This window comes from Ranitomeya imitator, chromosome 3 (assembly GCF_032444005.1).
Source record: "Ranitomeya imitator isolate aRanImi1 chromosome 3, aRanImi1.pri, whole genome shotgun sequence".
Lineage (NCBI taxonomy): Eukaryota > Metazoa > Chordata > Amphibia > Anura > Dendrobatidae > Ranitomeya > Ranitomeya imitator.
Window position 1 is genome coordinate 429,833,471 of NC_091284.1, and position 72,089 is coordinate 429,905,559.

Genomic DNA, 72,089 nt, shown 5'->3' on the forward strand with positions numbered 1-72,089 from the left:
CTGACAGATGTCAAGAAGGCCATCATTGACACCCTCAAGCAAGAGGGTAAGACCCAGAAAGAAATTTCTCAACAAATAGGCTGTTCCCAGAGTGCTGTATCAATGCACCTCAATGGTAAGTCTGTTGGAAGGAAACAATGTGGCAGAAAACGCTGTACAACGAGAAGAGGAGACCGGACCCTGAGGAAGATTGTGGAGAAGGACCGATTCCAGACCTTGGGGAACCTGAGGAAGCAGTGGACTGAGTCTGGTGTGGAAACATCCAGAGCCACCGTGCACAGGCGTGTGCAGGAAATGGGCTACAAGTGCCGCATTCCCCAGGTAAAGCCACTTTTGAACCATAAACAGCGGCAGAGGCGCCTGACCTGGGCTACAGAGAAGCAGCACTGGACTGTTGCTAAGTGGTCCCAAGTACTTTTTTCTGATGAAAGCAAATTTTGCATGTCATTCGGAAATCAAGGTGCCAGAGTCTGGAGGAAGACTGGGGAGAAGGAAATGCCAAAATGCCTGAAGTCCAGTGTCAAGTACCCACAGTCAGTGATGGTGTGGGGTGCCATGTCAGCTGCTGGTGTTGGTCCACTGTGTTTCATCAAGGGCAGGGTCAATGCAGCTAGCTATCAGGAGATTTTGGAGCACTTCATGCTTCCATCGGCTGAAATGCTTTATGGAGATGAAGATTTCATTTTTCAGCACGACCTGGCACCTGCTCACAGTGCCAAAACCACTGGTAAATGGTTTACTGACCATGGTATTACTGTGCTCAATTGGCCTGCCAACTCTCCTGACATGAACCCCATAGAGAATCTGTGGGATATTGTGAAGAGAAAGTTGAGAGACGCAAGACCCAACACTCTGGATGAGCTTAAGGCCGCTATTGAAGCATCCTGGGCCTCCATAACATCTCAGCAGTGTCACAGGCTGATTGCCTCCATGCCACGCCGCATTGAAGCAGTCATTTCTGCCAAAGGATTCCCGACCAAGTATTGAGTGCATAACTGAACATTATTATTTGATGGTTTTTTTGTTTGTTATTAAAAAACACTTTTATTTGATTGGATGGGTGAAATATGCTAATTTATTGAGACAGGTTTTTTGGGTTATCAGGAGTTGTATGCCAAAATCATCAGTATTAAAACAATAAAAGACCTGACAAATTTCAGTTGGTGGATAATGAATCTATAATATATGAAAGTTTAATTGTAATCATTACATTATGGTAAATAATGAAATTTAACACTATATGCTAATTTTTTGAGAAGGACCTGTACATAATACAGGGTTCTAGAGGCGGCTACATGGGATGGGCTTGTGGGGAAAGGAATGCAAATTCTGATTATGTGCTCGGCTACGCGCAGAGATATTGCATTCTGTTATTATAGGTCATTTTCCAGATTCAACATCTCAGAGCCTGTGCTCAATGTGTTGGAGTCGAACATAGGAAGCCAGTTCTGCACAAGAGTTCACACCCTTGCGATAATTGCGGAACTTGGTGCTGGGAGACACAGGGTCTATGGTCTTTGCCCCCCCCCTGAAAAGAGCTTCAAATGCCTGTTTACTTGGACTAATTAAAAAAAAACATTGGTCTTGGTGAATCCCAAGGGTGGAGGTTGTCCACAACTATGAGAGTCAAATTGAGAAAACAAATCCAGAAAATCACCTTGTCTGATTTGGCAAAATTTATTTTGCTAATTATGGTGGAAAATAAGTATTTGGTCATTAACAAGAGTTGATCTCAATATTTTGCTATATTTCCTTTGCTGGTAATGACAAGAGGTCAAACATTTTCTATAAGTCTTCACAAGGTTGGCACATACTGTTGGTGGTATGTTGGCCCATTCCTCCATGCAGATCTCCTCTAGATTAGTGATGTGTTGGGCCTGTCGCTAGTCAACACGGACTTTGAACTCCCTCCAAAGGTTTTCTATGGGGTTGAGATCTGGAGGCTGGCCAGGCCACTCCAGGACCTTCATATGCTTCTTACGAAGCCACTCCGTTGCCTTGGCGGTATGCTTGGGATCATTATCATGCTGAAAGACCCATCCACATTTCATCTTCAATGCCCTTGCTGATGGAAGGAGGTTTGCATCAAAATCTCACGATACATGGCTCCATTCATTCTTTCATGTACACGGATCAGTTGTCCTGGTCCCATTGCAGAGAAATAGCCCCAAACATGATGTTGCCACCCCTATGCTTCACAGTAGGTATGGTGTTCTCTGGATACAACCCAGCATTCTGTCCTCCAAACGCGACGAGATTTGCTTCTATCAAACAGTTCTACTTTGGTTTCATCAGAATATATGACATTCTCCCAATAATCTTCTGGATAATCCAAATGCTCTCTAGCAAACTTCAGACGGGCCCGGACATATACTGGCTCAAGCTGGGAGACACGTCCGGCACTGCCGGATCCGAGTCCCTCGTGGCGTAGTTTGTTACTGATGGTAGTCTTTGTTACGGTGGTCCCACCTCTATGCAGGTCATTCACTAGGCCCGCCCGTGTGGTTCTGGGATTTTTGCTCACCATTCTTGTGATCACTTTGACCCCACGGGGTGAGATCATCAGTGGTCTTGTATGTCTTCCATTTTTTATTATTGCTCCCACAGTTGATTTCATCACACTATGCTGCTTGCCTATTGAAGATTCAGTCTTCCCAGCCTGGTGCAGGGCTACAATTTTGTTTCTGGTGTCCTTCGACAGCTCTTTGGTCTTCACCAAGACAAGGTGTCTTTTATACTGAAAACAAGTTCAAACAGGTGCAATTACTACATGTAATGAGTGGAGGACAGAGGAACCTCTTAAAGAAGTTACAGGTCTGTGAGAGCCAGAAATCCTGCATGTTTTATGCGACCAAATACTTTTTTTCCACCATAATTTGCAAAATAAATCTGGCCAAAGCAGACAAGGTGATTTTCTGGACTTTTTTTTCTCATTGTGACTCTCATAGTTGTCAAGTATGATGTCAATTACAGGCCTCTCTCGTCTTTTTATGTGAGAGAACTTGCACAATTGGTGGCTGACTAAATAGTTTTTGCCCTGATTCCAGACTTCACATTGCAGAGTCAATCTGGTGTGCACATTTCAGTGGGAGTAGACGCTGGATGTGGAGTAGACGCTGGACATGCTCTTCATAACCTGCAGTTCTGCAATCCCCCAAACACGAGGAAAGGTCAGCAATTTAGGAGAGAAAAATAAAGTCATTTATGGACATGTTCCCATATGCAAAAACATTATTTATTCTGCAAGTTTTCACATCTGCAATAGCAATCAGCTCTGGTTATTGCGTTGTGAGTTTTCCCTTTTTTCTGCATTTTTGGTGCAGATTTTTTTAGGTTATTAGTGTAGAAACACTTTGAGAATTTGTACCTAAATGCAGCAGCATCTTCACATGCATTTCTCAGGCCCCCCCCATTAGAAGCCTATATGGGAAAAAAAACAACAACATACCGTAGTTCAATTACGCTATTTATGTTAATTGCACAAATTCATGAATCCACAGACACTTTACCTGAACTGTTTGCTTCAGCAAATGTTCTGCTTTTAGCAGTTTGGAAAGTTACTTAGTTTCAGTGCGTGTACAGACTCGTGCTGCTTCTTGTACATAGATCACAGAGCATTGTGCACATTAGACACAATTTTGGCAGAATTTCTTTTATGAAAATATTGCAGTGTTTTTCCCTTGACGTTGCACAGGCTATTTAGCTCACAATGGCCACGTTCCTACAGAGTAAATGCTACACTTTGCATTATGTGCAGAAAATCTGATGCGTAGAACCGGTTAATTTATAAGAAAAGTTGACATTTATTAATCCATCTAATAGTCAGAAATTAATTACATTCAACACATTTTAAGACCGAGGCTCTTGCTGGATTAGAAACCTTGGAGCATCTTCAACCACTTGGGCTCAACTTTCTACCAACTTTTGCAATTGTGCATTTTAAGCCTTACCAGTTTCCAGGTGGTCCAAGCCACCTTCCTCGTTCCTGCAAAAGATCTCAAACCTTTAAATGAAGTGCCTAGCATGTTCGGCGCAACGGGGACTCAATTTATGGCAAAATTCTGGAACGTTGTGTAGTAAATTATATCGGAAAGTAGCACGCCTTTCATAATATCATCTAAATCCTTGCAAAGGAGAACGTTCACATAGATCGCATGAAAAATAGGGTGAACGCTCCATGTATCTGCTCGCCCCATGGAAATGCTCCAGAAAAGAAACCGAGGAGTGTAAGGACTACACAATGGATTCATAATACACAGCATTCTCGTTACTGCCGCCAGTCCTTACAGAAAAGTCACAGATTTCCATTGCAGATCGGCGGGTGGAACAAGTTTTAGCTCACGATTTCTGCCACAGATCATCTACAAAAGTCACTGTGGATTTTACTGTTAGAAATACACGGATTTATAGGAATGTATCATTAGAAAATGAGTCCGATATTTACATCAGGTTTTTGTAAACCAGTTTTACACTTCATGGTGCATCCACAGAAGATAAGGGAGCAGCATCATAGGCTTCAGCTGGGTAAATACAGATTTTGGACCAACCAAGGCCAATTTTACCATTTACAACCACAGAGAGTAGAACCAAATGTTTATCTTCCACAGTTCTAAAATAATTACATCCCCCGTACAGGTGGATTTAGATGCAGCAAATTTTGTTATATTTTTTTGAAGCTGAAATATCAGTTCCATCTCAATGGGGTTGTTTTGGCATCAAATGCCGAATTCATAGGTTTGTGTGTCAAAGTATGGAGCAGCCTCTTCTACGGCTTTGAGGCTGTTGGACACGTTGGCAGATGACTTCTCGCTTTTTCCTGGAGAATAAGATAGTCCGAATTCGGACATGCCCAATAAGCATCTGTCCTGACAATCAGTCAATATTGGCGAGGTCAGCCAACATTGTTCTAAATTTGTTCAGCGGACTTTAAACTTTAATGTTTCAACCCTTCCAAGTTACAGACAGTGACTGGCAGACAGATTTTTAACATGTCTAAACAGTTTTCTGGCAATTGATAGTTTTTACTCAGCTACTAAATTTTTGTAGTGCCAAAATTACACCAGAAAAGTCTGTAACTGGAGCACAAGGAGAAAAAAAAAAAAATTAAAAGATTCAAGAATCTTAATGAACTTGATCATATTACACCAGAGGAGCCTACACCAAGACCAGCGTGCAAGGAACCAAGGGCCGTGCCTCTATAAACTTATTAAGAGGGATTCATACCAAGGTCATCCTACATGCTGGAAACATTTCCATGTCTTTATCGTCCAGACATAAGCCATGAGGACACTCGTGTCATATGTATTATCATTAGACTAATATATTCTGACTGGTGTCATACAGGAATCAGCATGGCGTTGCTCAGATTTTGGGCATGCTGTTTTTATACCATTTCAAAACTGCCCGACCAAAAAAAATCCCCAAACGTCTTATGACATTTATCTGCCCGTTACGGATTATTAGTTGCAACTGCTAAAAGAAAAAAAAAAAAAAAAACTAAAAAAAAGAGAAAACACTTTTCAACATTCGTTAAAAAAAATTAATTAAAAAAAATCAATCAAGGTAAGGAGAAGCTGTCACTTGATCAGAAAAATTAAGTTTGATATCTGTAAAAATTCCTGAGCTCCTGATTCTGCATTTTGCGCTTCCTCGTGCCATTGCAGAGATAATCACATTTGTTGCGTTTGGAGCTCAGTATGTGAAATCTCTGCTTGTAGACAACTGGGCGTTTCTGCAGTTTCTTCTGGGGCATGCACTTTCACCCGTCACATCCAGATGCTGCCAGTCACAGCTCGGCAACCCCTAAGGCTGCTAGATTGGCTGCCAATCTGTAAAGAGTAGGGGTGAAGGTCGGAAGGTGTATGTAAAAGATTGGCCCCTCCAAGAAGCACCGAACAAGTCGTTCTGTGCCGACAGTCCCTTTGATTGAAAGCTAAACTCCTGCCAGCACCATCCCTGTTTAACCCTCCAGATGCAGTGATCACTATTGCTTGCAGCATTTAAAGGGTTGAGAGAAGTTTCCTTCTCTTCCTCAGCCACCCTTACAATGCGATTGCAGGTTGCCAATGGTTGTAATGGCAACCTGAAGACATAATGACCTCTGGGGTCTGCCAGACACGGTGGCTCTACCATAAAGAAGGGTCTAACAGGAGTCCTGGAAGTGTAGCAATACTTACGTATCACAGGTCTAAGAAAAAATAAACATTGTAAAAGTCAACCCCCACAACTCCCCCAAAAATAACAAAAAAAATGAAAAACTGTTCTTGCCTTTTAAAAACTTTTTTTTAATGTAAACAAATGATACAAACTAGTACACAATTGGTATCGCTACCTCAGGAACGACCTATAGATCTATAAAATGGGCACATCATTAAATCACTATAATGAACACCATCAGAAAATAAAACTGTAAATACTGTTTCTAAATCATGCCGACAGTTTTTGCTGCAGGTTTTAAGTGGAGAGGTTTTTTATGCAATTTTTTTTTGTACAGATAAGACTTGATAGTTGCGTTTCTGAATGCAGAGTTTTTACCTTTTTACTATAAAAAAATGCAGAAATCAACAACGCTTATAAAGGGGTTGTCCACAAGTCAGACAACCCTTTCTCAATCAGCACGATGGCCACACGAAAACACCAACACTTCTACCTACTTCCGATGCCGGCGGCGCTCCTGCGGTGCTGGCACTCACGCCACATTATTGTGTCATTGGATCCCTACTCAATCGGTGCTGGCTTCACTGCCTCTGGATAAATCCGATATCAAGAGGACGTCAGAGCTGCAGCTGGCCGCTCACTTCATTCTGATGTTTGCCCCAAGGCTGTGATGCCAGCGCGGATGGAGCGCTGGTTTTGCGGGACAAGTGCCGATGCCGCTGGAAAGGCACAGATACTGCTGGAATGGCACCGATGGCGAGCATAAGTTTTGTCATTTTACTGGGGAAAAACATGGTGGATGAGACGGGGTTGTCAGAGTAGTTGTTAACCCCCTTTAAATGCAGGGGGCAGAAATTTTCATGAAATTGCATATACTGCTTTGCCAGCTACACGCACATTTTCTGCACAAAAATACACAGCAGAGAAACTGAAGCATTTTCACTACATGTGAACACATGCTTAGAGTGTAACAGGAGCAAATAAGGTCTTTAAGAATAAAGCCGTCTCATCACTAAATGAAAGGTGAATAGTGTAAAAAAAAATAAAACAATTCTTAAATTGTTCATTTTGTGTATCAAAAATCAGAATGTAATGAGGTGGATAGAGTCACTTTAGGCCCCAACTGGCCTTGGTCCCGGCTGGGGCTCAGTATTTTAGGCATGCACAAAAATAAAGTCAACCACACTTTTGTGCACCACTAGAAAGATAAGACATTGCCGAAAAGAGGCCAAGCGGAATCAAAAATGTCTCCATCTGCTCGTTACATTGAATGGTTCCAATTGAATCCTTTACTGTGCAGATTTAGATGGAAACCCCTGCAGTGTAGAGAAATGTGAACCCAGCTTCACAATGATCCAAACGGTTATTTACCCCAAAATATTACAATTAAAACTTTCAAACCCCCCATAAAAACAAAAAACAAGCCCCCACTTAGGTCCACTCACCAGAAAAGTAGGTTTACACATGGTTGGTAGAACAGGATTTCCAAAAAAACAGCTAGCATCCACATGTTTGGCATTACTGTATGGGGTGCATATCTCCAAATGCATAAGCTGGGCACTACAATGTAGGGGCACTACAATGCATGGGCACTACAATGCATGGGCACTACAATGCATGGGCACTACAATGCATGGGCACTACAATGCATGGGCACTACAATGCATGGGCACTACAATGTAAGGGCACTACAATGTAAGGGCACTACAGTGCATGGGCACTACAATGTATGGGCACTACAATGTATGGGCACTACAATGTATGGGCACTAAAATGCAGGGGCACTACAATGTAAGGGCACTACAATGACATTTTTGCTATTTTCATTGTTCCAAAAATACACACCCAGGTGGTCTGTGGAGCCAAAATAATAGTAACACCCATAGATGATTTCCAAGAGGGGTACAATTTCTAAAATAGGATCAGTAGTGGGGATAATTTGTGTTTCTGGGACATTTCCAATCACTTACATAGTATTGGACCCCACAATTTGTTGTGCAATTTCTTGTTTTATACTTGCAGAAACTGAAAATCTGAAGCTAAATTAACATTTCTATGGAAAAAAAAAAGTCATTTTTCACATTCCACTTTGCATGATTTCCTGGGAAGCACCTGAAGGGTTAAAATGACTGAATGCAGTTTTGAATACCTTGAGTGATGTAGATTTTACAACTTGTCAGGGTTCTGTTTTTACATATAGGCCCCATAAAAAGTTTTTCTTTTTTCTTTTACGTTTTGTTGAAAAAAAAAATGAAAACTTGCTGCTTAAATCCATATTTAAAAAAATGATGCTAACATAATTGGTAACATTTCCCATGTCTACAACATGTTGGCTTTTTTAAAAAAGAAAAAAAAAACTTTTATATATTTTAAAGGACGTCACTTATAAATTTAGCAGCAATTTTTCCATAAAAAAAAATAAAATCAGAAGCTTATTTTTAGCGACTGATTAACCCCTTCATGACCTTGGGATTTTTCGTTTTTCCGTGTTCGTTTTTCACTCCCCTCCTTCCCAGAGCCATAACTTTTTTATTTTTCCGTCAATTTGGCCATGTGAGGGCTTATTTTTTGCAGGACGCGTTGTACTTTTGAACATCATTGGTTTTAGCATGTCGTGTACTAGAAAACGGGAAAAAAATTCCAAGTGCGGTGAAATTGCAAAAAAAGTGCAATCCCACACTTGTTTTTTGTTTGGCTTTTTTGCTAGGTTCACTAAATGCTAAAACTGACCTGCCATTATGATTCTCCAGGTCAGTACGAGTTCATAGACACCTAACATGACTAGGTTATTTTTTATCTAAGTGGTGAAAAAAAATTCCAAACTTTGCTAAAAAAAAAAAAAAAAATTGCGCCATTTTCCGATACCCATAGCGTCTCCATTTTTCGTGATCTGGGGTCGATTGAGGGCTTATTTTTTGCGTGCCGAGATGACGTTTTTAATGATAGCATTTCGGTGCAGATACGTTCTTTTGATTGCCCTTTATTGCATTTTAATGCAATGTCGCGGCGACCAAAAAAAACGTAATTCTGGCGTTTTGAATTTTTTTTCCGCTACGCTGTTTAGCGATCAGGTTAATGCTTTTCTTTTAGTTGATAGATCGGGCAATTCTGAGCGCGGCGATACCAAATATGCGTAGATTTTATATTTTTTTTATTGATTTATTTTGATTGGGGCGAAAGGGGGGTGATTTAAACTTTTATATTTTTTTAACATTTTTTTCAACTTTTTTTTTTTACTTTTGCCATGCTTCAATAGCCTCCATGGGAGGCTAGAAGCAGGCACAACTCGATCGCCTCTGCTACATAGCAGCGATCTGCTGATCGCTGCTATGTAGCAGAAATGGAGGTGTGCTGTGAGCGCCGACCACAGGGTGGCGCTCACAGCCACCGGCGATCAGTAACCATAGAGGTTTCAAGGACCTCTATGGTTACAATGGAGACGCATCGCCGAGCCCCGATCATGTGACGGGGGTCGGCGATGACGTCATTTCCGGCCGCCCGGCCGGAAGCGGTAGTTAAATGCCACTGTCTGCGTTTGACAGCGGCATTTAACTAGTTAATAGCTGCGGGCAGATCGCGATTCTGCCCGCGCCTATTACGGGCACATGTCAGCTGTTCAAAACAGCTGACATGTCCCGGCTTTGATGCGGGCTCACCGCGGAGCCCTGCATCAAAGCAGGGGATCTGACCTCGGACGTACTATCCCGTCCAAGGTCAGATAGGGGTTAAGCTCCCAAATAGTTCTGGAGGAGCTTATTAAAACCCCGTCTCCACACTCCAAAATTGACCTAATTTTACCACTTCCCTCTGAAACCAGTTTTCATCAAATTTTTCAAACCTGACTGTTGCCACTACAGTTGTGTGAAAAAAGCGTTTGCCCCCACTCCTGGTTTCCTATTGTTTTGCATGTGTGTCACACTTAAATGTTTCCGATCACCAAACAATTATAAACATTAGACAAAGATAACACAAAATGTGTTTTTTTAAATGAAGGTCTTTATATTTAAGAGAGAAAGAAATCCAAACCTACAGAATCTAGAATCCTGTGTGACAAAGTGATTGCCCCCTAAACCTAATAACTGCTTGGGTCACCATTAGCAGTAACAACTGCAATCAAGCGTTTGGGATAACTGGCAATGAATCTTTTACAACTCTGGAGGAATTTTGCCCACTCATCTTTGCAGAACTGTTGGAATTCAACCACATTGGAGGGCGGCATGAACCGTCTGTTTAAGGTCAAGCCACAGCATCTTAATGGGATTAAGGTCAAGACTTTGACTAGGCAACTCCAAAGTCTTAGTTTTGCTTTTCTTAAGATATTCAGGAGGTGGACATGCTCTTATGCTTTGGATCACTGTCTTGCTGAATAATCCAAGTTGGCTTCAGCTTGAGCTCATGAACAGATGGCCGGACATTCTTCTTCAGGATTTGTTGGTAGTCAGCAGAATTCATGGCTCCATTTACCACAACAAGTTTTCCAGGTCTTGAAGCAGCAAAACAGTCCCAGACCATCATGCTACCAGCACATTTTACTGTTGGTATGATGTTCATTTTCTGAAATGCAGTGTTACTTCTACGCCAGATATAATGGGACATACACCTTCCAAAAAGTTCAACTTTTGTTTTGTCAGTCCACAGAGTATTCTCCCCCAAAAATTGGATATCAAGATGTTTTCTGGCAAAACTCAGAAGAGCCTATATGTCCTTATTGCATAGCTGTGTTTTTCCTCTTGGAACTCTGCCATGCAGACCATTTTTGCCCAGTCTTTTTTTATGGTTAAATCATGAACACTGACCTTAACTGAGGCAAGTGAGGCCTGCAGTTCTTTGGCTGTTGCTGTGGGGTCTTTCATGACCTCTTGGATGAGACCTCGCTGTGTTCTTAGGTTAATTTTGGTTGGCCAGCCACTTCTGGGAAGGTTCACCACTGTTCAATGTTTTGCCATTTGAGGATAATGGCTCTCACTGTGGTTTGTTGGAGTCCCAAAGCTCCACAAAAGGCTTCTTAACCTTTTCCAGGCAGATAGATATCAAAGACTTTGGTTCGCATTTATTCCAGAATTTCTTTGGATATCAGCATGATGTCTAGCTTTTGAGAATCTTTTGGTCTACTTAACTGTCAGGCATGTCCTATTTAAGTGATTTCATGATTGAGAAATAACTTTTTTCACCCAGGGCCCTGTAGGTTTGGAATTCTTTTTCCCTTAATAAAGACCTTCACTTAAACAGCATTTTGTGATTGTGTCATCTTTGTCTAATATTTAAAATTTATTTGGTGATCTGAAACATTTAAGTGTGACAAGCATGCAAAGGAATAGGAAATCGGGAGGCGGACAAATACCATTTCACACAACTGTACATATCCCAGTGATCCAGGACATATTGTACTTTATGTTAGTGGTAATTTTAGATTAATACGATCTGCATTTATTTCTAAAAAACAATATTGTAGATTTAACAGACAATTCTCAATATTTTTAATCTTTGTCATACCACCTAAAATAGTTAATAAATAACATTTATCATATGTCTACTCTATATTATGTGTACAAATTTATAGGTCCTTTAGGCAGATATTCAAAGTTCAAAAATTGAGAATTTTTCTAAATTGTCAAATTTCTGATGTTTTCATAATTCAATCATATCAACCTAAATTTACCAATAATAAAGAACAATGTGTCGAGAAGAAAAAAAAAAAAAAAAGTATCAGAATCACTGATGGCTGTAGAAGAATTTTAAAAGTTAATACCATGCAAAATGACACGTCAGAGTTGGAAAAAAATGGCATGCTCAGTAAGGTGAAAACGAGTTTCGGAAGAAAATGGTTAGAACGAGAGAATCTGAAAAGTTGGTTGATAGGGGGGATGGTTACATATACGGTAATTCACAAAAAGCCATTGGGGAACTGAATCAGTCCCTAAAAATTAGGTCACTGAAAGTTTGTAGAAAATGTGAAAAATTGTTGCCAAATTTTTAAGCAATATATCGATCCCAAAAAATAAACTTCTATATAAAAAAAAATCTAACACAAAGTAGATATAGTGCTTTTAAAAAGTAATCATACCCCGTAAAGTTTTCCCTATTTGTTCACATAACACCCACAAACTGAAAATCCAAATCAAATACATTTATGTGATACTATCACAAAATGGTAAGTAATTGTGAGAGGTAATGAAATAATACAAGGTTTTCTAATTATTTGAAAAATATGAATCTGAAAATTGAGGAGTGCATTTGTATTCAGCCCCTTTACTCTAATACCCCTAAACAAAATCCGGAGCGACCAATCACCTATAGAAGTCACATCATTAGTAAATGGAGTCCATCGGTGAGTGATTTTTTATCAGTATAACTACAGATGTTCTATGAAGGGCTCAGAGGTTTGTGTGTCGCCGTCGAGCCCACCAGACAGGTCAGGGATAACGTTGTCGAGAAGAGTAAAGCAGAGTTAGGTTATAAAAAAAAAAAATAGCTCAAGTACTAAACGTGAAAAAAACGCAGAAGATGTCACGGGGCACGAATACTTTTTCAAGGCACAGTATATGGTAAATGTTAACTGTTGGCTGATGCGAAACAGTAACAGTTTGAAAATTGCAAATTTTCCATATAGTTTGAAAATGTCCTTTTTTTTTGGAATATGCTCAAAAGATATCGCCATAAAATGTATTACCGTAAAGTGCGCGTCATGATAAAACAAATCTTAGAATCAACTTAGTAGGTAAAAATATTTCAGAGTTATTGCCACGCAAGATAACCCACATATAAACAAAACGGGGCCGGCGTCCTCGAGTCCAAATCAGCGGCGTTACACAAGCGGTCATTTTCTGATGACACATTCCCATTGTACCATAAAGTGACAACAATAAAAAAGGTCGTTATTATAATTCAGATCTGTAGCTGTGATTAAAGAGAACCCGTCATTAGATTCATGCTGCCTTAGCCAAGGGCCGCATCGGACAAATGAAAGCGAGCATATAGGGTCCTGCATGTTGAGACCCGACAAGTCCGGTGAGGTCCTCGCCCGGCTTCTCCTTGCCTGGCTCTGGTTGGGAAAGCCAATAGATCTCATCTGACTAGTCCAGGCTCTCTCTAAAGCCCCAGGAGCGCTTTCCAATCGGTGTTGTCCTCTGATACGCAGCCACATTTCCATGTGCGCAGCCACGCTCAGATTCCCGCAGCCTGTGGTTCGGGCAGCATGAATCTAATGACAGGTTCCCTTTACACTCGATGTGCAAATGTTTGTGTTTCTGCACAAATAACATCGCATGTATAAATACATACATGGCATATAAAAAGGTGAAAAAAAATACAGGGAAAAAATTCTCCTAAAATTGTAACAGGAATATATCCCGCTTTTTACCTTCAGATGTACTGCAGTTTTTGTCCACCCAAACAAGTATATCTATGCACAAACTCATTTTTGGAGAGACATGCACACATTCTGCAGTCTGCAAGTCAAGTAAATACAAAATGTCTACAGAAAAGAAAAATATAGAAAAATCATAATTACAGAGAAGTTGTTAAATAAGGGAATAAAGTCAATTGTGTTTAGAATGACCCTATACAGTGGCACGATCGATATAGTATTCCCGATACCCAGATATTGCAGCTTGTTCCAAATGGTGGAAAGGAAAATAGATTTTTTTTTTAGTTTTTCTTTTGCCATTTCTCACGTGGATGTATGCCTCTTCCAGCTTCACTTGTCAGGACAGACAGCGCTTCAATCACATTACTTCAGATTTAGAGTTTGTATCACTTCATAATGTCCCAAGTCGAGGTGGCGGGAAATGGATTTCGAGAAGATCCTTGGAGAAGAAGGGGGAAACGCAAGATGCTGGTGGAGCAGAAAAGGTCTCTCCGGGACTGTGCTTTCTGTGGCAGAAGGTGAGTATACACTACAGGACTCGCACCATACCAATAAGAGGAGACGACTAGAGCGAAAAACAACTAAATGAATATTGACATTAAATGTCAAACGAGGCGGTGAAAAGATATTGGAGCTGAAAGAAGATTAGGCAACGATTTTGAAGTCTATGAAATATCAAAAGTTTCTTTCAGCCGTTCCCACCCCCATCCCACAATAGGTCCATGAAATACTGTCACATGATATGCCTCCTGCGGTGGAGGGCCAGATGGTCGGAACGAGAGAAGGTTCGGTCACATTTCGAACAAATGAAAGGTTTAATGCCTGTATGTTTACGGAAATGTCGCGTCAACTCGTCTGATCTGGCAAATTTCCACGTACAACCCTTCCATTTGCATTTGTAGGGTTTTTCTCCTAAGACAAGAAATACAAAAGGTTAGACATGCTCCATGCTAAAGCCATCATGCATTAATCTAAGCGTTGGACATAAAACCTTCCACGAATCCATTACTATCCAGAAAGGCACCTGTGTGTATCCTCCTGTGGGCTTGTAGGTGTGAGCTCTTGGTATATACTTTATCGCAGCCTTCAAAATCACATTGATGAACTCTCCTTTTCCTTGCATCTGGAAACCCTGCTCCGCTGGGCTGCATTCGAACGAGGCGGGCACTGGAGGAAAAGCAGAAGTTTTAAAATCATTAATATCTCCAACATTTAAATTGCAACATAAAGAAAGAAAAGTTGTGGAATTACTGAAATCACTGGTTGGACTGACAGGTTACTGATCTGCAAATGATGAGAAAATGGAAACGTCTCCATGGCTACAGCATCTCCAGACTTGTCTTCCATCGAAAACGTCAGTGATTACACAGGAGCTGCCAGCGGAGGGTTTTGATGATTTGACCAAGTGCATTCAGAGGCAGAACCTTCTTTGGACAACCATTAATAATTTCCCTGATAGACATGGCTGTAAGTGCAGGGATTTCTGCATGTGAAGCTCATACTAGATATCGAATACATCGAGAGGTTTTGAAAATGTTGTTTCCATCTAGTGATTTGATCACTCACACGTCTTTCCATCATTCCATGACTGACGTCACGGCATTTAATCTTAATTATCCAGATGTCTTTTCTCAGTAAGTCAGGAGGCATAGACTTATCTATATGTTGACTTTTACATTTTACTTTTGTTAGTATAAGCCTGTAATATTGACTTAAGTTGACATTTGTTTTAACATATTGTGTTGTTATCTTGGAAGACAGAGACGCAGGGTAATTGAACAATAGCTATTTGCCAATATGTTGATTACACACTGTCCAGGCCAGTTTGTTGACTTGCAAACATTGAAGGGTAAACTATAAATAAACAATGCGTGTTAACATCATCCCTTCCCCTTGAAATCTGGAAGATAGCTTGAAGGACAACAGTTGTGAACTATAAAAAGGGGATATAGGGATTTGTGTGTACTCACCGTAAAATCCTTTTCTCCGAGCCATTCATTGGGGGGACACAGACCGTGGGTGTATGCTGCTGCCAATAGGAGGCTGACACTAAGTGATACAAAAAAAAGTTAGCTCCTCCCCTGCAGTATACACCCTCCTGCTGGCTCTCAGCTAACCAGTTCGGTGCAAAAGCAGTAGGAGATCAATAACAATATATGAGCGTATAGCATGTCTCATTATAAAAAACAAGCATAAGCTAATAACAGGGTGGGAGCTGTGTCCCCCAATGAATGGCTTGGAGAAAAGGATTTTAGGGTGAGTACACAAAAATCCCTATTTCTCCTTCACCTCATTGGGGGACACAGACCGTGGGACGTCCCAAAGCAGTCCCTGAGTGGGGACAACAATAGATCAGGCCCTGTGTAACCACTACTTACAAGTGCGCCACCGCGGCCTGCAGAGTCCACCTGCCCAGACTCACATCTGTGGAAGTGTGGGAATTATAGTGCTTCAAGAATGCATGCGGATTGGACGAATCCGCAAGCTTGCAGGCGTGCCTTGCCGACGCCTGGTGCCTAGAACCCTTGATAGACAGGGAGATAGTCCTTCCGTGCTAGATGTCAGCCTCCTGGATGGTGAAAAGAATTCACCATGTTATCATGGTCGATGAAACGGCTAAACCCTTCCTGAAAATGTCAGGAAGCCTTCCTCTACCGTCAGGAAGCCCAAATAAAGCGTCCAACCTTCAGAAGGATGCCGTCCTCAAGACGTACCTACTCAGAGCACTCACTTCGTCCAGAATATGGGGGATCTTATTCCATTTTGTGGACTGGAGCCAAAAGAGATGAGGGAAGAACTATGCCCTCATAACAGTGGTAATACAGTACCATCTTGGTAACAAGGGATGGAGATGGCCTGAGGACAACCTTGCCTCGAAGGTAATAAGGGAAAAAAGCCTGAAAGAGCAGAGAAGCTAGCTCCGAAGACTCGTCAGAGTGAGAATATCGCAGAGGAGAACAGGGCGACTTTCCCTGATAGTAAAGTCTGCCCGGATGAAAAAGGAGCCTACTGTAAGGCTCCTAGGAATAATAAGGTCCCAATGATGTAACGGTGTGCGATAGGGAAGAACTACGTGTGAAAACTCCCTGTGAGAAAGTCCCTACGTGCAGTTGTGCTGCGATAAGGCGAGAAGATACTAGCTCCGCAAACAAACAAAAAAAACGGACGTGGTCAGTGCGGATCTCTGAGGATCACTGGGGCCCCTTTCAGCTTCCGAAAGGCTTTCGGAAGAAGTGGAAGGGGAGTTATGGAAAATGGTACCACGGCAGAACCAGAGCATGGAGAGCGATGGCTCTTGGATCTCGAGGCCGAACCACGAACTCGAGTACATTGGCCTTCAGTCTGGATATCATCCCACCTACAACTGGAGAGCTCCAGTAAGGACAGATCTGATGGAAGACTTCGGGGTGAAGTTCCCACTGACTTGAGGCGGAACCCTGACGGCTGAATTTGTTTGCCGTTCAGAGTTCTACTTCTGGGATATATACTGCCGAGATCACCGAATAATAGGACTTCGGCCCATCAGAGAAAGTGAGGTACCTCGGTCATGGCGCCTGACCGTGGGTACCTGCTAGATGACTGACGTAAGGCACCGCCGTGGCATTATCCAATTGAATCCGAATAGGGTGACCCGCCAGAAGGCAGTGGACCTGCTGTAAGACTACCGTTCAGATCTCCAGAACAATGATGGGGAGAAGAAGACTGGCATTGGTAGTTACTAAACCATTGAACCGGGAGAAAGGCCCTGGATGAAGAAGGAGCTCAGAGACTATTGTCTGAAAGTCTGTTTGACTTGCTGAAAACGAGCGGAGCGAAGGAAACCGCTTCCATTGTCATCACCATTTTTCCTCAGAACTCTCTTAGCAAATCGAAGGAAATGAGGGGGTGAGTAATCAAGTACTCAGAACTCTCCTTGCGCGATTTCCCTGTTGAAGGGCCATGACCTTGTCTCGAGGAAGAATTACCATCCTTCTAGAAGTGTGCAGGATCATCCTCAAAATGGATATCTGCTGGGCTGGAAATGAGGAGAACTTGTCTAAGTGTAGCTGCCAGCCCAGGAGAGAAGGTATCGCAAGAGATATAGACGACTCAGCGTAGTCCTGGAAGGGCGGCTAGACAGACCAAACAGGGCAGGACGAGCATGCCTCTAGAGTGCAAGAGAAACATGACATCCGCCATGACCCGTGCGAACACTCTGGGTGCGGAAGCAAGGCCAAAGGACAAGGTTGTGACTTGAAAATGCTGTTGACGAATGGAAAGGCGAAGGAATTTTTGCAGAGGGCAAGCAACCCGAATGTCGATGGATGCCGGAAACTGCACCTTTTTCTGTTGAACTAATGGCTGAGCGGAGGAACTCCATCCAAAAAAGGAGGACCATGTCAAAGGTTGTTAGAAGTTTGAGGTCCAGGGTCGATCTTACTTTTCGTTCCCCTGTTTGGAACCAAGATCCCTAAGATCTAGACTGTGCTGGACAATCCTTATACAATCCTTTGTCAGTCTCCCGCTCAAAGGATTTGATTGGCCAGTTGTTGCTGGTGTGAATCAAGGTAGTTAAGGTCTCCAGCCAGGAGACCATTGCTCTAGCAATCCATGCGGCCGCTAGGGAGGATAGAGCGCTGGACCCGAAGCCGCAAGACGGAACGAATCAGATTTGCTATCTGACAGTCCGTGGTATTTTTAATTGATGACCCATCGGGTAGGGATACTGGTAGGTATACCACAGGAGATTCTACCCGGTTAATCTGCCCCATGGCAGAATGTGCGGCTGCATCCAGCAGGTCATAGTCTCTTGCCATCTCCTCTTTTCACGGTGCAGAGATAAAAATTAGGAACCCTCGATCCATCAACCTCTTAACAGGGAAGTGGAGAGGAATTGTCCGCCTTCTTGCATCATCCGCTAAATAGTGGTGATGCAGAGGGGGGAGCTCGTACGCCAAAAAGGGTGCCTCTATATGTCCACAGAGTTCAGGTCTCCGGGTGGACAGGACAGGTTGTCTGGCGTTAGGCCTGGATGCAGAAGAGGAAACATGGAGGCGACACTCCGTGTGCTTGTCTGTTGATGGTGTGGGGAGATCGGTGCCCTTTAAAGGACCTGTCGCCCTTAAAAAACAGGCCAGGCATGGCATCCCACGTAGAGGCTTCTGTCCAGTGAATCACTTATCCGAATTGAATGGCAAATGCTCTCGAGGGAGTTTAGTCTCTGAAGCTCTGGCAAGCTCAGGCAATATCCAATCCATATTCAGAGCCTTGTTGTCATCAAATCATTGGTGAGGGAGCAGGAAACGAAAAACTTCCGTTTTCTAGATGCCTGTATGTTTCAAGAAGCCTGCAGGTTTCTAGAATACTTGCGGCCCCTGCTAGCCGACGGCTCCCATGTAGGATAGGGACCATGTATATTGGTCCTGCGAGCACTCCAAACACAGAGGGTACACAGAGGGATTCAATCTCTTGGTCAGAGAACCATGGTTTGGTCAGTGAAGAAGTCCACTGAGGGGAACTAGAGGATAAAGCTGGGGTCGGCGGCGGAGGGCTCCTCGGATTGATCAAGCACCTTTAAGACCAGGGAATACTGGTCATGCGCCTTCAAGACCAGGGAATACTTGTCATGCACCTTTAAGACCAGGGAATACTGGTCATGCACCTTTAAGACCAGAGAATACTGGTCATGCACCTTTAAGACCAGAGAATACTGGTCATGCACCTTTAAGACCAGAGAATACTGGTCATGCACCTTTAAGACCAGAGAATACTGGTCATGCACCTTTAAGACCAGAGAATACTGGTCGTGCACCTTTAAGACCAGAGAATACTGGTCGTGCACCTTTAAGACCAGAGAATACTGGTCATGCGCTTTAAAAGATCAAGGCATACTTGTCATACGCCTTTAAGACTGGGAATACTGGCCATATGCCTTTAAGACCAGGAAATACTGGTCATGTGCTTTTAAGACCAGAGAATACTGGTCATGCACCTTTAAGACCAGAGAATACTGGTCATGCACCTTTAAGACCAGAGAATACTGGTCATGCACCTTTAAGACCAGAGAATACTGGTCATGCGCTTTAAAAGATCAAAGAATACTTGTCATACGCCTTTAAGACTGGGAATACTGGCCATATGCCTTTAAGACCAGGGAATACTGGTCATGGGCCTTTAAGACCAGGGAATACTGGTCGTGCACCTTTAAGGCCAGGTACTTCCTTACCCGGGTACTGATGTAGAGACGATGTGCCCCTTTAATGCAAAAAAACTGTCACCCCAGTGTGAGCTGGCCGGGTGGACCAAGATGGCCACCGGGAGCTGCAGAGTTGATAAAATCTCGCAGAGAGCGAGAAGCGCCAATTCGGGGGGCGGAGCCACAGATACGACGTTGAATAGCCCTAAGCCGGGGCCTAAATTTCTGTAGCCGGCGGAAGTCACCAGTGGGTCGTTCCAGGCAAGACTTCCAGGATGCGGCCTACAAATCGGCCGAAGCCGGGGACTACATTTTTGCAGCCATCCAGAGCGTTACCTCAGAGAGGTGGGCCACAGGGAAGTGGCTGAGGCTGCCTGTCAGCATGTGAATATCCCACTGAAGATGGATCCACTCACCATTGGTGCGCGTCCCGGCATGGAGCCGCTGCGGATGTGGTTTCAGCGCTGTTCTGTGCAGCGTGGACGATGCAGGGATAAACCTCAATCCATCATCCGTTTGTTAGGGAGGTGGAGAGGAACTGTCCGCCTCCTTGTGCCATCCGCTTTCACAGTGGTGGGACAGTGGGGGCTGCTCGGACGCCATAGAGAGGGGCCTCTGTACAGCCACGGAGCTCAGTCCGGGTGGACAGGGCCAGTTGTCCGGCATTAGGCCTGGCTCCAGGAGGATACATGGAGGCGACACTCCATGTGGTCGCCTGCTGCTGGTGGGAGATCGGAACCATGAAAGGAACTGTCGCCCCTGAAGTGAGCTCAGGCATGGCTTCCCACGTCGCAGGAGAGGGTACGGGGAGGTATACTCGCCGTGCTCGCCTGTTGATGGTTCGGGGGAGATCGGAACCTTGAAAGGAACCGTCGCCCCCTTCACTCCGTTAATTAAAAAATAAAAATTTACAGAAAAGTAAACAATAAAATAAAAACGTTGGGGTCTGAAACAGACCCATGTGCCTCCTACAGACACTAAGCAAGAACTGGTTAGCTGAGAGCCAGCAGGGGGGTATATACTGCAGGGGAGGAGCGAACTTTCTTTGTATCGGTACCTTCACACTAAACGACGCTGCAGCGATCCAGACAACGATCCGGATCGCTGCAGCGTCGCTGTTTGGTCGCTGGAGAGCTGTCACACAGACAGCTCTCCAGTGACCAACGATGCCGGTAACCAGGGTAAACATCGGGTTACAAAGCGCAGGGCCACCGATCCAGCGATGTCTTCGCTGGTAACCAGGGTAAACATCGGGTTACTAAGCGCAGGGCTGCGCTTAGTAACCCGATGTTTACCCTGGTTACCATCCTAAAAGTAAAAAAAACAAACGCTTCATACTTACCTACCGCTGTCTGTCCCCGGCACTGTGCTTCTCTGTACTGGCTGTGAGCACAGCGGCCGGAAAGCAGAGCGGTGACGTCACTGCTCTGCTTTCCGGCCGCTGTGCTCACAGTGAGTGCAGGAAAGCACAGTGCCGGAGGACAGACAGCGGAAGGTAAGTATGAAGCGTTTGTTTTTTTACTTTTAGGATGGTAACCAGGGTAAACATCGGGTTACTAAGCGCAGCCCTGCGCTTAGTAACCCGATGCTTACCCTGGTTACCAGCGAAGACATCGCTGGATCGGTTTCACACACGCCGATTCAGCGATGTCAGCGGGAGAGCCAGCGATTAAATAAAGTTCTGGCCTTCTAGCCCCGACCAACGACATCACAGCAGGATTCTGATCGCTGCTGCGTGTCAAACTGAACGATATCGCTAGCCAGGACGCTGCAACATCACGGATCGCTAGCGATATCGTTTAGTGTGAAGGTACCTTTAGTGTCAGCCTCCTAGTGGCAGCAGCATACACCCACGGTCTGTGTCCCCCAATGAGGCGAAGGAGAAATGCCTCTGTAACATGTTATCCAAGAAATCCAGTGATCCAAAGAGCCAGACACTTTACAAAACCACATATGGAGCAATATATGGGGCCCATTACATATGGAGCATCTTATGGGGCCCATTACATATGGAGCAATATATGGGGCCCATTACATATGGAGCATCTTATGGGGCCCATTACATATGGAGCATCTTATGGGGTCCATTACATATGGAGCAGTATATGGGGCCCGTTCTACTGTATGGAGAAATATATAGGGTTCATTATAATGTATGGAGAATTATGTGAGGTCCATTTTTCTGTAAGGAGCATTATATGGGGTCCATTATACCGTATGGAGCAATATAAGGGGCACATTCTGCATAGAGCACTATGTGGTGTCCATTATACTGTATGGAGCAATATAAGGGGCATTTTATTCTGCATAGAGCACTATGTGGTGTCCATAATACTGTATGGAGGAATAAACTGCCCTTTTTCTGAGCTATTGACAACATTCATGTAATGTAACAAGTGAAATCTTTGGCATTGTACTACACCTATATTTCTCTGCTGTATCTGCGCATCATGGATTGTGGTATGTGTTAAAGGGGCCCACTGAGACTCTTTCTCCTGGGGTCCACGAAAACCTGGAGCCAGCCCTGTCAACTTCCTAAGCTTGTTATTACCTTCTCTCTGTGCGTGCCACAGGTGGGGTAGTCGGCCCTAAAAGATCGTAAATCACAGCTGATTTTAATCCCAGACAGTCAGCAGAAGGGTGAGACTTTGTAATTTGCACCATCTTAGGTATTTTGCTGGGACTGTTCTGTGTGTTATTTGACTGTTTTGTGGTTCAATAAAGTATTACCACACTGTTTTACCCTCATCCTGTGTTGTCTGAGTAACGTTACGCCCACGGTAAAAGGAGAGCGGGTGTTGAGCCCTGGTCCTTGCGTTTTCGGGCTGACCCGGTGTCTCCACGACTTCCATTTTTGGCGTTGCAATCTCAATATCGAGGAGTGCAGAAATTTAAAATAAATAAATAAATTATAAGCGCCCAAATGAAGATCACCAAAATAATTTCCTTGTCCTTATTTTGATATCAGTTACTAAGGTATGCGAGTGGGGACAATCACTACTTCGATGATTTGTTAAGCTGTTCGTGCTCATTTCAACCCCAACATCACTAAATACAAATGTCATCCAAAATAAGAAAAAAAGATGAGAACCAGAACTCCGTGGTAAATCATTTTTGTCTTACATAGAGTAGACTTTCAAGCACTTGTATTGTCTTATATTCACACTTATAGTAAGTAACGGAACAGGTAGCCACAACAACCTCAGCCCAGCCACATCATCGAAATAAAGAACATGCACACCGCTATGCTACATACAGTACATACATATATACATACACACACACACACAGCTATGCTACATACATATATACATACACACAGCTATGCTACATACAGTACATACATATATACATACACACACACACAACTATGCTACATACATATATACATACACACAGCTATGCTACATACAGTACATACATATATACATACACAGCTATTCACATACATATATACATACACAGCTATGCTACATACACACAGCTATGCTACATACACACAGCTATGCTACATACACACAGCTATGCTACATACACACAGCTATGCTACATACACACAGCTATGCTACATACACACACAACTATGCTACAAACACACAGCTATGCTACATACAGTACATAAATATATACATACACACACAGTTATGCTACACACACAGCTATGCTACATACAGTACATATATATACATACACACAAAGCTATGCTACATACAGTACATAAATATATACATACACACAGCTATGCTACATACACACACAGCTATGCTACATACTTTACATACATATATACATACACACACAGCTATGCTACATACACACACACAGCTATGCTACAAACACACACACAGCATACATTACCACATTTTGCGCACACTCTGCTGACATCATTATAGTCTATGGCCTCGAATCCTGTTTTGCAGAGGGGGTTCAGAGACAAGCCCTCAACGGGATCCATGAATGTGTAACTATATGCAATGTGAAAGCACATCAAAGCATCTCCTTGTGGACAGTGCTCAGCTGGAATAAAGCAGGTAAGCCCCAAGTCACATATCAAGGACAAAAAAAAACAACTCATGAGTATATTACAACACTGAAAGGAGGGAGGGAATTAACCACCAGAGAGTATAATCCTTTTTCAAAAAAATGAATTTTATTAAATACTTATCTCCAAAAATAGACAATGGGAATCGGAAAACTACTGGACACCAAACAAGCAGGGGCAGAATGTTACCAATATAATGCAAAATTGAGAAATATTTAATGAACAAGTAAGTCAAAATAATAAAATGTAGCCCAAAGTAAACATATTGGTAGCAGAATTCAAAAAAGTGCAAACAGCAATTTGAGAAAATAGTAATAAATATCGATAGTGACAAAAAAGGTCTACCACATAATGTTAGATCAAGCTGCCAAAATACACAGAGCCACTAAAAGTAAATAAGTATATAAATTAACAAGTATATGTGTCACCGTGCAGCAGCAAGGAAGAAAAGTGCAAATTGCTAACCCACTGAACATGGGTGTAAGTCAATATAGCGAGGACGGCTATAACAGACGCTCCTGAAGAAGTTCAAATGAAACGTGCGTTGGGGTGGCGGGGACACTGTGCTACTATGCTCAATTCAGGAACTTCACTCTTATTCTATGCTTTTTCTGATTAGGTTTGTTGCTGCCAACAGTATGCTTTCTGCACGGTCAATGACACATATACTTGTTAATTTATATACCCATTTACATTTAGTGGCTCTGTGTATTTTGGCAGCTTGAGCTAACATTATGTGGTAGACATTCATTTTTTGTCACCATATCTATATTTATTACTATTTTCTTAAATTGCTGCAATCTATTTACTTTGGGCTACACTTCAATATTTTGACTTACTTGCTCATTGAATATTTTTGAATTTTGCATTATATTGGTAACATTCTGCCCCTGCTTGTTTGGTGTCCAGTAGTTTTCCGATTCCCTTTGTCTATTTTAGGCTTCTTTTACACTTACCGTGGTTTCGCGACCACAATAGATTTCTATGGGGCCGCAAAAACGGGCCGCAATAATTCCACGGAGAGCCATATGGCCGTGAGGGCCATATTTACAACCGTGAAAAAGTATCGAGACTGCTCAATATTTTTCATGGCTTACGGACATGGCCCCCATTGAAAATCAATGGGGCCGCAAAAACAACTTGTTTTTGCAGTGCACCGTGACTTCCAGTTTTGTGGAACGCTGTTTTTTTTTTCCAATACTTTTGCCATAGTATTGGAAACCCGAAAAACATCGATCCGCAAGTTTTTTGTGGTCCGTTATTTCGGCAGTAATACGGCCTGCACAAAGCACGGTAAGTGTAAAAGAAGCCTTAAAGAGGTTTCTTTAATAAAATTATTTCTTTTTTTTAAAAAGGATTATACTCTCTGGTGGTGGTTCATTCACTTCCTTCTTTCAGAGTTGTAATGTGGTCAGCCGGAGTAAGGAGACTTATAGGCCACGGAGTAAGGAGACTTATAGGCCATGGAATGCTTCTTTAGGAAATTAAATACGCAAATTGCATCTCCAGAAGGAAAATGACTACATCACTGGCGCCACTTACTGGATGTAACAATCATAAGTGAAATATCGCCCTGTATTAGATGCAACATTTTCCAATTGGACCCCTTCAGTGCGGTCTCGATTTTTCTTCACTTTTGATATTTAAGTCTTAAAGCAAAGTAAAGAGATTGAAATCAGTTTGGTTTTACCTGTATGTTTTATCCTGGAAAGAGGAGGTGGTCTCCGCAAGGCTCTCATCACTGTCACTGTTTGTCTCCACTGGAGAATCAGGCTCCACTTTAACTGAAAAATAAAATCAATTCCCTTTAAGACATGTGCTAAGAAATAAATCCGTCAGTAGGATCGTCCCTCCTGAGCCGTCTATATGGGAATGTAGGTCATAGGAAGCAGAAGAACTTGACACCTTCATATCTGCAATCTAATGTCTTATTCCAGAGAAATCCAGGTTTTTCTTAATATGTAAATGAGCTGTTCTCTGGGCCAGACATAGATCTCCCTGAGAATCTGCCTCCAGGGATTTTTTTTTTTTTTACGACAAGGGGGCATTACCAGTGTGAGACATGTAGATCAGGAGAGCGGACTGTCAGTCATTACATGTCTCACACTGGTAACGCCCCGTCATTTATAATAATCTCTGGGGGCGGATCCTCAGGGAGATCTATGTCCGGCCCAGAGATCTGGACAGCTCATTTACATATCATGTGGATTTCTCTGGGATAAGACATCAGATCGCAGAAATCAAGGTGTCATGTTATTGTCAGCTCCACTCCCTTCTGGCAGAGGCAGATGATGGCTGTGTACCATTATCTGCCAGGAAATATGCTAGCTACTTTGAATCTGACCATTGGCAGCTGATGAGGTACGCATGTCGCCTACTGAGGTCTTTAAGACTACAAAATTAGTCATTAGGGAAAATTGTGGCGTCAACAAATGTCATCCGGCTCATACTTATAATGGAAAAAGAAACAAAACACTCACAAAGGATGCAACAAGGGATTCAGGAAGTGTGTGTGTTCTGAATATGTTTCCCCCTTGTAAAAAAAACGCCACCTATACTCCCTTCCGGTGCTGGCGCCGTTCCAGTGGCTCCCCCGGGGATCACATAACATTGTCACGCGATCCCTTAGGCCAACCAGGCTTCACGCTCCCTCCTTCGGACGAATCGCCTACATCTGGAGGAAATGAGAGGGCAGCCATAGCTCTTGCTTTCTACGGATGTATATCATTTGTCTGAAGGAGGTGACACTGAAGCCTGATCGGCCTCAGGGATCACGTAACAATGTTATGCGATCCTCGGGGGAGACACTGGAACAGAGACAACACCGGAGGGGAGTATAGGTGATATTATTTTACAAGGGGGAAACAGATTCACAAAGGGTTACCCTTTAAAGAACTAATATATAGCAATTCTGGAAGTGTACAGTATTTGCTCATTCGGTCTTACAAAAAAATGGAAGAAAAAAAAAAAAAAAAAAAGTAATGTACCGCCAAATGGTACCAATAAAAACCTTCAAGCCCTTCTTCTGTTTACTGATGACAGATCTGAATAATAGAGGCTTTTCACATTATTAGTAGATCAAAAGGTGCTGGAAGAGAGAGACATGGCTTCCAAAAGCCAATCCAGTAAAATCCATAGCACAAAGCCATATGGCGTTTTCGGAGCTGTGCGGCGTGTCAGAACCACCGATAACCTCGACATGCACGGCTGCAGAGGGGGGAACACACTTAATGGTTGATGGCTTATCCCAGGGATAGATTACTCAAATCTCTGGTTGGTACTCATGGCTCAAAGACAAAGGGAGCGCTGTAGACGTGGACGTCGCGCCAAACTATAGGGTAAAACACTACAGAAGCCACATGAAGATGCAACTGAAAGTGTTAATGGTACATGAGCATATGGCAATAGTAAGGACACAATACTTCAGTCTATCCCAGACTAGTCATAGCCAACGTCCTCTTTTCCCCAGCCGATATAGGGGCCAACGTCCTCTTCTCCCCAGCCGATATTGGGTCCAACCTGCCAATATTTTATATGACGTATTCAACGGAGGGCCGTCGTATTTTGTACTATTGTATATGAGATCAGTGGCGGTCCAACACCCGGCACACCACCGGATCAGCAGAGCCCCGCCATGTGCACAGAGTAGGACCATGTATACGGTATTTGGACAAAGAAGCACACGCCCCAATTACATATCCACAGTATGGGTGCAGGCAGCAAAGTATCCAGTACAGAGACCCTCAAAACAAAAGGAGGGGAATGTGAGCACAAGGCATCTAAGATACCGACACAACTACGAAAGGATTCCCTAGGTGAAGCCGTCTCTTGGAAAAGACGGCATTTTTTTTTTTTTTTTTGCATGGTGTCGATGACCACCATCCATGGGCATCCGTGGGCATGCGCAGTGCATATCCTCGCCTCTCACTCCCCTCCTTCCGGCTTCTTCAGACTGTGCGGCGTCACGGCCGTGGCATGCTATTAGGGATCAGCTGACGGCGCACAGTCTGAAGAAGGGAGATGAGCGAGAGCCTGAGGTGAAGATATGCACTGCGCATGCCCATGGATCCCAGGCACGCAGTGTGACTAAATCAGAAGACACTGCGAGGCGGGATCTCGGCCAGCGCGGCCGCACAGGCGCAGCCAGCCTGACACCAAATGTCGTCAGAAGATGGGCAGCGCTAAGCGTGCATGGCCAAGGGATAACATAACAGCACAGGCTCCGGGACAGATTCAAACAACGGTGAGGAGGCGGCGCACGGCACCAAGGGGGTAGGAATGACGGCTGTGCTGCGTCCCATTACTAAGGATACGTGGAAGATAGCCGTAGGCACTACTATAAATTGTGGTGCACAAGTAGGTGCCCAAACCGTACTTATGTTGTAGATAAACTTGGCACACACGTGGCCAAATGAAAGTGAGATTTAATTGAAAGAGTACATACAATATTGACGTTTCGGTCTCAGGTTAGACCTTCATCAATGTACCTCTCTTAGAGTATTTCATAGATTGACGTTCTAATAGGAGATTAATCCCTCTGCTTGTGGCTGGTACAGCTATAAATAGCAGGCTACACTTGGCACGACATCCACCGCTCGTCCTGAGAGTGGACTAACCTGAGACTGAAACGTCAATATTGTATGTACTCTCTTTCAATTAAATCTCACTTTCATTTGACCACGTGTGTGCCAAGTTTATCTACACCATTACGACGGATAGTCCCACCTCCGGGACGGTTTTACGGTATCAGTGGACACATTTTATAAGTGTTAAGTTCTGCGTGTGCAAGGAGCTAAACTAAAAGAGCTACCTTATCCTTGTGCAGCATTACTGCTGCACAAGGTGGCTCTTTCAGTAACAAACGCCTGGTGGGGGGGGGGGGTGGGGGGGGGACAGGTTCCCTTTAATTTCAGTTGTGTCAGCGTGGCTGTCGCAGGACACATTGCCGGCTACACAGCTGGGGATCAGCTGACGTTACTGAAACCCAATAACACTGGGTTGTATGTTTTGACTGTGCAGATGGCACTTCTGAGCCTCAACTGGCGGTGTTGGAGCCCAGGAATTACAGTTCAGGTGGTAGAAAGATGAACACAACCGGAGACCTGGATACTGTAGACACCCAATTATTTAATCAGGAAGAGGAGTGGCAAATTCCTGCGAGATCCAGGCCTGGTTCATTTTCAGAAAAGTAAGCCGGTCAATGTTATCGGAGGATAGTCACATGCGACGGTCTGTTAGTACACCGCTCTGCTTTCCGGCCGCTGTGCTCACAGTGAGTGCAGGAAAGCACAGCGCCGGGGACAGACAGCGGCAGGTAAGTATGAAGCGTTTGTTTTTTTTACTTTTAGGATGGTAACCAGGGTAGATATCGGGTTACTAAGCGCGGTCCTGCGCTTACTAACCCGATGTTTACCCTGGTTACCAGCGAGGACATCGCTGAATCGGCGTCACACACGACGATTCAGCGATGTCAGCGGGAGAGCCAGCGACGAAATAAAGTTCTGGCCTTCTAGCCCCGACCAACGACATCACAGCAGGATTCTGATCGCTGCTGCGTGTCAAACTGAACGATATCGCTAGCCAGGACGCTGCAACGTCACGGATCGCTAGCGATATCGTTTAGTGTGAAGGTTCCTTAATACAGTGGCCCAGATTTATTTACTAGTCTCCCTGAAGAAAAAAAAAAAAAAAAAAAAAAGGTGCAGATTAAAATTGGCAAATCTGCATCAGTGGCAGTCCTGTGTGTGGCATCTGTGTCATTTACTGGCACAGAAAACATACAGTCTGACAGTGGGCCTGATTTTTTTGCCAATTCTCCCATAAATAAATAAAAAACAGTGGGAGATTAAGATTGGCAATTGTGCCTCAGTGCCAGTGCTGTGTGTGTCATCTGTCTCTAATTTTGTGCCACATTAAACCTAGTGTGTAATACTGGGCCAGATTTCTTTTAACCCCTTTACCCCCAAGGGTGGTTTGCACGTTATGGACCGGGCCAATTTTTACAATTCTGACCACTGTCCCTTTATGAGGTTATAACTGTGGAACGCTTCAACGGATCCCGGTGATTCTGACATTGTTTTCTCGTGACATATTGTACTTCATGATAGTGGTAAAATTTCTTTGATATTACCTGCGTTTATTTGTGAAAAAAACGGAAATATGGCGAAAATTTTGAAAATTTCACAATTTTCCAACTTTGAATTTTTATGCAATTAAATCACAGAGATATGTCACACAAAATACTTAATAAGTAACATTTCCCACATGTCTACTTTACATCAGCACAATTTTGGAACCAAAATTTTTTTTTGTTAGGGAGTCAAGGGTTAAAAGTTGACCAGCAATTTCTCATTTTTACAACACCATTTTATTTTAGGGACCACATCTCATTTGAAGTCATTTTGAGGGGTCTATATGATAGAAAATACCCAAGTGTGACACCATTCTAAAAACTGCACCCCTCAAGGTTCTCAAAACCACATTCAAGAAGTTTATTAACCCTTCAGGTGTTTCACAGGAATTTTTGGAATGTTTAAATAAAAATTAACATTTAACTTTTTTTCACAAAAAGTTTACTTCAGCTCCAATTTGTTTTATTTTACCAAGGGTTACAGGAGAAAATGGACCCCAAACCTTGTTGTACAATTTGTCCTGAGTACGCCGATACCCCATAAGTGGAGGTAAACCACTGTTTAGGCGCATGACAGAGCTTGGAAGCGAAGGAGTGCCATTTGACTTTTTAATGCAAAATTGACTGGAATTGAGATGGGACGCCATGTTGCGTTTGGAGAGCCCCTGATGTGCCTAAACATTGAAACCCCCCACAAGTGACACCATTTTGGAAAGTAGACCCCCTAAGGAACTTATCTAGATGTGTGGTGAGCACTTTGACCCACCAAGAGCTTCACAGAAGTTTATGATGCAGAGCCGTAAAAATAAAAATTTTTTCCCACAAAAATTATTTTTTAGTCCCCAGTTTTGTATTTTCCCGAGGGTAACAGGAGAAATTGGACCCCAAAAGGTGTTGTGCAATTTGTCCTGAGTGCGCTGATGCCCTATATGTGGGGGGGAACCACCGTTTGGGTGCATGGGAGGGCTCGGAAGGGAAGGAGCGCCATTTGGAATGCAGACTTAGATGGAATGGTCTGCAGGCGTCACATTGCGTCTTCAGAGCCCCTAATGTACCTAAACAGTAGAAACCCCCCCACAAGTGACCCCATATTGGAAACTAGACCCCCCAAGGAACTTATCTAGATGTGTTGTGAGAACTTTGAGCCCCCAAGTGTTTCACTACAGTTTCTAATGCAGAGCCGTGAAAATAATCTTTTTTTTTCCCCACAAAAATTATTTTTTAGCCCCCAGTTTTGTATTTTCCCAAGGGTAACAGGAGAAATTGGACCCCAAAAGTTGTTGTCCAATTTGTCCTGAGTACGCCGATACCACATATGTTGAGGTAAAATCCTGTTTGGACACACGGGAGAGCTCGGAAGGGAAGGAGCACTGTTTTACTTTTTCAACGCAGAATTGGCTGGAATTGAGATCGGACGCCATGTCGCGTTTGGAGAGCCCCTGATGTGTCTAAACAGTGGAAACCCCCCCAATTATAACTGAAACCCTAATCCAAACACACCCCTAAAACTAATTCCAACGGTAACCCTAACCACACCTCTAACCCAGACACACCCCTAACCCTAATCCCAACCCTATTCCCAACCGCAAATGTAATCCAAACGCTAACTTTAGCCCCAACCCTAACTGTAGCCTTAACCCCAACTGTAGCCTTAACCCCAACTGTAGCCTTAACCCCAACTGTAGCCTTAACCCCAACTGTAGCCTTAACCCCAACTGTAGCCTTAACCCCAACTGTAGCCTTAACCCCAACTGTAGCCTTAACCCCAACTGTAGCCTTAACCCCAACTGTAGCCTTAACCCCAACTGTAGCCTTAACCCCAACTGTAGCCTTAACCCTAACTGTAGCCTTAACCCTAACTGTAGCCTTAACCCTAGCCCTAACCATAGCCCTAACCCTAGCCCTAACCCTAGCCCTAACCCTAGCCCTAACCCTAGCCCTAACCCTAGCCCTAACCCTAGCCCTAACCCTAGCCCTAACCCTAGCCCTAACCCTAGCCCTAACCCTAGCCCTAACCCTAGCCCTAACCCTAGCCCTAGCCCTAACCCTAACGGGAAAATGGAAATAAATACATTTTTTTAATTTTTTCCTAACTAAGGAGGTGATGAAGGGGGGTTTGATTTACTTTTATAGCGGGTTTTTTAGCGGATTTTTGTGATTGGCAGCCGTCACACACTGAAAGACGCTTTTTATTGCAAAAAATATTTTTTGCGTTAGCACATTTTGAGAGCTATAATTTTTCCATATTTGAGTCCACAGAATCACGTGAGGTCTTGTTTTTTGCGGGACGAGTTGACGTTTTTATTGGTAACATTTTCGGGCACGTGACATTTTTTGATCGCTTTTTATTCCGATTTTTGTGAGGCAGAATTACCAAAAACCAGCTATTCATGAATTTCTTTTGGGGAAGGCGTTTATACCGTTCCGCGTTTGGTAAAATTGATAAAGCAGTTTTATTCTTCGGGTCAGTACGATTACAGCGATACCTCATTTATATCATTTTTTTTTATGTTTTGGCGCTTTTATACGATAAAAACTATTTTATAGAGAAAATAATTATTTTTGCATCGCTTTATTCTGAGGATTTTTTTTGCTGATGTTGCTGTATGGCGGCTCGTGTTTTGCGTGACAAGATGACGCTTTCAGCGGTACCATGGTTATTTATATCTGTCTTTTTGATCGCGTGTTATTCCACTTTTTGTTCGGCGGTATGATCATAAAGCGTTGTTTTTTGTCTCTTTTTTCTTATGGTGTTTACTGAAGGGGTTAACTAGTGGGACAGTATTATAGGTCGGGTCGTTATGGACGCGGCGATACTAAATGTGTACTTTTTTTTATTTAAAGAAATGTATTGGAAAAAAAAAAATTTTTTCTTCATTATTTAGGATTTTTTTTTTTTTTTTACACACACTTGTAATAATTTTTTTTTACTTTGTCCCGGGGGGGGGGGGGGGGGGGGGGGGGGGGGGGGGAGGACAATACAGGTCAGTGATCTGCCAGTTTGCACGGCACTCTGACAGATCATCGATCTGTCTCAGAGCGCTGCAGCGTTACCAAGTGCCTGCTCTGAACAGGCACTTGGTAAGCCACCTCCCTCCCTGTAGGACCCGGATCCGCGGCCATCTTGGATCCGGGACTTGCTGCAGGGAGGAAGGTAGGAGACCCCCGGAGCAACGCGATCACATCGCGTTGCTGCGGGGGTCTCAGGGAAGCCCGCAGGGAGCCCCCTCCCTGTGCGATGCTTCCCTGCACCGCCGGCACATCGCGATCATGTTTGATCGCGGTGTGCCGTGGGTTAATGTGCCGGGGGCAGTCCTTGACCGCTCCTGGCACAAAGTGCCGGATGTCAGCTGCGATAAATTCTCCCTGAAATAAAAAAAAAAAGTTGGAGATTAAGATTGGCAATTCTGCCTCATTGCCAGTGCTGTGTGTGGCATCCGTCTCTAATTTTGTGCCACAGAACATATACTGTATAAGAGTGGGCCACATTTCTTAACCCCTTCCCGACCTTTGACGCCAGTAATAGGAGTCATGAAAGTCGGTGCCAATCCGACCCATGACGCCTATGCGGCGTCATGGAAAGATCGCGTCCCTGCAGACCGGGTGAAAGGGTTAACTCCCATTTCACCCGATCTGCAGGGACAGGGGGAGTGGTAGTTTAGCCCAGGGGGGGGTGGCTTCACCCCCTCGTGGCTACGATTGCTCTGATTGGCTGTTGAAAGTGAAACTGCCAATCAGAGCGATTTGTAATATTTCACCCATTATAACGGGTGAAATATTACAATCCAGCCATGGCCGATGCTGAAATATCATCGGCCATGGCTGGAAATACTAGTGTGCCCCCACCCCACCCCTCCGATCGCCCCCCCCACCCCCCCCGATCTGGCCGGTACACTGCTCCGGCTCCCCTCCGTCCAGTGCTCCGCTCCCCCCGTGCTCTTGTCCGCTCCCCCCGTGCTCCAATCACCCCCCCGTGCTCCAATCACCCCCCCTGCACTCCGATCCACCCCCCCGTGCTCCGTTCCACCCCCCCGTGCTCCGTTCCAGCCCCCCCGTGCTCCGTTCCACGCCCCCCGCGCTCCGTTCCACCCCTCCCGCGCTCCGATTCCCCCCCCCGTGCCCCGACCCCCCCCCCCCCCCCCGTGGTCCCCCCCCCGCGCTCCGATTCCCCCCCCCCCCCGTGCCCCGATCCCCCCCCCCCCCCGTGGTCCCCCCCCACCCTATCATACTTACCGATCCAGCCGTGGTCCCGTCCGTCTTCTCCCGGGCGCCGCCATCTTCCAAAATGGCGGGCGCATGCGCAGTGCGCCCGCCGAATCTGCCGGCCGGCAGATTCGTTCCAAAGTGCATTTTGATCACTGAGAAAGATTATATCTCAGTGATCAAAATAAAAAAAATAATAAATGACCCCCCCCCCCCCTTTGTCACCCCCATAGGTAGGGACAATAAAAAAATAAAGAAAATTTTTTTTTTCCACTAATGTTAGAATAGGGTTAGGGGTAGGGTTAGGGGTAGGGCTAGGGGTAGGGCTAGGGGTAGGGCTAGGGGTAGGGTTAGGGCTAGGGTTAGGGCTAGGGTTAGGAATGTGCACACGTATTCTGGTCCTCTGCGGATTTTTCCGCTGCGGATTTGATAAATCCGCAGTGCTAAACCGCTGCGGATTTATGGCGGATTTACCGCGTTTTTTTCTGCGCATTTCACTGCGGTTTTACAATTGCGATTTTCTATTGGAGCAGTTGTAAAACCGCTGCGGAATCCGCACAAAGAAGTGACATGCTGCGGAATGTAAACCGCTGCGTTTCCGTGCAGTTTTTCCGCAGCATGTGTACAGCGATTTTTGTTTCCCATAGGTTTACATTGAACTGTACACTCATGGGAAACTGCTGCGGATCCGCAGCGTTTTCCGCAGCGTGTGCACATACCTTTAGAATTAGGCTATGTGCACACGGTGCTGATTTGGCTGCGGATTCGCAGCAGTGTTCCATCAGGTTTACAGTACCATGTAAACATATGAAAAACCAAATCCGCTGTGCCCATGGTGCGGAAAATACCGCGCGGGAACGCTGCGTTGTATTTTCCGCAGCATGTCAATTCTTTGTGCGGATTCCGCAGCGTTTTACACCTGTTCCTCAATAGGAATCCGCAGGTGAAATCCGCACAAAAAACACTGGAAATCCGCGGAAAATCCGCAGGTAAAACACAGTGCCTTTTACCCGCAGATTTTTCAAAAATGGTGCGGAAATATCTCACACGAATCCGCAACGTGGGCACATAGCCTTAGGGTTAGGGTTGGAATTAGGGTTGTGGTTAGGGTTAGGGGTGTGTTGGGGTTAGTGTTGTGATTAGGATTATGGCTACAGTTGGGATTAGGGTTAGGGGTGTGTTGGGGTTAGTGTTGGAGGTAGAATTGAGGGGTTACCACTGTTTAGGCACATCAGGGGTCTCCAAACGCAACATGGCGCCACCATTGATTCCAGCCAATCTCGTATTCAAAAAGTCAAATGGTGCTCCCTCACTTCCGAGCCCTGACGTGTGCCCAAACAGTGGTTTACCCCCACATATGGGGTACCAGCATACTCAGGATACACTGCGCAACAATTACTGGGGTCCAATTTCTCCTGTTACCCTTGTGAATCTAAAAAAATGCTTGCTAAAACATAATTTTTGAGGAAAGAAAAATGATTTTTTATTTTCACGGCTCTGCGTTGTAAACGTCTGTGAAGCACTTGGGGGTTAAAAGTGCTCACCACATATCTAGATAAGTTCCTTGGGGGGTCTAGTTTCTAAAATGGGGTCACTTGTGGGGGGTTTCTACTGTTTAGGCACACCAGGGGCTCTGCAAACGCAACGTGACACCCGCAGACCATTCCATCAAAGTCTGCATTTCAAAAGTCACTACTTCCCTTCTGAGCCCCGACGTGTGCCCAAACAGTGGTTTACCCCCACATATGGGGTATCAGCGTACTCAGGAGAAACTGGACAACAAATATTGGGGTCAAATTTCTCCTGTTACCCTTGGGAAAATAAAAAATTGCAGGCTAAAAGATCATTTTTGAGAAAATAATTTTTTTTTTTATTTTCATGGCTCTGCGTTATAAACTTCTGTGAAGCACTTGGGGGTTCAAAGTCCTCACCACACATCTAGATTAGTTCCTTTGGGGGTCTAGTTTCTAAAATGGTGTCATTTCTGGGGGATCTCCAATGTTTAGGCACACAGGGGCTCTCCAAACGTGACATGGTGTCCGCTAATGATTGGAGCTAATTTTCCATTTAAAAAGCCAAATGGCGTGCCATCCCTTCCGAGCCCTGCCGTGCGCCCAAACAGTGGTTTACCCCCACATATGGGGTATCAGCGTACTCAGAACAAACTGGACAACAATATTTGGGGTCCAATTTCTCCTATTATCCTTGGCAAAATAGGAAATTCCAGGCTAAAAAAATCATTTTTGAGGAAAGAAAAATTATTTTTTATTTTCATGGCTCTGCGTTATAAACTTCTGTGAAGCACCTGGGGGTTTAAAATGCTCAATATGCATCTAGATAAGTTCCTTGGGGGGTCTAGTTTCCAAAATGGGGTCACTTGTGCGGGAGCTCCAATGTTTAGGCACACAGGGGCTCTCCAAACGCGACATGGTGTCCGCTAACAATTGGAGCTAATTTTCCATTCAAAAAGTCAAATGGCGCGCCTTCTCTTCCGAGCCCTGCCGAGTGCCCAAACAGTGGTTTACCCCCACATATGAGGTATCGGCGTACTCGGGAGAAATTGCCCAACAAATTTTATGATCCATTTTATCCTACTGCCCATGTGAAAATGAAAAAATTGAGGCGAAAAGAATTTTTTTGTGAAAAAAAATTACTTTTTCATTTTTACAGATCAATTTGTGAAGCACCTGAGGGTTTAAAGTGCTCACTAGGCATCTAAATTAGTTCCTTGGGGGGTCTAGTTTCCAAAATGGGGTCACTTGTGGGGGAGCGCCAATGTTTAGGCACACAGGAGCTATCCAAACGCGACATGGTGTCCGCTAACGATGGAAATAATTTTTCATTCAAAAAGTCAAATGGCGCTCCTTCCCTTCCGAGCCTTACCATGTGCCCAAACAGTGGTTTACCTCCACATGTGAGGTATTGGTGTACTCAGGAGAAATTGCCCAACACATTTTAGGATCCATTTTATCCTGTTGCCCATGTGAAAATGAAAAAATTGAGGCTAAAAGAATTTTTTTGTGAAAAAAAAAGTACTTTTTCATTTTTACGGATCAATTTGTGAAGCACCTGGGGGTTCAAAGTGCTCACTATGCATCTAGATAAGTTCCTTGGGGCGTCTAGTTTCCAAAATGGGGTCACTTGTGGGGGAGCTCCAATTTTTAGGCACACGGGGGCTCTCCAAACGTGACATGGTGTCCGCTAAAGAGTGGAGCCAATTTTTGATTCAAAAAGTCAAATGGCGCTCCTTCCCTTCCAAGCCCTGCCGTGCGCCAAAACAGTGGTTTACCCCCACATATGAGGTATCAGCGTACTCAGGACAACAACTTTCATGGTTCAGTTTCTCCTTTTACCATTGGGAAAATAAAAAAATTGTTGCTAAAAGATAATTTTTGTGACTAAAAAGTTAAATGTTCATTTTTTCCTTCCATGTTGCTTCTGCTGCTGTGAAGCACCTGAAGGGTTAATAAACTTCTTGAATGTGGTTTTGAGTACCTTGAGGGGTGCAGTTTTTAGAATGGTGTCACTTTTGGGTATTTTCAGCCATATAGACCCCTCAAACTGACTTCAAATGTGAGGTGGTCCCTAAAAAAAATGGTTTTGTAAATTTCGTTGTAAAAATGACAAATCGCTGGTCGAATTTTAACCCTTATAACTTCCTAACAAAAAAAAATTTTGTTTCCAAAATTGTGCTGATGTAAAGTAAACATGTGGGAAATGTTATTTATTAACTATTTTGTGTCACATATCTCTCTGGTTTAACAGAATAAAAATTCAAAATGTGAAAATTGCGAAATTTTCAAAATTTTCGCCAAATTTCCGTGTTTATCACAAATAAATGCAGAATTTATTGACCTAAATTTACCACTAACATGAAGCCCAATATGTCACGAAAAAGCAATCTCAGAACCGCTAGGATCCGTTGAAGCGTTCCTGAGTTATTACCTCATAAAGGGACACTGGTCAGAATTGCAAAAAACGGCAAGGTCTTTAAGGTCAAAATAGGCTGGGTCTTGAAGGGGTTAAATATTCTCCCAGAAAAAATATAAAGGGGGAGATTTTTATTGGTAGTGTCTGCATCAGCGTCAGTCCTGTTAGTGGCATATCTGTCTGCCACTGAAGCTGTGTACTGTTATACATTGGGCCCGATTTTCCCTGCAGTCTCACCCACCTATAAAGCGATATATACTGTAAATCCAACAGAAGTTTGAGTTAATCTGTAACTGGTTTTACAGTAACAAATACCGTTAGTTTGGTTACGTTTTTCAAACAATGAGGAAGTCTGGTGGAAGAGGTCGTGGGCGGTCATTGCCAGCTGGTAATGATGGTAGTGGTGGTGGAGCATCAGGTGGTCGTGGGAAAAGCAATATAGCACCCAAGTCTCGAGTTGTTGAGCCAGGTTCGTCGTCTGGCTACACAAGGCCTCGAACGCTCCCTTTTCTGGCAGTAGGGAAACCGCTTTTAAAGCCGGAGCAGCAAGAACAAGTTTTGGCTTTCCTTGCTGACAGCCTCTAGCTCTTTCGCCTCCTCTTCTGAAACTGCTAAATGTAATAGCAGCGCGTCGTTAGTGGATGTTCACGGTCAGGGACAAGTTGCTTCCTTGTCTTCACCAAGAACAACAGAGAAGGATGCGTCAGGAGACACAACGGGTTACTCCATGGAGCTCTTTACACATACCGTCCCGGCTTAGAAAGTGAAACAGTTAACAGGCCATGCCCATTACAAGATGAATCGGACATGGAGTGCACAGATGCACAGCCACAGCCAGATTACTATGCTGTTCTTTTGACTCAGACCAGAACATTGCCCTCGCAGTGTACTGATCCAGAATCAGACCCTGATGAGACTATGGTGCCCAGTCACGAACGCTATACCACAGGCTTACACGGTGACACAGACGAAGTTGCACACGAGATAGAAGAGGAGGTCATAGATGACCCAGTTGTTGACCCCGATTGGCAGCCATTGGGGGAACAGGGTGCAGGCGGCAGTAGCTCTGAAGCGGAGGAGGAGCAGCCGCAGCAGGCATCAACATCGCAACAGGTTCCATCTGCCGGGCCCGTATCTGGCCAAAAACGCGTGGCAAAACCAAAACCAGTTGTAGGACAGCGTGGCCATCCGGTTAAAGAAGCTCAGTCTGCAATGCCTGAAAAGGTATCCGATAGTAGAAAGAGTGCAGTCTGGCATTTTTTTTTTTTAAACAACATCCAAATGATCAGCGCAAAGTCATCTGTCAAAAATGTTCAACTACCTTAAGCAGAGGTCAGAATCTTAAAAGTCTAAATACAAGTTGCATGCGTAGACATTTATCCACCATGCATTTGCAAGCCTGGACTAACTACCAAACGTCCCTTAAGGTTGTAGCACCCTCGGCCAATGAAGCTAGTCAGCAACGCTACATTCCTTCCCTCACTGTAAGCCCACCATTTCCCGCACCTCCTGCAGTAAATGTGCAGGTTTCGTCGCCAGGCCAAAGCAGTCAGGGAATCACCACATTCGTGGTAGGAAACACTGCATGTACGGCACCAGCAAGAATACCATCTCCAACCCTCTCTCAGTCTGCCATGTCCACCGGCACCCCCGCTAGTTCCACGATCTGCAGCTCTCCAGTCCAGCTCACCCTACATGAGACTCTCGTTAGGAAAAGGAAGTACTCATCCTCGCATCCACGTACACAGGGTTTGAACGCCCACATTGCTAGACTAATCTCATTAGAGATGATGCCCTACCGGTTAGTTGAAAGCGAAGCTTTCAAAGGCCTGATGGACTACGCTGTACCACGCTACGAGCTACCCAGTCAACACTTCTTTTCGAGAAAAGCCATCCCAGCCCTCCACCAGCATGTAAAAGACCGCATCGTCCATGCACTCAGGCAATCTGAGTACAAAGGTGCACCGGACAACAGATGCATGGACCAGTAGGCTGTTGTGAATTCTGCTCTTGGGCTCCCTCTGGTGGTTATAAGTGGTAGTGCTGCTGTCTTTGGATCACAGCATTCATCAGGTGTGTCCACTTATTGCAATTCTGACTGGGCATTTTAGTCTTGCTTGATCCTTTAGTCAGTGCCAGTTGTCCATGTTTCTGGAGGATTCACATCCCTGCCTGGTCTCTCCTGCTTTGCTGTTCATATCATGAAAGATAAGTTCTGGCTTGGTTTTTGCTGTCCACATGCTGTGGGCCTTATAGTTCAGTGCATTTCCATGTTTTGTCTTGTCCAGCTTTGTCTGTGTAAGGATTTATTCAGCCAAGCTGGTATCTCTGGGGATGCAGATATACCCTCCATATCTTTAGTTAGATATGGAGATTTTGTATTTTCTGTGGTGGATATTTTCTAGTGTTTTAATACTGACCGCATAGTACTCTGTCCTATCCTTTCTATTTAGCTAGAGTGGCCTCCTTTGCTAAAATCCTGATTTCAGTCTGCGTATGTCATTTCCCTCTCCTCTCAGTCAATATTCGTGGGGGGCTGTCTGTCCTTTGGGGATTTTCTCTGAGACAAGATAGAAACACGAAAACTATCTTTGGGGGTGTTTAGTCCTTTGGCTGTGTCGAGGTGTCTAGGGAGTGTTAGGTACATCCCACGGCTACTTCTAGTTGCGGAGTTAAGTTCAGGGTTTGCGGTCAGTACAGGTACCACCTTCTCCAGAGTACGTCTCATGCTGATCCTAGGCCACCAGATCATAATAGTAGGCATGGGCAGGGATGTTAGTGTCCATCACGGCACACTGGGTTAATGTGGTGGATGCAGGGTCCACAGGGGACAGCAATATTGGGACAGTTCTGACTAGCCCACGGTCTAGGAAACAGTTGGCTGTAGGCGTTCGCCCCCCCCTCCTCCTGCAGAAGCGAGAGCTCGTCCACAGACCGCAGTCGCACGACCACTTCATCCGCAGCTGCCACTGTTGCACACGAGGTGTCCCATTATGGGACAGCTAGTGGCAAGCGTCAGCAGGCTGTATTGGCAATGAAATGTTTGGGCGACAACAGACACTGCGGAAGTTCTGTCTGAGTTCTTGCAGAAAGAAACTCAGTCATGGCTGGGCACTGTACATCTTGAGGCAGGCAAGGTAGTGAGTGATAACGGAAGGAATTTCATGGCTCCCATCTCCCTTTCCCAACTGAAACACATTCCTTGCCTGGCTCACATCTTAAACCTGGTGGTACAGTGCTTCCTGAAAAGTTATCCGGGTTACCCGACCTGCTCCTCAAAGTGCGCAGACTGCACGCATATCCGCCGTTCGCCCGTACACTCCAGCCGTATGCAGAACCATCAGCGGTCTTTGAACCTTCCCCAGCATCGCCTAATCATCGACGTTGCAACAAGGTGGAACTCCACACTGCACATGCTTCAGAGACTGTGCGAACAGAGGCGTGCTGTTATGTATTTCTGGGAGGATACACATACACGGGCAGGCAGTTGGATGGCAGACCTGGAGTTGTCAGGTGTGCAGTGGTCGAAGCTACAAGACCTGTGTCAAGTCCTTCAGTGTTTTGAGGAATGCACACGGCTGGTTAGTGCAGACAACGCCATAATAAGCATGAGCATCCCCCTAATGCGTCTGCTGATGCAAAGTTTGACGCACATAAAAGGAGCAGGCGTCTGCAGCCGAGGAAGAGGAAAGCCTTGATGACAGTCAGCCATTGTCTGGTCAGGGCAATCTACAGGACGAGGTAGCGGGCGAAGAGGAGGAGGATGAGGAGGATGATGGGGATGAGTATTTTTTGAATGAGGAAGCTTCTCCGGGGCCAATAGAAACTGGTGCCGTTGCAAGGCCGGGTTCAGGTTTTTTGAGGGAGACAAGTGACGTAGATTTGCCTGAAACTGCCCCTCAACCCAGCACAACCGCAGATTTGACAACTGGAACTTTGGCCCACATGGCGGATTATGCTTTACGTATCCTCAAAAGGGACCCACACATTATTAAAATGATGACCGATGACGATTACTGGTTGGCCTGCCTCCTTGATCCTCGCTATAAAGGCAAATTGCAAAATATCATGCCACATGAGAACCTAGAACAAATATTAGCAACCAAACAAGCAACTCTTGTAGACCGTTTGATTCCGGCACACAGCGCCGGTGATGGTTCTCACACGAGGTGCAGGGGGCAACAGGGCAGAGGTGTTAGAGGTGCACAAATCAGAAGTGGCGTTGGACAGAGGGGTTTTCTGACCAGGTTGTGGAGTGATTTCGCAATGACCGCAGACAGGACAGGTACTGCAGCATCAATTCAAAGTGACAGGAGACAACATTTGTCCAGTATGGTTACTATTTTTCATCCCTTATCGATGTTCTCCCTCAACCGTCATTCCCATTTGATTACTGGGCAACCAAAATAGACACCTGGCCTGAATTGGCAGAATATGCATTGCAGGAGCTTGCTTGCCCAGCAGCTAGTGTGCTTTCAGAAAGAGTATTCAGTGCTGCTGGTTCATTATTGACCGAAAAAAGGACTCGTCTGGCTACCCAAAATGTTGATGATCTAACCTTCATTAAAATCAACCACTCATGGATTTCGAATTATTTTGCCCCACCTTTCCCGGCTGACACCTAGCTTTTCTATAAAAAGGTCTTGCTTGTGGACTGGTCTTACTGACTGTTCCAATCTCTTAATTTGCAGCAGATGTTTGTCCAGCATACGACATGTTTACACCTCCCTAAATGGGATAACTCCCCCCACGGGGCCGTGGTCTCGCCACTTGGCACAAGCACCCGTGAGAGTGCCGTTTGTCTGAAGAGGTGGGTGTGCCCGCTTTTGGTCGAAGGCACTGCCACTGGGTCCCTCATAGTACAATAAAGTGTCTCTGGCGGTGGTGGTGCGCACCCAACGTCAGACACACCGTTGTAACATGAGGGGCCCTGGGCCTGTACCGCCAGCCACAAGAGAGTTCCCCCCCCCCCCCCCCAGCTCAAACAGTGCTCTACCACTTGCTAAATTATCTCTCACAGCTCCACCAATGTTTAGTCTATGCGCTGACATCCTTCAATGCCTGGCACTGACAATACCAATTTGTTGACATGTATGATGCTAGTTTAAATAGTCAGGGTCAGTGTCCTATATTGACAACAGTAAATCATTAGCGCCAAATTACTATGTCTGAAACTCAGCAGAGGAACCCTCCCCTTTACCTAAGTATGCCACCCTTTTTTGGGGGGGGTTTGTTGTTTTGCAAGACATCAACATCTATTTCTTTTTTTGGAGTACTGTGTCAGACACTCCTTCCAATCGTCCTCCGCTGACCACACCAATGCTGCCTGTGTACCCCTGCCACATAATCAAAGGTGCTTTTAGCCTATTTTTTAAAATTTTAGGTCTACTAAGTCTGTCTGCGGTCCCTCCTTCCATTTGTCCTCCACTAAGCACACCAATGCCGACCGTGTACCCATGCAACTTTTTTTCAACCTGCAGTGAGCCTACTTTGCGGTGTAAGGCCTACTAGCATTGTCTGTCTGCGCCACTTAATACAGCTGTCCTCCTTTAAAAAAAAAAAAAAAAAAAAAAAAAAAAAATGGCTGCTTTTCAGCTTGTCAGAATTATAAAACTGCATTGGGCCCACAAGTTTCTTTGTGGTCTACAAACTTAGTCTTCCGCTCCAAGGTGTTCTCCTGGTTGCCTTTCCTGAGCTTTAATCTTCAGGCTCTTGTTAGTTTTTTAATCGAACAACTGCAGTGGGGCTACTAGTTTGGTTGGGACCTACTAACGGTGTATGCCGCTCCGTGCTGTTCTCCTGGTTTCCAGTCCTGAAATTCCATTTTCAGGCTCTCGTTAAGTAGTTGTTGACAACACTGCATTAGGCCTACAAGTTTGGTCTGGGTTCTACAAACGGTGTCTTCCGCTCCAAGGTGTTCTCCAGGTTGCCTTTCCCTAGCTTCTATCTTTAGGCTCTCGTTAAATTGTTTTTAATATAACACTGCATTTGGCCTACTTGTTTTGTTGGCCCTACTAACGGTGTCTGCCGCTCCTTGATGTTCTCCTACACTGAACAAACCAGTGCCGCCTGTTTACTTCAGTTACCAATTTTGAACTGCATTTAGCCTACTTACTGATTTGGGCCTAATCACTGTGTCAGCATCTCATTACAGTTGTACTCCACTGAACAAAGCAATGCCCCCTGGTTAGTCCTGTTACCAATTTTGAACTGCATTTAGCCCACTTTATTCTTTGGGCTTTTATCAGTTTCCTCCTCATCCTGCCCATTGCCCAGCCAGTGATAGATGAGTCTGATGGTACATTGACCCAGAACGCTACATTCCCCGTGCACGCTACACAGCAAGAATGTGACCCTGCTGAAAGTCAGGTTCCCCTTCCCACATACCATACCACCTTACAAGAGGACAAAGAGGAAGGTGCAGATAAAAGTGCAGGTTCCTTCATCAGGTGGGGGGTGGGGGGGGGGGGAATACTCGTTGGCGACGTCACTGGCACAGGGCCCCTCATAGTACGCAAAAGTGTCGCTGCCGGTGGAAGGCGCCCCCGCCGTGCAAACACACCGCCGTACTTTGAGGGACCCTGTGCCAGTGCCAACAAGTGGGCCCCCCCTGCTTGCTCAGGATCACAGCACTTGCAAAGTTTAAATACTTACCTCTCCCTGCTTCACTGCCGTGACGTGGTCCAGATTTCCTGGGCCCACTAAATACTTGAACCAGCCCTACCCTGTGTGGCCTATTTAAAAAAAAAACAAAAAAAAAAAAAAAACAGGTTCCTCGCATTATGTTCTCATTCACTTTATGCAGTTAATAGCCCTCTGTGTCTGTACTGCTACATACTTAGGCAGTTAACTGGTTCATGCAGCTTTACATGAACACCTGAGCCTTAGGGTACCGTCACACAGTGCCATTTTGATCGCTACGACAGCACGATTTGTGACGTTCCAGCGATATATCCGTGACGTTCCAGCGATTTCGCTGTGTCTGACACGCTCCTGCGATCAGGGACCCCGCTGAGAATCGTACGTCGTAGCAGATCGTTTGAAACTTTCTTTCGTCGTCTAATGTCCCGCTGTGGCGGCATGATCGCATGGTGTAACAAAGGTGTGCACGATATTGTATACGATGTGCGCATAGTAACCAACGGCTTCTACATCGCACATACGTCATGAAATTATCCCTCCAGCGTCGTACATTGCAAAGTGTGGCAACAGTCTACGACGCTGGAGCGATATTGTTACGATGCTAGAGCGTCACGGATCGTGCCGTCGTAGCGATCAAAATGCCACTGTGTGACGGTACCCTTACACTATGGCTGGTCCGAATAACTATAGCAATTGTTACCATCCACCTCTCGTGTCTCCCCTTTTCCCCATAGTTTGTAAGCTTGCGAGCAGGGCCCTCATTCCTCCTGGTATCTGTTTTGAACTGTATTTCTGTTATGCTGTAATGTCTATTGTCTGTACAAGTCCCCTCTAAAATTTGTAAAGCGCTGCGGAATATGTTGGCGCTATATAAATAAAAAATTATTATTATTACCCCCCACAACTTTAGCCAAATGACCCCCAATTTCCAATGCCTTACGATTATGAGGTAAATTAAGATTGACAAGCTTCAGTAACAAGAATGGATGTTTTTGCCATTAAAATGGGCACTGTACATGTTTTCCTGGCCTCCACTCACTGACGACTTTGCTTCCCCATTGACTTGCATTGGGTTTCATGTTTCGGTCGATCCCCGACTTTTCGCGATAATCGGCCGATCTCACTCGACTTTTGATATAGTCGGGTTTCGCGAAACCCGACTCGACCCTAAAAAAACTGAAAGTCGCTCAACCCTACCTGGGACACATCTGAGCCAAGAGTCGATCACCGGACTGTAGTCACCCACAGACACCGCACAGTCTCTGCGCTCAGAGGGTCACACTGGGGCATGTTCACACACCGCCTCATACAGTCACATTCCCGGAACACTTCTGAGCCAAGAGCCGAACACCGGACTGTAGTTACGCACAGACACACCAGTCTCCCCACTCAGAGGGTCACACTGGGGCATGTTCCAAGGGAAGGAGAAAGAGCCACTCTACAAAAATCCGCACACCACAATCAGGTATAATAGTATAAAGGATAAACTTTTATTGATACATAATATTAAAAACATTTAAAAATATCCCCACAAAAAACTCAAATTCTGCCAAACATACATAATGCTAAACACTGTGAAATAACAGTTAATATAGCATACCTCCCAATAGCATGTAAATAATAATATGTCTTGCTGTGGTACCCAAATCGCTGCAATACAACAGAGATAATATACAAGTAATGGTAAACAACAGCCTATATATACACAAGCCTGGTGACCTGCCCTCTCTTAATAAAAATGCTACCACCTGTATGCCAGTAATGAATGAACGAATCCGGTAACGTCTGATGTTAGTATAAGTACGTATCAAGTCCTGATAACCTAGAAGGGGTTAAATCACCTAATAATAGCGATTCCAGCCGAGATATAAACCCCTATGAGATCCAGATGGTAAACCAAAGGTTAAATAGTTAAATGGCCGCGGTACTAGCAGAGGTCCCAATGCAAAGATAATCAGTCCCTGGTGCCGATATTTTTTTTTTTTTTTTTTATTATTTTTTATTTTCATTTTCCATTAATTTTTATATATATAATTTTTTTTTTTTTTTTTTTTTGGTATTTTTCATTTCTTGTATATTTTGGTGATTCACGGCCCCCTATCTGTGTCTAGGTGAATAGCGCTATTCATTACATCGGGCGCTGCACTGAATATTCTTTTCAGTGCATGCGCACTTTGTATTGTTCGGCAGGGACGCCTGCCTGTTTTCGGGCTCCTCCCCTTTATTGACCACTTCCGGTTCCGGCCTCCCGATCTGACTGCGCGCTCATCCACGCCTTTACTAAGGTATTTAAACTCTTATTGTTGGTGGTTTTATTTTACCTTCCCCTGATGAAGCCGTTCTGGTAACGGCGACACGCGTAGGGTTCTTCCCCACGTTTATTTCTGCCGCTTCATCCTCTCAGGTGACCCGCCCGACATCTTTTGTGGTCTCATGTCTGACCCAGGTGCTGCACCTCATATCGGCACCAGGGACTGATTATCTTTGCATTGGGACCTCTGCTAGTACCGCGGCCATTTAACTATTTAACCTTTGGTTTACCATCTGGATCTCATAGGGGTTTATATCTCGGCTGGAATCGCTATTATTAGGTGATTTAACCCCTTCTAGGTTATCAGGACTTGATACGTACTTATACTAACATCAGACGTTACCGGATTCGTTCATTCATTACTGGCATACAGGTGGTAGCATTTTTATTAAGAGAGGGCAGGTCACCAGGCTTGTATATATAGGCTGTTGTTTACCATTACTTGTATATTATCTCTGTTGTATTGCAGCGATTTGGGTACCACAGCAAGACATATTATTTACATGCTATTGGGAGGTATGCTATATTAACTGTTATTTCACAGTGTTTAGCATTATGTATGTTTGGCAGAATTTGAGTTTTTTGTGGGGATATTTTTAAATGTTTTTAATATTATGTATCAATAAAAGTTTATCCTTTATACTATTATACCTGATTGTGGTGTGCGGATTTTTGTAGAGTGGCTCTTTCTCCTTCCCTTGGCTCATGTTGTTTGCCACTTTTTCCGCACCCCTTGTATACTATTTGTTATAGTGTAGTGCGCCGACATCTGTTTTTGTATTGACACTGGGGCATGTTCACACACAGCCTCATACAGTCACATTCCCGGGACACATCTGAGCTGAGAGCCAAACACCGGACTGTAGTCACCCACAGACACCCCACAGTCTCTGCGCTCAGAGGGTCACACTGGGGCATGTTCACACACAGCCTAGTACGGTCACGTTCCCGGAACACATCTGAGAATAGAGCCGATCACCGGACTGTAGTTACCCACAGACACCGCACAGTCTCTGCGCTCAGAGGGTCACACTGGGGCATGTTCACACACAGCCTCGTACAGTCACATTCCCAGGATACATCTTTTTTTTTTCAAAAAGTTTTATTGGGTTTTATATTTTAACTGGGAAGGGTAGACAAGGAGGGGTAGGTGGGTAAGGGGAGGGATATGAGAGTAGGGAAAAAAACCCTATAAAAATAGGGGAGACAAGCAATCACATAATACTGTAAGAATTTACAAGGTAGATGTAGCATAGAAATAGTACTTAAGAGAGTATTGAGTAAAATGTATGTTGACAAGGGAAATGATATGTGTAACTCTTATACTAACTTTGAAGTTGCAGTAGGCTATGAATTTTAGGCTATATGTAGTGCTACAAATTAGTATAGATAGGGCAGCGTAATAAACCCTGCAAAGTAATAGTATAACCATTATTTGACATAAATGTAGGGATTATATGATAGCTACTTATAAACTTGGTTAAGTCAACTCTGACACTGCGCTGTAACTTAAAAGACAATACCTAAAAAAGGGGTTGAGTAAGGAATGCAGTGACATAGATAATGCAATAATATCCACATTAATATAGGTATAATTGGGCAATTAGATCGACTCTGAAGCTGTCCAGTAAAAATTAATAGTATGCGAAGGCCTGTCGGCTCCGGGTCATCTCCAGATGACCCTCGGACTTTGTGGGCGGAAGAGTTCGGTTCATTTACATGCTACAATGTGGAGTATCTGAAGAAGAAAAGGAAGAAAAATATTTTCCTACATACTCGGAGAAGATTTAGTTCAAGTTGAGCAAGTGGGCCCTGAGGAGGACCTAGTTGGGTTTATACCCGCACGGTTCAGAAAGACCGCTGCCTCTGCTGGAGAAGAGAAGGTGTACCATTTAGATGCAAAGTGAAACCTCAGGTTAGAAAACTGGTGCCAGTTATACTGTATTCCCGCCTGTTGCAGTCTTTGGGTAGAGTGCTGAAACAGTCTACGTTTTTGTAAGGTATCTTTGCACAGATCCCTATAGAAGGTTAAGTGGCTGTACGCGGAGGACAGGAACCTTGGGTTACTTGCAATGTCCAGCAGTGAGTCTCTCAGCCAGTTGGGATAAAATGAAACAACATCATCTGCGGCTATATTCAACAGTATCCTAAATGTTTTTTCAACCAAATTTTTCCCTTGAGTAGTAGGGAACAAGTGGGAGATCATGGAGGAAACGTAGCTTCCCAATTGGGATTTTTTAACCGATTCGGGGATCCCTCGGATTTTTAGGTTGTTTATTCTTTTGAAGTTCTCGAAGGTAGCCAGGCTATTCTGGAATGAGGCTCTCATTCTTTATATTGGCCAGAGGATCTGCAAGCACAGAAACGCACCCCACAAGATCAGAGTGCATCTTTTCCTGATTTTTGCTAGGAGAATACGATTTTAGAGTATGGGGATGTTTATCAGAGAGTGGAGCAGTAATTGTGAAAAGGTGTCCTTGAAAAGCTTTTTAATAAGTTTTTCAGATGTTTTAGCTCCATTTGCGTCCATAGAGATTGGAAAAGCTTTGCATAAATTGGTCATAAATCTTTCTGAAAGGTGGTCATCATAAGCTAAAATGTTATCTATCAGTGAGTTATTAAAGGAACGCTGCCCTTGTGACAGGTTTTTCCCCAGTTTACTAAAGACTTCTTCCTGTGGAAGCGTCTCAGCTGTCACAGAACCCCCATGGCTTATTAAGTCATCTAAAGCAGAGCCAGAGTGTGATGAAGTTAATGATGATGATGATGATGACAGAGCATCATCAGCCTCGCTCCCCTCTGAGGAGAATCCTCACCGTAGTCACAGGAGTCCATCTCCTCAGTGAACTCCTCAGAATGAATGCTCTCTAGTTGATCCAGAGAGCCGAGGGACCCATTTGATTGATTCATGATTTCATATATTTAGGAGATCCAGAAGATGACTACCGGTGACTGCCCCCTCTCTACTGATATTGTGAGAGGCGCTAAAGTCTAACTTCTTTATCGCTTTATTGTTATAGCAAGGGGGTTGTCCTCTTGTAAATGACCCTGCTGTGAGACTGATTCTAAAGGTACCGTTACACTAAACAATTTACCAACGATCATGACCAGCGATACGATACGACCTGGCCGTGATCGTTGGTAAGTCGTTGTGTGGTCGCTGGGGAGCTGTCACACAGACAGCTCTCTCCAGCGACCAACGATCCGGGGAAAGACTTCGGCATCGTTGAAACTGTCTTCAACGATGCCGAAGTCCCCGGGTAACCATGGGGTTACTAAGTGCAGGGCCGCACTTAGTAACCCGATATTTACCCTGGTTACCATTGTAAAAGTAAAAATAAAAAACACTACATACTCACATTCCAATGTCTGTCACGTCCCCCGGCATCCACAGGGTTAAAGCTGCTTTCGGCAAGAGCGCTGCTAATGCACGTGCTCCGGCCGAGAGCTTCCCTGCACTGACTGTCAGTGCCAGCCGTAAAGCAGAGCATAGCGGTGACGTCACCGCTGTTAATGCCGGCGATGACAGTCAGTGCAGGGAAGCTCTCGGCCGGAGTGCGTGCATTAGCAGCGCTCTTGCCGAAAGCAGCTTTAACCCTGTGGACGCCGGGGGACGTGACAGACATCAGAATGTGATTATGTACTGTTTTTTTTTTACTTTTACAATGGTAACCAGGATAAATATCGGGTTACTAAGCGCGGCCCTGCACTTAAGGTACCGTCACATTAAGCGACGCTGCAGCGATATAGACAACAATGCTGATCGCTGCAGCGTCGCTGTTTGGTTGCTGGAGAGCTGTCACACAGACAGCTCTCCAGCGACCAACGATGCCGAAGTCCCCGAGTAACCAGGGTAAACATCGGGTTACTAAGTGCAGGGCTGCGCTTAGTAACCCGATATTTACCCTGGTTACCATTGTAAAAGTTAAAAAAAACACTACATACTTACATTTCGGTGTCTGTCACGTCCCCCGGCGTCAGCTTCCCTGCACTGTGTCAGCGCCGGACGGCCGTAAAGCAGAGCACAGCGGTGACGTCACTGCTCTGCTTTCCGGCCGGCGCTGACAGTCAGTGCAGGGAAGCTGACGCCGAGGGACGTGACAGACACCGGAATGTGAGTATGTAGTGTTTGGTTTTTTTTAACTTTAAGGCCATGTTCACACAATGCGTTTTTTTTTACTGCGGAACCGCCGCGATTTTGCCGCTGCGGGTCCGCAGCTGTTTTCCATGCAGGGTACAGTACAATGTACCCTATGGAAAACAGGAACTGCTGTGCCCACATTGCGGAAATTCACTAAAAAAGCCGCGCTGAATAGCTGCGGTAAAAAAGGACCATGTCTTTGTGCGGAACTGCAGCGGTTCTGCACCCATTGACCTCCATTGTGAGGGTCAAACCCGCAGTAAAACCCGCAGACGAAAAAAAATATCTGCGGGTTTTCTGCGGTTTGTGGTGCAGAACCGCTGCAGCAGGAAGTGCGTGGGCGGAGTGTGGCTGTCCCCCCGTGCCCCAATCCCACCCCCCCATGCTCCGATGCCACCCCCGTGCTCCGACGCCCCCCGGGCCCTCATCTCGCCCCCTTATACTTACCGGGCCTCCCGGTGTCCGTCCGTCTTCTCCCTGGGCGCCGCCATCTTCCAAAATGGCGGGCGCATGCGCAGTGCACATTTTGATCACTGTGATAACCTCACTGTGATCAAAAAAAAAAAAAGTAAACTGGCGCATAGCAAATGTGGTGCCAATATTCAAAAAGGGCTCTAAAAGTGAACCTGGAAATTATAGGCCAGTAAGTCTAACCTCTATTGTTGGTAAAATATTTGAAGGGTTTCTGAGGGATGTTATTCTGGATTATCTCAATGAGAATAACTGTTTAACTCCATATCAGCATGGGTTTATGAGAAATCGCTCCTGTCAAACCAATCTAATCAGTTTTTATGAAGAGGTAAGCTATAGGCTGGACCACGGTGAGTCATTGGACGTGGTATATCTCGATTTTTCCAAAGCGTTTGATACCGTGCCGCACAAGAGGTTGGTACACAAAATGAGAATGCTTGGTCTGGGGGAAAATGTGTGTAAATGGGTTAGTAACTGGCTTAGTGATAGAAAGCAGAGGGTGGTTATAAATGGTATAGTCTCTAACTGGGTCGCTGTGACCAGTGGGGTACCGCAGGGGTCGGTATTGGGACCTGTTCTCTTCAACATATTCATTAATGATCTGGTAGAAGGTTTACACAGTAAAATATCGATATTTGCAGATGATACAAAACTATGTAAAGCAGTTAATACAAGAGAAGATAGTATTCTGCTACAGATGGATCTGGATAAGTTGGAAACTTGGGCTGAAAGGTGGCAGATGAGGTTTAACAATGATAAATGTAAGGTTATACACATGGGAAGAAGGAATCAATATCACCATTACACACTGAACGGGAAACCACTGGGTAAATCTGACAGGGAGAAGGACTTGGGGATCCTAGTTAATGATAGACTTACCTGGAGCAGCCAGTGCCAGGCAGCAGCTGCCAAGGCAAACAGGATCATGGGGTGCATTAAAAGAGGTCTGGATACACATGATGAGAGCATTATACTGCCTCTGTACAAATCCCTAGTTAGACCGCACATGGAGTACTGTGTCCAGTTTTGGGCACCGATGCTCAGGAAGGATATAATGGAACTAGAGAGAGTACAAAGGAGAGCAACAAAATTAATAAAGGGGATGGGAGAACTACAATACCCAGATTAGCGAAATTAGGATTATTTAGTCTAGAAAAAAAAGACGACTGAGGGGTGATCTAATAACCATGTATAAGTATATAAGGGGACAATACAAATATCTCGCTGAGGATCTGTTTATACCAAGGAAGGTGACGGGCACAAGGGGGCATTCTTTGCGTCTGGAGGAGAGAAGGTTTTTTCCACCAACATAGAAGAGGATTCTTTACTGTTAGGGCGGTAAGAATCTGGAATTGCTTGCCTGAGGAGGTGGTGATGGCGAACTCAGTCGAGGGGTTCAAGAGAGGCCTGGATGTCTTCCTGGAGCAGAACAATATTGTATCATACAATTATTAGGTTCTGTAGAAGGACGTAGATCTGGGGATTTATTATGATGGAATATAGGCTGAACTGGATGGACAAATGTCTTTTTTCGGCCTTACTATGTTACTATGTAAATGACTTCCCCACTTTATCACCCCCATAGGTAGTAACAATAATAAAATAAAGAATTTATTTTCCCCCCACCCCCCCACTACAGTTAGAACTAGGGTTAGGGGTAGGGTATTTTCAGCCATTTTAACCCTAAAAAAAACTTCCTAGAAAACACACAGACTCTGCAGAGAAAACTGCATAAAAAACTGCACTAAAAACCACATCAAAAACCGCACCAAAAAACGCACTTGCTTTTTCTGCCAAGAGCTGCGGTTTTTAGTGCAGAAAAAACAGCAGGGAAATCAGGAACGTGTGAACATGGCCTTACAATGGTAACCAGGGTAAATATCGGGTTACTAAGTAACTTAGTAACCCGATGTCTACCCTGGTTTCCCGGGGACTTCGGCATCGTTGGTCGCTGGAGAGCTGTCTGTGTGACAGCTCTCCAGCGACCACACAACGACCAAACAGCGACGCTGCAGCGATCGGCATCGTTGTCTAAATCGCTGCAGCGTCGCTAAATGTGACGGTACCTTTAATATGATGGTACCTTTACCAACGATCACGGCCAGGTCGTATCGCTGGTCGTGATCGTTGGTAAATCGTTTAGTGTAAGGGTATGTGCACACGTCAGGATTTCTTGCAGAAATTTCCTGAAGAAAAACGGAAATTTTCTGCAAGAAATCCGCATTTTTTTTTTTGCGTTTTTTCCCTGTTTTTTTGTTAGCATTTTGCAAGCGAAATTAGCATGCAGAATGCTAGCGTTTTCCAAGCGATCTGTAGCATCACTTGGAAAACTGACTGACAGTGTTTGACAAGTGTGACCAACTTTTTACTATAGATGCTGCCTATGCAGCATCAATAGTAAAAGATAGAATGTTTAAAAATAATTAAAAAAAAGGGTTATACTCACCCTGCAGACAGCCGATCTCCTCAGCGGCGTACGTTCCTATAGATGGTGTGTGCAGGACCTTCCATGATGTCGCAGTAACGCAACCAATCACAAGACAGCGACGTCATCGCAGGTCCCTCACACAGGGCATCTATAGGAACGGAAGCGGCAGCGTGCACCGATGAGAGGCAGGAAGACTCCGGGGCCATCAGAGGGTGAGTATATCACTATTTTATTTTAATTCTTTTATTTTTTACCAATTATATGGTGCCCAGTCCGTGGAGGAAAGTCTCCTCTCCTCCACCCTGGGTACCAACTGCACATAATCTGCTTACTTCCCGCATGGTGTGCACAGCCCCATGCGGAAAGTAAGCAGATCAATGCATTCCTAGGTGTGTGGAATCCCCGCAATTCCGCAAATTTAATGAACATGTTGCTTTTTTTTCCGCAATGCAATTTTTTCGCGGAAAAAAAAAGCAACATTTGCACAAGAAATGCGGACTACACTTTAAATAATAGGAGGCATATGTAAGCGTTTTTTTTTTGTGTTTTTATAGCGAAAAAACGCGAAAAATACTGAACGTGTGCACATGGCCTGACGGTACCTTTAGGCCATGTTCACACAGTGCGTTTTTTACTGCGGAACCACAGCGTTTTTGCCGCTGCGGTTCCGCAGCTGTTTTCCATGCAGGGTACAGTACAATGTACCCTATGGAAAACAGGAACCACTGTGCACATGATCCTGAATTTCAAAAAAAAAAAAGCCGCGCTGAATAGCTGCGGGAAAAGAGAAGTACCATGTCACTTCTTTTTTCGGAGCTGCAGCGGTTCTGCACCCATAGACCTCCATTGTGAGGTCAAACCCGCAGTAAAACCCGCAGATCAAAAATAGATCTGCGGGTTTTATTGCGGTTCGTGGTGCAGAACCGCTGCAGCAGGAAGTGCGGGGAAGCGGGCGGAAGTGCGTGGGTGGAGTGTGGCTGCCCCGATCCCACCCCCCCATGCTCCGATGCCCCCCCCGTGCTCCGATGCCCCCCCCCGTGCCCTAATCTCCCCCCCTCATACTTACCCGGCCTCCCGGTGTCCGTCCGGCCGTCTTCTCCCTGGGCGCCGCCATCTTGCAAAATGGCGGGCGCATGCGCAGTGCGCCTGCCGAATCTGCCGGCCGGCAGATTTGCTCCAAAGTGCATTTTGATCACTGAGATATAACCTCTCTCAGTGATCAAAATAAAAAAAATAGTAAATGACACCCCCCCCCCCCCCCCCCTTTGTCACCCCCATTGGTAGGGACAATAAAAAAAATTAAGAATTTTTTTTTTTTTCCACTAAGGTTAGAATAGGGTTAGGGTTAGGATTAGGGGTAGGGTTAGGGGTAGGGATAGGCCATGTTCACACAGTGCGTTTTTTACTGCGGAACCGCAGCTGTTTTCCATGCAGGGTACATAACAATGTAACCCTATGGAAAACAGTCACTGCTGTGCACATGATCCGGAATTTTGTTTAAGAAGCCGCGCAGAATAGCTGCGGCAAAAAAGAAGGAGCATGTCACTTCTTTTTCCTGAACCGCAGCGGTTCTGCACCCATAGACCTCCATTGTGAGGTCAAAACCGCAGTAAAACCCGCAGATCAAAAATATATCTGCGGGTTTTACTGCGATTTGATGTGCAGAACCGCTGCAGCAGGAAGTGCGGGGGAGCGGGCGGAAGTGCGTGGGTGGAGTGTGGCTGCCCCCCCGTGCTCCGATCCCGCCCCCCGTGCTCCGATGCCCCCCCCCAGTGCTCCGATGCCCCCCTCGTGCCCTAATCTCCCCCCCTTATACTTACCCGGCGTCCCGGTGTCCGTCCGGCCGTCTTCTCCCTGGGCGCCGCCATCTTGCAAAATGGCCGGCAGATTCGCTCCAAAGTGCATTTTGATCACTGAGATATAACCTATCTCAGTGATCAAAATAAAAAAATAGTAAATGACACCCCCCCCACTTTGTCACCCCCATTGGTAGGGACAATAAAAAAAATTAAGAATTTTTTTTTTTTTTTTTCACTAAGGTTAGAATAGGAATAGGGGTAGGGTTAGGGTTAGAAAACTGCATAAAAAAAAAAGGATCAAAAAACGCATCAAAAAAACGCATCAAAAAAGGACAAAAAAGGACCAAAAAAAGGACCTGCGTTTTCTGCCAAGAGCTGCAGTTTTTTAAAAAAACCTGTCCTGAAAAAAAAAAAAGGATGGAAATCCTGAACGTGTGAACATACCCTTAGGGTATTTTCAGCCATTTTAGCCCTAAAAAGCTTCCTAGGAAACACACAGTCTCTGCATAGAAAACTGCATAAAAAAAAAAGGATCAAAAAACGCATCAAAAAAGGACAAAAAAAGGACAAAAAAAGGACCTGCGTTTTCTGCCAAGAGCTGCAGTTTTTTAAAAAACAGTCCTGAAAAAAAAAGGATGGAAATCAGGAACGTGTGAACATACCCTTACATCCTGGTATGAACACAGGCGCGTCATAGCTGAGCTCACCTTTTTTTTCCCGAAGCCTCTGGAATATCCCTCCGCCGGGTGAAGCCAGTGATTCGTCCCTTGAATCTTCGTTCGGCTGCTTGGTATGTGGGATGGTGCGGATTTTTCGGCGCTTCATTTCCTCCTTACCGTCCGGCGGTCCGTCAGTAGCAGCGGGGGTCTCTGCAGCCGCCGGGACCTCAGTAGCAGCGGGGGTCTCTGAGGCCGCCGGGACCTCAGTAGCAGCGGGGGTCTTAGCTGTCTTTCTGCGGCCCTGCTTCTGGTTTCTTTGTGTCACAGGACCACGTGCTTCTCCCCCTGAGGGAAGCGGGCCTCCATTAGGCTTCTCCCGGGCACTTCTCCGCTTCAGTATAGGAGATTTCTTCGGTGTACCCGCATTTTTCCTCTGCCATCTCATTCCTGGCATGTTCCAGTGTGGAGTCAAATGACCCGCGTTTATGTATGCTGCAGTAGCAGTAAATTAGCAGGAGCCCCGCCAAAACACGTCCACGCCTGGGCTGGGTCGTTGGTGAAGGAGCCGACACAAAGAGCCGGCTCCCTGCTGTGACCGGAAGGAGCCGGCTCTGCAGGATGAGTGAGCCGAGTCTTTTTTTTCTTTCTTGGCTGCAGCTTAACAGCCTGTGACTCCTGTGGGAGCAGCAGGGAGGAGAGAAGCAGCTGTGGACTGTAGTAAATGTATGCGAGGACTGGCAAACAAGCACAGCACAGGGTGGGGAAAGAAAAACCAAGGCTTCCTACTGTTAACCCTTCAGTGCCCCCAGACTGCAAGCATTAGGGTATGTGCACACGCATTCTGGGTCCACTGCGAATTTTTCTGCAGCGGATTCCAGCAGATTTGATAAATCCGCAGTGGAAAACCACTGCGGATTTTCAACGTTTTTTCTGCAGTTTTCACTGCGGTTTTCCATTGGGGCAGTTGTAAAACTGCTGCAAAAAATGCAGAAAGAAGTGACATGCTGCGGAATGTAAACCGCTGCGTTTCCGCGTGGTTTTTTCCACAGCATGTGCACAGTGTTTTTGGTTTCCCATAGGTTTACATTAAACTGTAAAAGCATGGGAAACACTGCTGATCCGCAGCAAAATCCACATCGTGTGCACATACCCTAAGGCTAGGTTCATATTGCGTTAGAGCAATCCGTTTAGCGCTAGCGGATTGCGCTAACGCAATGTTGTTTTATGGGGTCGCGTTAAACGTCCCCGCTCTCGCAGATCTCCGATCTGCGAGAGCGGGGAACGGACCTTGATCGCGCCGCAGACGCTGCAAGCAGCGTCCGCGGCGTGCCACAAAACACCGGCACATCGCTAGCGTGTGCCGAAAATTGCTCGCGCTACTGATGCGCGTCACCATTACTGTTAATGGGCGCGCTAATGGACGCGTTGCACGGCGTTAATTTCGTCGTGCAACGCTGTCTGTTAGCGCGGTCACATTAACGCAATATGAACTAAGCCTTAGTGTTACACCGTCCTTCAGTGCTGGAGTCAGGATCTGAGTTACCGTAGTCCCAAATAAAGATATACTTTACTGGCGTCATCCATGGCATTATACTGAATATAATGTGTATATGAGGAGGATTCAGGACAGGAACATACAACCGGATTCAAGTTAGTCTGCAGTTAGCTATTAGATATTAGGCTAGGGTCACATTGCGTTAGTGCAACCCGTTTAGCGCTAGCGGGTTGCGCTAACGCAATGTTTTTACTGTGGCCGCGTCCCGGGGTTGCGGTAACGTCCCCGCTCTCGCAGATCCCCGATCTGCGAGAGCGGGGAACGGACCGCGGGCGCGCCTCGGACGCTGCAAGCAGCGTCCGCGGCGCGCCAGGAAACACCGGCGCGTCGCTAGCGCGTGCCGAACATGGCACGCGCTAGTGCTGCGCGTTCCCATTGCCGTGAATGGGCGCGCTAACGGACGCGTTGCACGGCGTTAATTTCGCCATGCAACGCTGTCCGTTAAGCGCGTTCCCATAACGCAATGGGAACCCAGCCTTAGTTATTCGATTTTCATGTATGGCAGTTAGCTATTAGTTATTAGTTAGCTATTCGATTTTCATGCACGGTCAATTATACATAGAGTGGATATTGTTTGGGTAAAATTTTGATCAGGACTTTGAGATGTTTATTTTGACTACTTGTGGTCCTGGGTTATTCACGTAAATCGCTTATGTCGCACATAATCAAACGCACTTAATCGTACGTAAGTTCAATTTGAAAACAGGTACCCTGGACCACTAGCACTCAAAATGACCAGATCAATGTCCTGAACAATATTTACCAAAAAAAATATCAACTCTATATGTAGTTCAGAAGTTATTCGCGTAAATCGCTTATGTCGCGAATAAACAAACGCACTCAATCGTACGTAAGTTCAATTTGAAAACAGGTACCCTGGACCTTATGTCGCGAATAAACAAACGCACTCAATTGTACGTAAGTTCAATTTGAAAACAGGTACCCTTGACCACTAGAACTCAAAATGAACATATCAATGTCCTGAATAATATTTGCCAAAAAATATCAACTCTATGTGTAGTTCAGAAGTTATTCACGTAAATTGCTTATGTCGCGCATAATCAAACGCACTCAATCGTACATAAGGTTAATTTGAAAAGAGGTACCCTAGACCACTAGTACTCAAAATGACCAGATCAATGTCCTGAATAATATTTGCCCCCAAAAATATCAACTCTATGTGTAGTTCCGAAGTTATTCACGTAAATTGCTTATGTCGCGAATAAATAAACGCACTCAATCGTACATAAGTTCAATTTGAAAAGAGGTACCCTGGACCACTAGTACTCAAAATGACCAGATCAATGTCCTGAATAATATTTGCCCAAAAAAATATCAATTCTATGTGTAGTTCAGAAGTTATTCACGTAAATTGCTTATGTCGCGCATAATCAAGCGCACTCAATCGTACGTAAGTTCAATTTGAAAACAGGTACCCTGGACCACTAGTACTCAAAATGAACATATCAATGTCCTGAATAATATTTGCCCCCAAAAATATCAACTCTATGTGTAGTTCAGAAGTTATTCACGTAAATCGCTTATGTCGCGAATAAACAAACGCACTCAATCGTACATAAGTTCAATTTGAAAAGAGGTACCCTGGACCACTAGTACTCAAAATGACCAGATCAATGTCCTGAATATTATTTGCCCAAAAAAATATCAACTCTATGTGTAGTTCAGAAGTTATTCACGTAAATTGCTTATGTCACGCATAATCAAGCGCACTCAATCGTACATAAGTTTAATTTGAAAAGAGGTACCCTGGACCACTAGCACTCAAAATGACCAGATCAATGTCCTGAATAATATTTGCCCCCAAAAATATCAACTCTATGTGTAGTTCAGAAGTTATTCACGTAAATCGCTTATGTCGCGAATAAACAAACGCACACAATCGTACATAAGTTTAATTTGAAAAGAGGTACCCTGGACCACTAGTACTCAAAATGACCAGATCAATGTCCTGAATAATATTTGCCCAAAAAAATATCAATTCTATGTGTAGTTCAGAAGTTATTCACGTAAATTGCTTATGTCGCGCATAATCAAGCGCACTCAATCGTACGTAAGTTCAATTTGAAAACAGGTACCCTGGACCACTAGTACTCAAAATGAACATATCAATGTCCTGAATAATATTTGCCCCCAAAAATATCAACTCTATGTGTAGTTCAGAAGTTATTCACGTAAATCGCTTATGTCGCGAATAAACAAACGCACTCAATCGTACATAAGTTCAATTTGAAAAGAGGTACCCTGGACCACTAGTACTCAAAATGACCAGATCAATGTCCTGAATATTATTTGCCCAAAAAAATATCAACTCTATGTGTAGTTCAGAAGTTATTCACGTAAATTGCTTATGTCACGCATAATCAAGCGCACTCAATCGTACATAAGTTTAATTTGAAAAGAGGTACCCTGGACCACTAGCACTCAAAATGACCAGATCAATGTCCTGAATAATATTTGCCCCCAAAAATATCAACTCTATGTGTAGTTCAGAAGTTATTCACGTAAATCGCTTATGTCGCGAATAAACAAACGCACACAATCGTACATAAGTTTAATTTGAAAAGAGGTACCCTTGACCACTAGCACTCAAAATGACCAGATCAATGTCCTGAACAATATTTGCCCAAAAAAATACCAACTCTATGTGTAGTTCAGAAGTTATTCACGTAAATCGCTTATGTCGCGAATAAACAAACGCACTCAATCGTACGTAAGTTCAATTTGAAAACAGGTACCCTTGACCACTAGCACTCAAAATGAACATATCAATGTCCTGAACAATATTTACCAAAAAAATATCAACTCTGTGTAGTTCAGAATTTATTCACGTAAATTGCTTATGTTGCGCATAATCAAACGCACTCAATCGTACATAAGTTTAATTTGAAAAGAGGTACCCTGGACCACTAGCACTCAAAACGACCAGATCAATGTCCTGAATAATATTTGCCAAAAAAATATCAACTCTATGTGTAGTTCAGAAGTTATTCACGTAAATCGCTTATGTCGCGAATAAACAAACGCACTCAATCGTACATAAGTTTAATTTGAAAAGAGGTACCCTTGACCACTAGCACTCAAAATGACCAGATCAATTTCCTGAATAATATTTGCCAAAAAAATATCAACTCTATGTGTAGTTCAGAAGTTATTCACGTAAATTGCTTATGTCGCGAATAAACAAACGCACTCAATCTACATAAGTTCAATTTGAAAACAGGTACCCTGGACCACTAGTACTCAAAATGAACATATCAATGTCCTGAACAATATTTGCCCCAAAAAATATCAACTCTATGTGTAGTTCAGAAGTTATTCACGTAAATCGCTTATGTCGCGAATAAACAAACGCACACAATCGTACGTAAGTTCAATTTGAAAACAGGTACCCTTGACCACTAGTACTCAAAATTAACATATCAATGTCCTGAACAATATTTGCCAAAAAAAAAAATCAACTCTGTGTAGTTCAGAAGTTATTCACGTAAATTGCTTATGTCGCGCATAATCAAACGCACTGAATTGTACATAAGTTTAATTTAAAAAGAGGTACCCTAGACCACTAGTACTCAAAATGACCAGTTCAATGTCCTGAATAATATTTGTCAAAAAAATTATCAATTCTATGTGTAGTTCAGAAGTTATTCACGTAAATCTCTTATGTCGCGCATAATCAAACGTACTCAATCTAACAAATAATGCCCCAAAAATTCACAACTCTATGTATAGTTGAAGAATTATACAAAATATGCTAACTCCACATGTGAAACATTTTATAGGTACCTCATTGTTTGCTATCACAACTTACTTGAAGTTTCCATAAGGGCTTAACCCACTAATCTATGTTTAACCCCTTCATGACCCAGCCTATTTTGACCTTAAAGACCTTGCCGTTTTTTGCAATTCTGACCAGTGTCCCTTTATGAGGTAATAACTCAGGAACGCTTCAACGGATCCTAGCGGTTCTGAGAATGTTTTTTCGTGACATATTGGGCTTCATGTTAGTGGTAAATTTAGGTCAATAAATTCTGCGTTTATTTGTGATAAAAATGGAAATTTGGCGAAAATTTCGCAATTTTCACATTTTCAATTTTTATTCTGTTAACCCCTTAGCGACCGCCGATACGCCTTTTAACGGCGGCCGCTAAGGGTACTTAAACCACAGCGCCGTTAATTAACGGCGCTGTGGAAAAAGTCAATAGCGCCCCCCAGAGGCCGATTTTCTCCGGGGTCTCGGCTACCGGGGGTAGCCGAGACCCCAGAGAACATGATTCGGGGGTTTTTTAACCCACCCCGCATTTGCGATCGCCGGTAATTAACCGTTTACCGGCGATCGCAAAAAAAAACAAAAAAAAAACGCAATCTCTTTTTAATTTCTCTGTCCTCCGATGTGATCGCACATCGGAGGACAGAGAAAAGGGGTCCCAGGTGGCCCCCCAATACTCACCTATCTCCCCCGATGCTCCTCGTGTCTCCCAGTGGGCGCCGCCATCTTCAAAATGGCGGGCGCATGCGCAGTGCGCCCGCCGGCCGGCATCGGGAGAATCTTTGGGGTCTCGGCTGCCGGGGGTAGCCGAGACCCCAAAGAGCATGATCGGGGTCGGTATTACCGAACCCTGTTTTGCGATCGCCGGTAATTAACTGTTAACCGGCGACCGCAAAAAAAAAAAAAAGTAAAGTGTAATTCTCTGTCCTCTGATGTGATCGCACATCAGAGGACAGAGAAATAGGGGGATTCGGGGACCCTAGCATACTCACCTAGGTCCCTGGATCCTCTTGCTGCTCCTCCTGGCCGCCGGCAGAAGAAAATGGCGGGCGCATGCCCAGTGCGCCCGCCATCTGTCTCCATCTGCCGGCCGGCAGGAGAACAGCAGTTGGGGCTAAAATTAGGGGTAGGGTTAGGGGTAGGAGTAGGGTTAGGGGTAGGGTTAGGGCTAGGGTTGGGGCTAAATTTAGGGTTAGGGTTGGGGCTAAATTTAGGGTTAGGGTTGGGGCTAAATTTAGGGTTAGGCTTCTTTCACACTTACGTCGGTACGGGGCCGTCGCAATGCGTCGGCCCGACATACCGACGCACGTTGTGAAAATTGTGCACAACGTGGGCAGCAGCTGTAGTTTTTCAACGCATCCGCTGCCCAATCTATGTCCTGGGGAGGAGAGGGCGGAGTTACGGCCACGCATGCGCGGTCAGAAATGGCGGATGCGACGTACAAAAAAAGTTTCATTGAACTTTTTTTGTGCCGACGCTCCGCCAAAACACAACTAATCCAGTGCACGACGGACGCGACGTGTGGTCATCCGTCACGATCCGTCGGCAATACAAGTCTATGGGCAAAAAACACATCCTGGCACATTTGCAGGATCCGTTTCTTGTCCAAAACGACGGATTGCGACGGAATGCCAAACGACGCAAGTGTGAAAGTAGCCTTAGGGCTAGGGTTAGGGTTGGGGCTAAAGTTAGGGCTAGGGTTGGGGCTAAAGTTAGGGTTAGAGCTGGGATTAGGGTTAGGGTTTGGATTAGGGTTGGTATTAGGGTTAGGGTTGGCATTAGGGTTACGCTTGGGATTAGGGTTAGGTTTGGGATTAGGGTTAAGGTTAGGGTTGTGATTAGGGGTGTATTGGGATTAGGGTTAGGTTTGAGGTTAGGGTTGAGATTAGGATTAGGGGTGTGTTGGATTTAGGGTTTTGATTAGGGTTATGGTTAGGGTTGACATTAGGGTTGTTTTGGGGTAAGGGTTGTGATTATGGTTAGGGTTAGTGATTAGGATTATGGATCAGGTTGGGATTAGGGTTAGGGGTGTGTTGGAGTTAGGGTTGGAGCTAGAATTGGGGGGTTTCCACTGTTTAGGTACATCAGGGGGTCTCCAAACACGACAGCCAATTTTGCGCTCAAAAAGTCAAATCGTGCTCCCTCCCTTCTGAGCTCTGCCGTGCGCCCAAACAGTGGGTTACCCCCACATATGGGGCATCAGCGTACTCGGGATAAATTGGACAACAACGTCTGGGGTCCAATTTCTCTTGTTACCCTTGTGAAAATAAAAACTTGGGGGCTACAATATCTTTTTTGTGAAAAAAAAAATATTTTTTATTTTCACGACTCTGCATTCTAAACTTCTGTGAAGCACTTGGGCATTCAAAGTTCTCACCACACATCTAGATAAGTTCCTTGGGGGGTCTAGTTTCCAAAATGGGGTCACTTGTGGGGGGTTACTACAGTTTAGGTATATCAGGGGCTCTGCAATCGCAACATAATGCACACAGACCATTCTATCAAAGTCTGCATTCCAAAAAGGCGCTCCTTCCCTTCCGAGCTCTGCCGTGCGCCCAAACAGTGGTTTACCCCCACATATGGCGCCTCAGCGTACTCGGGATAAATTGGACAACAACTATTGCAGTCCAATTTCTCCTGTTACCCGTGTGAAAATAAAAACTTGGGGGCTACAATATCTTTTTTGTGGAAAAAAAAATATTTTTTATTTTCACGATTCTGCATTCTAAACTTCTGTGAAGCACTTGGGCATTCAAAGTTCTCACCACACATCTAGATAAGTTCCTTGGGGGGTCTAGTTTCCAAAATGGGGTCACTTGTGGGGGGTTACTACAGTTTAGGTACATCAGGGGCTCTGCAATCGCAACATAATGCCCACAGACCATTCTATCAAAGTCTGCATTCCAAAAAGGCGCTCCTTCCCTTCCGAGCTCTGCCGAGCGCCCAAACAGTGGTTTACCCCCACATATGGCGCATCAGCGTACTCGGGATAAATTGGACAACAACTATTGCAGTCCAATTTCTCCTGTTACCCTTGTGAAAATAAAAACTTGGGGGCTACAATATCTTTTTTGTGGGAAAAAAAATATTTTTTATTTTCACGACTCTGCATTCTAAACTTCTGTGAAGCACTTGGACATTCAAAGTTCTCACCACACATCTAGATAAGTTCCTTGGGGGGTCTAGTTTCCAAAATGGGGTCACTTGTGGAGGGTTTCTACTGTTTAGGCACATCAGGGGCTCTCCAAACGCGACATGGCGTCCGATCTCAATTCCAGCCAATTCTACATTGAAAAAGTTAAATGGCACTCTCTCTCTTCCAAGCTTTGCGGTGCGCCCAAACAGTGGTTTACCCCCACATATTGGGTATCGACGTACTCAGGAGAAATTGCACAACAACTGTAGTGGTCTAATTTCTCCTGTTACCCTTGTAAAAATAAAAATTTGTGGGCAAAAAGATCATTTTTGTAGAAAAAATGCAATTTTTTTTTTCACGGCTCTACGTTATAAACTTCTGTGAAGCACATGGGGGTTCAAAGTGCTCGCCACACATCTAGATAAGTTCCTTAAGGGGTCTAGTTTCCAAAATGGTGTCACTTGTGGGGGGTTTCCACTGTTTAGGCACATCAGGGGCTCTCCAAACGCGACATGGCGTCCAATCTCAATTCCAGCCAATTCTACATTGAAAAAGTAAAACGGCACTCCTTCTCTTCCAAGCTCTGCGGTGCGCCCAAACAGTGGTTTACCCCCACATATTGGGTATCAGCGTACTCAGGAGAAATTGCACAACAACTTTTGTGGTCTAATTTCTCCTGATACCCTTGTGAAAATAAGAATTTGTGGGCGAAAAGATCATTTTTGTGTAAACAAAAGCGATTTTTTATTTTCACGGCTCTACGTTATAAACTTCTGTGAAGCACTTGGGGGTTCAAAGTGCTCACCACACATCTAGATAAGTTCCTTAAGGGGTCTAGTTTCCAAAATGGTGTCACTTGTGGGGAGTTTCCACTGTTTAGGCACATCAGGGGCTCTCTAAACGTGACATGGCGTCCGATCTCAATTCCAGCCAATTCTGCATTGAAAAAGTCAAACGGCGCTCCTTCACTTCTAAGTTCTGCGGTGCGCCCTAACAGTGGTTTACCCCCACATATGGGGTATTGGCGTATTCAGGAGAAATTGCATAACAAAATTTATGGTTACATTTCTGTTTTTACACTTGTGAAAATAAAAAAAATGGTTCTGAATTAAGATGTTTGCAAAAAAAAGTTAAATGTTCATTTTTTCCTTCCACATTGTTTCAGTTCCTGTGAAGCACGTAAAGGGTTCATAAACTTCTTGAATGTGGTTTTGAGAACCTTGAGGGGTGTAGTTTTTAGAATGGTGTCACACTTCATTATTTTCTATCATATAGACCCCTCAAAATGACTTCAAATGTGATGTGGTCCCTAAAAAAAAATGGTGTTGTAAAAATGAGAAATTGCTGGTCAACTTTTAACCCTTATAACTCCCTAACAAAAAAAAATTTTGTTTCCAAAATTGTGCTGATGTAAAGTAGACATGTGGGAAATGTTATTTATTAACTATTTTTCGTGACATATCTCTCTGATTTAAGGGCATAAAAATACAAAGTTTGAAAATTGCAAAATTTTAAAAATTTTCGCCATATTTCCGTTTTTTTTCATAAATAATCGCAAGTAATATCGAAGAAATGTTACCACTAACATGAAGTACTGTCGGGGTCACACTCAGTCGGAGCAGCCTTTGGAAGTGGGGAATCACCAGAAATAAATACACAAGACACGTCTTGTATAGTGTATCACTGGGAAGTCTCTGAAGCACGCCTGCCTTCAAGATGCTATCCCTTCTTTATATAGTTGTTTCAGCAGGTTTAGTGGTTATACAAGTATTGCATGTTTAAACAAAGAGACAAAACAGGAAAGAAAGAATAGAAAAGAAAACAGTTTCGTGGGCGGCAGTTTCACAACAAACAGTACAAAGGCAATTCCACAGACAGGAAAAACAGGATTTCATACTATAGCTAAAATGTCCTTGAATGGACAGGTCAATATTTATCACAAATTCTTTTTTTTTATTTTTGTTCATTGAGGTAATCTTTTTTGTTCTGCTCTTCACAATCCCCCCTTTGACATATTCCATTCAAAACCTTGTCGATCATTTTAGTCATTCTTTTTGTGATATTACAAAAAAAAACAACTTTATATTCTCGCATCCATTACACAAAATTTATTTGTGCATACCGAGATACCCTTGAGTACAACCTTGAACAATACATATATAATTACAATAACCATAACTGTATGTATTAGGCTTTGCATAATCCCGGTAACCCACCCACCGATCCCTCTGAACCAATTGGCCGGGTTAAGAAAAGAAAAGGTATCTGACCACCAGCTATCCTTATTTTGGTCATTGTCTTTGTCATACTGATCCCTGAGTCGTTGTACGTCTTTTAATTTAAATCTCATACTCATAGTACTATTCGGGTCTATATAATGACAGCAGGTGGGTCCGATGATTTGACACATACCCCCTTGTGAGGCAGTTAGGTAATCCAATACCAGGGTATGTTGGTTAGTGACTATTATAAGCTGATTCTGTACAGCTATACTAGTATTTAATATGTCCAATATATCCCAAATCTGATCATCTAGATAATCCGTGGCTCTAACTAATTTATCCCACATCTGTGTTAACATAGGATAAATAAAAATGGTACTAGCAATTTTGTTGGGAATTCCCATTTGTACTATATGCGGCCTCCCCGAGGGACGTGGTGAGTTATCTGCAGCTCTTTTATACAGTGTGTGCTTGGGCACGGCTTGCATATTCACTTGTTTATTTGAAATTATGAAAGTAGCCGGGGTTAGGCGTCCTAATGTACAAGTACCCTTTATACCTACGGGAAGCCATTTATATGCTCCTTCTCCGCATATCCAAAATGTACCCTCAGGCAGATCCCACAAAGCTGAGTGCTGCAATACCAATCTGTGAGCCAAATCCACAAAACTAGATACATTCTGAAGCATACACCAAGAGGGTTTTTGTCCCAAGGGGCTACAGTACCCGGCTGCGGGATTACCACATACATGCATTCCGTTGACATACTCATTGGATTCATTACAAACCAGGTTCCCCGGCTTACTTGTACAACTGTTTGCATCACCTTGGGGGAACAACTCAGAATGTTCCCATTTTCTATTATGTATGTATCTTTCCAATACTGTAGGTTTGAAAGCATCAGAGGAAGGGGTGGTTGTACTGAAACTGAGCTGTAGATTTTCAGTGGGGACCTGTCCTAAATCAGTTAATCCAGTCTTATTCCTAGGTACCCATTTTCCTCCCTTGAATGCTAAATATTGTAAGTTGTCTATTTTTCCTGTAAGATTGCCCTGCCACCAAGGAAATTCTACCCATCCCACAATTGGTATGGCGATTGTAGTATTCCATAGTCTAGTATTGCCAGGTTGGTTGTTGGCCAGGTTGTCTGAACAATTAGGCCAAGCGAATATTTCTTCAGCTGACACGGGAACTGCTAGAAAAGGTATACTTGTGGCTGATACTGGTGAATGGGTACAGATCCAACAATCTGCCAGGGGTTGCGTATTATTTAACAAGTCATGCACTAATTTTCTATGATGTTGTACGAATCTATTGTTCAAAGGGGCTAGAGAATTCAGTCTTTCCCATGCCTCCGTTGAGGTTAACATTATTAACATCAATATCATGAGTCTTATACTGCTTTTTTGCAATGGCTTGCATGTATCCATGATGCCTTTCCTTCAAGCTTGACTGCTGTTGGAGTTGTTAACAGGACTTGGAAAGGTCCGTCAAATCTCGGTTCCAGAGTCTTTCTGGTGTGTCTTTTCACGTAGACTTGATCACCAGGTTCCAACTTGTGGCCTCCTTCGAGATTTTCTGGATCTGGAAGGAAAGCAAAAACTTGCGAATGCACTTTAGTTAAACGTTTTTGTAATTCTTGTACATAAGCAGTTAAAGTCTCAGTATTCAACATCAGTTGTTGTGGAAAATAACAACCCAAATTTGCTGCTCTACCAAAAAGAATCTCATGTGGTGACAGCTTAGCCTTCCCCCTTGGGGTGTTTCGGATGGAATACAGGGCAAGTGGTAGACACTCAGTCCAAGGCTTTCCTGTTTCTGCCATGGCCTTCTGGATTTTTAATTTTATTGTCCCATTTAATCTTTCCACTTTGCCTGAACTCTGTGGATGATATGGAGTGTGAAACTGGTTTTCTACTCCCAACATTTTCATAACATTCTGGAATATTTCCCCAGTAAAATGGGTACCTCTATCTGACTCGATCACCTCAGGCATGCCGTAACGGGGTATCAGTTCATGTGCTATTTTAATGGCAGTAGTTTTTGCTGAGGCTCTACGAACTGGATAAGTCTCTGGCCACCCTGAGAACATGTCCACACACACAAGCACATATTCGTATCCATTGTACCTAGGAAGTTGGATGTAGTCGATCTGGAGTCTTTGAAAGGGATACAGTGGTCTTACATGATGCTTGGTTGGGGTTTTAATGGCCTGACCTGGATTGTGTGCCAGGCATATAGCGCATGCAGCACACATGTTCCGAGCAAAATTACCAAAACCTGGAGCCAACCACCTTTCTTTTACCTTGAGCGTCATACCATTTGCCGACACATGCGTGGGTAGGTGGAGGTCACTTGCCACTGCGGGGTACCAGGCTCTGGGTAAACACAACAAAGTTCCTTTTTTCCATAATCCTTGCTGATCTTCTGCCCCTTTTTTCTGCCACTGCCCTCGTTCTTCGTCGTCTACCTGTTTCTGAGCTTCCTTCAATCTTTCCTCATCATCTTCAGAGCTATCTAGTGTGTGGGCATGATGTAAGGGTTTACGTGCTGCCTGTTTTGCTGCCTTATCGGCTTTATCGTTACCCCTGGCTTCCTCGGTGTCGAGTCTCACATGTGCAGCTACCTTTATCACCGCTATTTCTTTAGTTTCTTGTGCTGCCTCCAGAATCTGTCTAATGAGGGAGGCATGTTTAACAGGTTGGCCTGAAGCAGTCATATAACCTCTGGCTCTCCATATTACGCCAAAATCGAAAATAATGCCATGTGCATATCTAGAATCAGTGTATATGTTTGCTGTCTGATCTTTGGCTATTTTTAGAGCTTCAACTAATGCCGTAAGTTCTGCTTCTTGTGCAGACTGATTAGCAGGGAGAGGTTCTGCTTTCAGCACTTCATGCTGAGTTACTACCGCATAACCTGTATGAAATTGTCCATTCATATCTGCATATCTACTGCCATCTATGAAAAGTTCAAATGTAGCATTACAGAGTGGCTTGTCACGTACATTACATAAGCCCTGAGTCTCTTGTTCCATTAATTGTACACAATCATGCATTGACTTTGATGGGTCAAAGGAGTTGGAGAGTGCAGTTGCAGTTTCCTCAGGTATGGTACCCCCCTCAGACTCTAAAGGGAGCAAAGACGCGAGATTAAGAGTCTGAATCCTGGCAAAGGAAATGTTGGGCGGCAGTAGTAGGGAACATTGGAGACGGAGGTGTCTGGCCATTGAAATATGTTTAGGTTGGACCTGGTTAAGAATGCCATGTACATCATGAGTGGTCTGAACTAGAAGTGGGTGATCAAGAACAATCTCAGAAGCTTTATCTAATAACAGTGAAATTGCGGCTACTACTCTTACACAAGAAGGTGCGGCTCTAGCTACAGGGTCCAGATGAGCTGATATGTATGCCACAGGTCTCTGTTTGTTTCCATGTTTTTGTGTGAGCACCCCTGTAGCATGTGAGGATATCTCAGCTGCCATCAATTGAAAAGGTTTAGTGTAGTCTGGGAGTCCCAAAGCCGGAGCTGATACCAGTGCTGTTTTCAAAGAGGAAAATGACTGTTTAGCCTCTTCACTGAGTGAATATGGTGTGTTGGCAATACAGTCATATAAAGGCTGCATGAGTTGACTTGCATGTATGATCCACTGTCTACAGTGTGAAACAATACCTAGGAAAGCACGCAGCTGTTTGTGATTCCTGGGTTCAAGCATGTTACGTATGGCTTCCGTACGTTGAGGTGTGAGGTGTCTGATGCCCTGTGATATGCAGTGACCTAAAAACACGACTGTTTGTTGACAAGCCTGGAGTTTCTGTCTATTTACTTTACAGCCTTCTTGCGCTAGGAAAATTAAGAAATTAACAGTTGAGGTAACTGCCGTCTGCTCATCAGGGCAACAAATAAGTAAGTCATCTACATACTGTAGAATGACTACTCCTGGTTCTGGGATGAAATTTTTTAGCACGGTCTGCATTGCTTCAGAGTACAAAGTTGGTGAGTGTACCATACCTTGTGGCAATCTTGTCCATGCTAATTGTTTACCCTTGAATGTAAAGGCAAACAAATGCCAACAGTTCTTATGTAGTGGCACAGAAAAAAATGCGTTTGATAAGTCAATTACCGTAAAATATGCAGCAGTGCTGGGAATTTGAGACAGTAAGGTATGAGGATTCGGTACCACAGGGGTGACCGGTGCCAAAACCTTATTGATTTCCCGTAAGTCGTGCACCATGCGATATTTCACCATAGTTTCTTTGGAGGACACTTTCTTTTTAACAGGATATAAGGGTGTATTGGCGGGTGACCTGATTTCTACCAAAACACCTTGTAACACATAATCCTGAATTTGTTGAGAAATCGCCTGTTCTTGCTGGGCGCTGATGGGGTATTGCCTAAGCTGAGGTAATATGGTTCCCGGGGCAGTTTCTAACAGTATAGGAGCTACTGATAAAAATCCTACATCAGTGTCTCCTTTTGCCCATAGGCTGTCAGGAACCCGAGACAAGTCAATTTTTGCTTGTTGAGTGTAAATTTCGGGAAAATCCTCCATTGCCTGTATTCTAACATATGGTTCCAGAGTTTCTGCATCTTCAGGGATGGTCAGCATAACTGTGCCATCTTCTCTAAAATGGATGTTTGCATGCATTTTACTTAAGACATCAGTACCCAACAAGCAGGTAGGTGCACCTTTAGCAAATAAAAATTTGGATACAAAAGTTTTAGGGCCAAAGCTCACATTTAAAGGTTTTGTAAAGGGCAACGCCTGAATTTTACCATCATACCCTTCTGCATATGTAACCTTTGAGGATATATTGTCAGGATATGGTAAAAAGTCCTGATTTAAAATGGAGGATGTTGCTCCCGTATCTATCAGAAAAGGTACATTTTTACCCTCAACTTCAACTTGTATTATTGGTCTTCTAGAAGGAAGAGA

General features: G+C 44.3%; 1 protein-coding gene across 1 annotated transcript; it reads right to left on the reverse strand.

The window, feature by feature from the left end:
• Positions 1 to 13,817: 13,817 nt before the first annotated feature.
• LOC138670176 (Krueppel-like factor 12) lies at positions 13,818 to 57,025 on the reverse strand. The gene is made up of 4 exons (XM_069757273.1): positions 56,502 to 57,025; positions 25,430 to 25,523; positions 14,547 to 14,689; positions 13,818 to 14,434 (listed from the first exon to the last, which is right to left on the reverse strand). Exons 1-4 carry the CDS (start codon positions 56,905 to 56,907, stop codon positions 14,256 to 14,258), a joined length of 822 nt encoding a protein of 273 aa, XP_069613374.1. The 5' UTR covers positions 56,908 to 57,025; the 3' UTR covers positions 13,818 to 14,255.
• Between the last annotated feature and the right edge of the window lie 15,064 nt (positions 57,026 to 72,089).

Excerpts from the sequence above, each read along its gene's own strand:
- LOC138670176 (XM_069757273.1), bottom strand. The coding sequence starts at position 56,907 with ATGCCAGGAATGAGATGGCAGAGGAAAAATGCGGGTACACCGAAGAAA. Across the intron at positions 25,524-56,501 it reads GAGGCTTCGGGAAAAAAAAG|TTAAAGTGGAGCCTGATTCT; the intron begins GTGAGCTCAGCT and ends TTTATTTTTCAG. Across the intron at positions 14,435-14,546 it reads CCACAGGAGGATACACACAG|GAGAAAAACCCTACAAATGC; the intron begins GTGCCTTTCTGG and ends TTCTTGTCTTAG.